Source organism: Pleurodeles waltl, chromosome 3_1 (assembly GCF_031143425.1).
Source record: "Pleurodeles waltl isolate 20211129_DDA chromosome 3_1, aPleWal1.hap1.20221129, whole genome shotgun sequence".
Taxonomy (NCBI): domain Eukaryota; kingdom Metazoa; phylum Chordata; class Amphibia; order Caudata; family Salamandridae; genus Pleurodeles; species Pleurodeles waltl.
Window position 1 is genome coordinate 402198937 of NC_090440.1, and position 72089 is coordinate 402271025.

Sequence of the window (72089 nt, forward strand, 5' to 3'; positions counted from 1 at the left end):
TCTGTTACCTTTGAGGAGACATTTGACTCTTCGATATCCCATGAAAAGGTGTGAGGCCTCATGCCCTGGGTCTCACCAATGGTGGTGGCTCACAAGCCCAAACATCTGCATATACATGAGAATGCTGAACAAGGTTATTTGGTGGGAAAGATACACCATGCTGAAAATGACTTAATTTATGATCTTGATGGTGCCCAATGATTTTCAACTATTGACCTGAATGCCGGCTACATTATTACCTACTCAGTGGCATTTGGGCCTCCGCCGATAATCTGAGAACTCTCGGATGTCATCGACATCAGAAATATTTCAGAATGCAGTGCGGCAGATAATGTCAAGCCTAGATGACATTTTAAATGTCAATGATGACATTGTGGTCCACACTTCCTCCATAGAAGAGCATTAACGGTGACTCACCATGTTACACCAGATTGTAGATATAGGTCTGACACTCAATTGAACCAAGTGTCATTTCCTGCAACAGGAAGAGAAGTTCTATGGTGACATGTTCTCAGGGGATGGTATCCATATTGCTCAGATAAAGTGATTGACATCATAGAGACAGACACCCCTTAAACACCGTCTGAAGTGAGGAGTTTACCTGGTCTTGCCACTTACTGTGGGAAATTCACCCCCAAATTGGCCAGCCTCACTGGCCCACTGAGAAAACCTACTAAGAAGTCAGCAATGTGGCATTGGGACAAGAAGTAGGAGCAGGCCTTTCACAGTATAAAGGAAGCTCTCCTGCAAGACACATCAGTGGTGTGTTTTGACTGGTTGTATGACAGAGCCACACATGGGGTGGAAACACGCATGGATTAACAACACGGTCAGAACCACGACTGCGTCTTTACCACACATGCATTTACAGCGAATTTTGTTGTAAGAGCATGCTTAGTAAAGGTATATATGGGAATGCCATGCGTGGTTGTGTGATACACCCCCCTGACCCTCTCAGCCCCGCTCTAAACCTTGAAACCTACCCTGCCCTAAAAAACTACCCCACCCTGTCCTAAAAACTACCCCACCCCACCCTAACCCCTCAAACCTACCCTGCCCTGTCCTAAAAACTACCTAACACCTTCCCCCACCCTATACCCAAAAAGCTACCCTGCCCTGTCCTAAAAACTACCTAACACCTTCCCCCACCCTATACCCAAAAAGCTACCCTGCCCTGTCCTAAAGACTACCCCGAACCCCCACCTTAAACCCTAAAACCAACCCTGTCCTAAAAACGACCACACCCTATCCTAAAAACTACCCCGGACCCAGCCCTAAACCATAAAACCTACCCTGTCCTAAAAACAACCCCACCCTGTCTTATGTATTACCCCGACCCGCACCCTAAACCCTAAAACCTACCCTGTCCTAAAAACGACCCCACCCTGTCCTAAAAGCTACCCTGACCCCCTACCACCACCCTGAACCCTAAAACCTACTCCACTCTTACCTAAAGACTACCCGACCCCGCTCTGAACCCTAAAACCTGCCCTGTCCTAAACACTACCCCTCCCTGTCCTAAAAACTACCCCAACCACCCACTCTCACCCTGAACCCTGAAACCTAACCCACCCTGTCCTAAAAACTATCCCGATCCCCCCACCCTAAACCCTAAAACCTACCCTGCCCTGTCCTAAAAATTACCCAAACCCCCTGCCTCCGCCCTAAAACCTACCCTGTCCTTAAAACTACCCCATCCTGTCCTAAAAACTACCCCAACCCCAGCTCTCCCCTAAACCCTAAAACCTACCTCACCCTGTCCTAAAAACTACCCTCTAGCCCCCCCACCCTAAACCCTAAAACCTACCCCACCCTGTCCTAAAAACGACCCGACCCCCCACCTGAACCCTAAAACCTACCCCACCTTGTCCTAAAAACTAACACTCCACCCCCCCCCCCCCAACCCTAAAACCTTCCCCACCGCGTCCTAAAAACAACCTCGGCCCCCAGCCCTGAACTCTAAAACCTACCCCCCCCGTCCTTAAAAATCCCCCACCCGCTCCACTTACCCGGCCGCTGCGTTCCTCTCCCGGCTGTTTCTGCTGTGTGCCTGAACCAGGCATATGCATGTTGCCTTAAACACCCATTTGTGTGATTCAGGCACATGCGTGGTTCAGGCAAGCATGGCAACGATTGTGTGACTACGCCATGCGTTGCTCCGACTGCATAGAAAAGGCTGTTTCCCGTTTTGACCCAGCAAAAGAACTGGAATAAGTTGTTGACACCAGCCCTATTAGGCAAGGGGCCGTGCCAGTATAACACACTGGGCAGAATGACTGGCAACCAGTAGCTTTATCCAATAGAACACCCACTAAGAGAGAAACGCCATGCTCAGATCGAAAAAGAAGCACTAGCCATCAAATGGAGATGCATCCATTTTCATCTCTATCTGTACCAATACTCCTTCAAAGTAACCACAGATCACACGCCTTTAATGTAATGCCCCTGTTTGCTGGATTGATGCCTAGTTCACCTCCCAGGATTACAAAAGTGGTTTATCCAGCTGCAGAAGTGTGAGATTACTCTTAGTTACAAGCAGGCCCAGTTCTAGAGGGTGGGCCAGGCTCACCCAAGATTGCCTCATGGCCCACCCAAGCCCCATTCACAAGGAATCAACTTCTGTTCTTTTTCTTAATAATAAAATCACACAGGCCTGCAGGCTTGCAATGAAAATGTAATTGTGCAACTTTCATATATAAAGTAAAAACATTAGGCTACTTTAAGTGCCGAGGACAAGGGTGAAAGGGTGAAATCGCGGGGGATGGCGGCTATCACTGGGCACGGATAAACAGAAGGGGAACCTGAGAAACACCCACTATATCAAGACCACAAGCTCCGGCACAAAGCAATTAAGAGATGAAAACAGTTTTATGGCGGAAACATTGTGAATGATTTTGCAATAGCAAGGGAAGTAAGTAAAAACAATCAAGACATATGTCTTAGTAGTGGTTTGGTATATTTTCTTTCTGATGTGGGGCTGTTCCTGACTTATGGTCTGGTTGGCCTGGAACCAAATGATGCTGCAGGGTCGACTAAATTATGTGGCAAATTACTCGGCGCAATTTAGCACATTTTGGGATAGTATTACTTATTTTATGTTTACATTTTCACACGTTAACGCTGTTTTCGAAAGGTTTAAACCTCGTTATTGACAATTTAATATCGAAATAAGTAATAGACAATTGAAAGTTGACCAGTGGTCCTTTCAGAACGTAGCAACACCTATTGCTTTGTTTTTCGTAACTTTGGAGCTCTTTGTGCTAGAAGCAACATTTTGTTTTGTTTAAATCTACAAATTATGCAGCAGATGTTGGAATATATGGCAAATGTGGCAAATCCATGACTGTGCAGAATATGCTGTAGCTGCAGAATTGCATAATCCCAGTGGCCCTGCCTATGGCACCGTTAAGCAAAAAAAGACACCAATAGTGACAATGTTTTGACTCTTCTTTAGTGGAAAGACTTGTCAAGATTCACTAATAACACAGATACATAATGTAAAGGAGCAGTTCATGTGTCTATTACCAAAGAAAAGCCAAGGCAACAATTCCAAGGCAGCACTTTCAATAGGTGCTGCAGATGTCCTGTCTACTTCCACTCTCCTGTGGTGCTCGCAGAAGGCAGAGCTGGCTAATATAATTAGAAGAAACTTTAAAAAGAGACACCGAACTTTAGGGCACTCATGACTGCGCATATATTCCCTCCCAACAAATTATCTCAGTTTGTCTATAAATAGATAGAAATGGATTATAGTGAGGGTCACTACAATTATAAAATTCTGTAAATGCAGCGTGTAATTTTGGATTTGTCACATTTGTCACATAATCGATCATCTGCTGTATAATTTGCAGATTTCAACAAAAAGCCATCCTAAAGGGATCAAAAGTCACAAAAAATACAGTGACATGTTGCTGCACAGTGAAAGTTCCTTGACAAAGGTTCACTGGTCAGCTTTCACTTTCTTATTGCTGTAGTTGCATTTTAAACTGGTACTAATGAGATTAAAATTTGTTCCAGACAATGTTAACACAATTAAAAAAATGACAAAATAATGAAAAAATACTACCCTCATTATGCTAAATAATTTAGTCAACTTTGTGGCGTCATTTGGTTCTCACCCTTTGCATAATTCCAGTGAAATTGATTATAGTGCAGCTGTTACTCCTCGTGTCCTAAATTGATAAGATAATATACTTGGCTAATGCACTTGCTGAGGAGATCTTCCTACAGTCTGTGGCTTCACAAGGTCAAAACTTACTACTCAGGCTTCCATATATGAAACAGAGTGATGCAGTGTAGAAAACATGACTTTTCTGCATGGTCATGCCAGCTTTTTTCTCCTTTCTCTAACAACTATTTTGCTGGCTTTTGAACTCTGTACACTTTACCCCTGCTCAGCAGGGGTAAAGTACCAGTGCCCCCTCTTTAAACATGACTAAAGTGTCTTATTCCTGATTGACACATTTACCTTGCCTATAAGTACCTACTATATGGTCTAGAAAATGCACCTAGGCTAAAGGTCACCTCCGGACTGCAGTATCTATTGTGAGATCCAAAGAGTGGGTGTGGAACACATGGTGCCAGGTCTACCTTTGCAACCTGGCTGCTGCATGCAATGCCACCTGTTTTAACCCTCCTTGACCAGCAAAGACCACCCTTTTAAATATGAAAAAGTCACTGCTCTGTAGGCTTTGTAGGCCACAAGGTAAGGTGTGTGGTATTTTGAAAGCAGGAAAAATAGAAAATTAATGTCACTATGTCCCTACAGTGACAAATCCCCAAAACCATTTTTCACTGTGGCAGGCCTGGTTGTCCTATACAGCCAGAGTACAAATTAAAATAGTAACACTGCCCACCTAGGCTTAGGATCAGCAAGGAAAATAATAAAATAATTTAACCATTATGTTTTATGTTATAAATTCAATGTAACTGTATAGTTGGAGTTTTAATAAGTATTAAGGAAAGGTAAGTTATAGAAAGCTACATTTACCCTGTCTGAAGCTTCTGGAGGCTAATCTGCATTAGCTGTCCAGCAGATGCCCAGCCAGTACTCAGCCTTTAATGAGGTGTGAAATTCCTTCAAGGAGTTGCACAGTAGATCACTTTGATAAACAGGTTGACCTGAATGAGCAGTTATGACTTCTCTGAGCTTAGCTTCACATTAAGAGTGAGGGCTACTGCTCCATATGTTGGCATGCAGTGCCAAATCCTGCGTGGAAGGCCTATCTAAGGCACATGTAAACATGTTGCACCCTTGAAAGGGATCAAACAGGATCAACTCACAATTCTTCTGCCTGGTTGCTGAAGGGCCATTCTTTTTCTTACCAGATGTCTGTCTCAATTTTTGTTGTGGGTCCAGGGTCTTCTTCAAACTGGATTTTATGTTAGATGTGGGAGGACACTAGCCATTTCCATAGCACACAGCCCCCACACACACTCAACTATCGGTGCCCAAGCTTAGTATGTCAAGACTTTGACCATTTTGGAATTGTCCTGACAAACGTTTGGGCCTGTTTGCTGTAAGGAAAACAGGAAATGGTGAAAAAATAGGCTAAGACTTAACAACTTTTACCTCACCCAGGAGTTGCCCCCACCAACTAGCTAGAACAAGTCATACATGTGGCCTCCTAAGACACATGCTAAATCAGAAAATACTAACTATTTAGTCATAACAGACCGGATAGCGGATTTCTTACACTAGGCCGAGCAACCAAACCGAATCTGCTTTAAAGAAAACGTCACCAATAATACGCCATAGACAATGTAAATTAAGCATATAATAATCAATTTAGTACGTCAATAACCACATCAGTTTATTAAGAAGTTGAAGATTTAGTTCCCTATATTAACAATGCTAGAGTCACGAATATCATTCTCAAACTCAAACGATACATGTGGAGAAACAATAATGGCTGATTTAGTCGGCTCATGAATCTAAGCTTAGTTAATGCAAATAAAGACAATATCTCACTAGTTATTACACAAAACCATAGCAATAGAATCTGAGCAAGAGAAATTTAATACATTGAAGTAACAAAGAAAATAAATCAAAGACTATTCAGGAATATGAGAGTGATACCTTCCTAAACACTAATTAGCATCATCATGTTGGACATCATGTTAAAGAATTTAGTAACATGAATTTAGAAAACATCTAGCTAAGGCGCTATCAAAATTAGCAGCAGTATTATGATATTAGCAGTTTGTATCTGAAAAAGAAAAGACAAAAACAACACGGATCTCATACATTTACCCAATCACAATGATATTCAGCAACAACGTCTACTTCATCAGGGGGACAGCAACATCAGACACCAGGATTGAAACAGGAACAAAGTGAGGGGTATGGTTCAGAATTTGGACTTTAAGATTACTAAACCATCAAAGGATTTGTTCAGTAATTAATAGACAAAGTAAACTCAGAAAATAATAAACACCAGCATGTCAGTAGACTAACTGGCAAAGTATGAAATGTCAAAGTAACAGCAGCGCTGAAACCAATATTATACTGGATCAGAATATGGTCCCTGGACACACTTAGCCCATATAGGACATGGTTGAAAGCTTTGATTACTGAGAACTACACAGGAAAAATCCCTTGGTGCAATTACGTTAGAGCTAGTCTGACCAAACTGGGGTTGGCCCACTTTTGGATGGTCCCTTATGATTTACCCAAAAATGCGGTACATATTGTAAAGGATGTATATTGGCGGTGGCTAAAATTGGGAAAACTAGCAGAGGTCACTTTAGGTAGTTTGACAGATAAGTTTACATCAGTCAAATGTCATTACAAGTTCGAATCATATATGGATCTGATCACACTCCCTTGAGCCCGCGCCCTTTACATCCGATTCAGGCTAGGCTCATTACCGCTACGTTCTTTCACCTGCACTTGGTCTAAAGATGATCCTCATGCCAATTTCTGCCCGATGGGCTGCGGCCTTCCCGAATGTAGTGCACATGTACTATTCCATTGTCCTGCTTATGATAAACGGATGCACCTCTTTGTAGAATCATGGGCTTCCAAAATTGGTTTGCTGCTCTTAGAATTTTTAGGTCTAATACCCAGGGCATGGTTGATTTTTCCTTAGCCAGCTACTTAGATGAAATTTGGCGTGCTAGAACAAAAATGTTAAAGTTATTTCATAAATAGGAGCCTATAACGGGAATGCTTTGTATTTTTATTCTATTTATTGTTTTTAGCTAGGAATACATTTGATCTATGATATTTATTATGAACATTTTTGCATTTTTGCGCGATTCTATAATATGGCACGATTTTTAAAGGGAAAATGTTTTATATTCTAGGACTTTTATACATAGTTTATTTTTGTAAAATTGTGAATTTGTGATGCGCTTTTATGGTACTTGTGTTTTATCGAAATAAAGCTAACAATGATGATGACAGATCATAAAAGTAAGATCTCTGAAAGTCAGAATACATGAACGAACATCCAAAACAAATCTGCCCCCAACTAATGGTGACTGAAAATTAAATTAAACTTGTTAAACACACTGATTGGTTTAGAATCTAGGATGAGAAAATTATGTCCAATCAGAACACTAACAAATATCAAAATTATATAAAATGTTAGCTCTAAGCATTTCTATTTGCTATTATTCCATTGACGAAACTCAAACTAATACATTTGTAACTGCTACATTCTCTTCTTCCGTTGCATCTGTGGACTCTTTGTTTAACCCCTTCACCTATGTTGCCACCAGATTACACATTATGGAAACATTCTCATCCCGCCATTTCTCTCCTCAAGGAAAAGAACATAGGTTAGAAACATAACTACAAGCAAAACAACCTAAATCTTTTAAGCCACGAAAAAAACAGCTAGGAAACAGAACACACTAGAAACATTTAATACAGATAACATTGCACAGTGACCTTGCATCTGCTTCAGCCCAGCAGAGGCCATTAAGTACACGTTTAATTCTGACATTTATTTTAGCAAAGAACACGCTCTTAAAGAGACAGAATAATGTAATCACACTTAATATTAACATTAGGAAACAAATGGAGGCCTTTTAGTTTGATGGTGGCCAATAAGTCGATCACAATTCTCGAGTTAGTATAAAATTAATACATAATGATTAATATATCGAAATTTAAGTATGATTACATATGTGGAAAAATAAAGTAGAAAATTCACACTCTTACACACCCTTTTAAAGCCGCCTGAGCCACCTGGAAAATCCTCTCAGTGCAGTTGCTGCTCATTTAGCACATAGGATCCTCACCACACCCACCAGTAACAACTTTGAGGCGCTGCAGGGTAAACAGCAGTTGCCACATAATTACAATTAGTACCAAGTGGTACTCTACAAAGTAAAAACCACTCTGGGTTACCACACTGCTCTCTAACTTACTGTATGGAGCCTATGTCAGAATAAATGCCTCCCTGATCTCAGGGACTAGGCCCAATCTCCATCAAACTAACGTTTTTGGAGAGTGTGGGGCATCCTATGATGAAGCATGACACATGGTAGGTGTATGAGGACACCTTGTCAAATGTTTTGTGTATTTTTAAGAACAGACTGGTAAAGATGAAACAATAATACGTTGTAAAAATCTAATCTCACTTGGTGGCCTTTGTGTGAAGCGTTCATATTCCCCACGTACAGGGTAACAAGCTGCAACTGTTTCCTTCTCACTGTTACCTGATACCATGTTTCTAGGAAATAATTTCAAAGGTGCTAGAGGTTATATCCTTAATGGTGAACTGCAGATATTAAGACTGAGCATCTATGCCTGGCTATTAAAGAATTGAAAATCAAAGGGTACCTGTGAGATTACCCGCGCATATGCAGTTTTGGTAGTATCAAACCAACCCTGTCTTTTTACATTTTATTTTCATATGGAAATAATTCTGTTCCAGCTAGGAACTGCTGGGTATTTCTGTAATCAATGCTTGCTGCAGTCTGCTGAGTGGTGTAGCAAGTGTGTGTCACTCACTCCCCTGGGCCTGGTCCACTGCCTCTGCTGCTCTTTTGATAGCTGTACTAAAGTCTGTTTTATGAGTTGTTGTTAACAGCTTACCTGTAACTATAGCATTAACTACTGAAGGCTGCCTAATTTTCTCAAATTATTAATATTCACTAAGTCTTGACATATTCGTTCAGAAATTTTTTGCCGAGACAATGTTCAAAGTTGAGGTTGAGTAGAGAGATCTGTTACATATCAATGCAAACTCACCAGACAGATACAATCTGACAGTAACAACAGTAGGAATGCTAATATAACACGATTTGTATGCCGGGAAAATATTTTTTATTGCATTCATAACATGTTTTGCATTTTAAAGCACACAGAGATGTAAGCACATTTCCTACCTAATTATAGTTTCTGTTAGAGAATTCTAATATCTCAGCCAATTGCAGATGGTACCTTAACAGCTTAATGGATGTTGTTGCATTATAAACTCCACCGTTTTGTGAATCAGCCTTTGTGAGAATAAATACATTTTCCTGAGTTTGTGTGGCCTGTGAAGCTAAATTTTGAAAAGCTGATCTCCAGGGCCCAATTTAGACAGTTAATAGGCCTGTGCACCAAATTAAAAGAGACCCTGTGAGAGGGATGCGTGGAAATACAGCTTTGGAGGCTTTGGTATATTTAGAATTTTGGCTGATTTATTGAATCCCACAAAAAATATCTGAGCGATTCGGGATACATTTGAGTAATCATCATTGGTAAATTGACTGGCATAGAGATGTGCTTCTTTACTTCCTTCAAGGGCCCAGAAGATGGCCTCCGGTGTCAGTAGCCTCAAAAGGAAGTCGGACAATGAGGTAAGTAAATACTTGTTTCTAAGTTTTCTATTCCATCCCCATGCACCCCGGTGTTTGTGAATTTGTAGTCTTTTTGTGTCACCCTTTTGTCAGATCCTGATATTGCTGGTCTTTGGGCGAATTCTTCAACGGGAGCTACCACCTGTGCCCAATTCCGTGATGAAAGGAAAAAAGCAAATAGATCAGCAAAACAATAGGAAAAAGGTATAAGGAACCTCTTCAGTTGCCTTCTTAGCTCGGCTGCTCCCGGCTTCTTCTCTTTCTGACTCCTCAGTTCTCCCGCACTGCCTCCCCGTCTCCTTGCTGGGGTGCACACCCCTTCCAAGGAGCACCCGGAAATTCTTGTTGTCCCAGGTAGCCAATCAGTAATCTTGTCCTCTGACGTGGTCCTCCCCCTATCCTCCTGCAAGAAGAACTCAATTTATTAATTTCAGGTGCTGGAAGCTCCCTGCCTGTTGTGATGTTAATAATGGTTTGTCCCTTTTCTCTTGCAGATACTGGGATTCCCAGCAGTCTGGAGACAGGCGGCTATCCCTGTGTTTATCAGGTAAGACGAACGGAAGATGGGAGGGAGCCCCTCACAGACCCTAATTAGGGAATCAGGTAACTAAACAAGCTGTCCACATTCTGCATTCTGAGGGAGTTTTGAACTTGTAAAGATACACTATATAGGGTTTTTTCAAGGTATGGGAGAATGCATACATTTTTGCTTCCTGCAGGCAATGTTTGTGGTAATATCAGAGAAATCATCAATAATAACTGGCACAACAAATTATAAGACAGTGCTTGCCGAGCACTGAAAGGTGAGTTCAGGTCAGAAGTTAGTCAAGTACTGTTACCCTTGGATTCCAAACAAACACCCTTGGTCTTTGCCACCTACATTATGAGAGTCTAAGCTCAATTCACAAACATATTCATTAGTAACTCCCCGTTTACCTTTTGCACCTCATGAAATATTTACAGAGAATCCCCAGAAATATATGAGGTTCTTTAATCAATGCCAATTGTATTTTTTATGCAAATCTTTAATATTTCCAATGATCAAACAGCCATAGAACCTGCCTAGACACTGACCTGTCAGACCAGCCCTCCTGTTACTCCCTGATTACTCCATTGGCTGGTCTGACCCTGCTGATCGTTGGGTTCACAAATTCCCTCTTTCCTTATCTTGAGTACATGGTGAAATATAAATCGTAAGAAAGCATGCCTGGAATATGCAATGGCGGACCTATGCACACATAACAGTCTTCACCTCCCTGAGTGTGCTCCATCTGTCTCTTATGATCTTTGCAGTACCAGTACAGGTAATGGGACACAGAACACTGGACGCAAGAAGATGAAGGCTCAAGCCTGACCAGCATATCTGTTTCTACCATGTGACTGTGACATCAGGTCGCTCACATGCTGATTTACTGATTCACTGCACAAACATAAGCTCCTGGCTGCTTGCAGCAGCATAGCTTTTTGTTTCTTTAACCATATTCTTTCCCAACTCATCACAGAATGGAGTGTGGTCAGTGAGACTTTCTGATAGCTCTCTACAGTCTGATGAGGTGGGATAGGGTAGGGTGAGGCAGGCTTTGCTAATGAATGACATTCAACCTTGCATACCACTGAGCCGAAACCAGAATCTCTCTGGATGGCTGAATTTACTCATGAGAATGCCGTGCATGAGCAAGGGAAGTGTGGGGTGTTTTAAGAAAGCAGACCAGGCTTTGAGGACTGACACAAATCTGTGTTACGGAAGTGCTAGCTTGGGAGATAATGGGCCAAGCTGATGACACACTGCCTGACCCCGCTAAGAGTGATGATGTTGCTATTGACATATTTATTTACTGTATAAGTGTAACTGTACTGACAGTGCACTTATAATAAGGAAAGACAGAAATTAGAGACGCCTATTACAGTGAGCCGCCACTGCTGACAAGGTAACAAGAAACATCTCTTCGCTCAGTTCTGAGTGAGGTTATTACAACCAGAGGCACAGGATTATCAAAACGTTTGCAAATGAAAATAAGAGCTTATACTCCTTAAATGTTATCTCTCAAACAGTACTTTAACAGTGAAAGTTTTTTTCCACAATACAAAGTAATTTCTAAGAAGACTTCAAGTAATTTAGCTTTGAGTGCAAACACTCTTCCAAAGTGTAAGCAACCCATTTCAAAAATGTTCAATTAGTTCTGATAGCAAAGTCTGGCTACAACAAAAAGTTTTCTCGATTTCCTAGCAATGACATTCTGGAAGTTATATTCAATTGCTTCAAAATGACTACTACCTTTTGAAAACCATGAAAGTTCTGTGGCCTCATGGGAAATGTAGTTTACTGGATTATACTTGAGCACCTTGCATAGTGAGTCCTTTGCAAAAGTGCAGCCTCTCTCCAAGTGGTGTCAATAGTCCTTATGCACCACCAGCCTCTGATTGACTCAAAGACAATGTAGAACTTGCTCTTTTCAGATTCTGATGTTGTAATTAATTACAGACCAGGCCCTAATAATGGTAAAGCAGATATCTTGTCTCTGCGAAATCAACCCGAAATGAGAATTGTTAGATGAATGATCCACCATTCATTTTGTCATCCAGAATGTCAAATAATCATTCCATGGCCCGAACTAACGTGCAGTCAATCGGTCTTTGACAAAAGCACATTGTAGTATGCTGGTTCGCGGCTCTCGCGAACCGGTTTGGCACGAGGCGCGTTCGGTGAGCGCTCCGTGCCGAATGTTTTTCTGTTGGAATGAAAAGGGGAGCGTTAGAAGAAGCTGGACAGAGGAACTTCTTCATTACATGTCGCTAGGGTGGTTTCTTGTGTCAATAAATCTAATTGAAATCTACCTACGTTTTTATGGCGTCTTCTCTACATTTGTGGTGACGAGGAGAAAGAAACTGTCAGGTGTTAGCCACGGCGCCTACATTGCCGATCGGGATACATAGTCCTTTTGGACTACATATCCCATGACGCCTAGAGGGGAAGAGGTCGCTTAAAAAGCAAGCACATACAGGAAGTAATGTGCGTTATTCGTTTCCTAGAAACCAGTCGGATGGACAGCGAGGGCTCTTGCTGTCGGCGTTTCCGAGGTTGAGTTGTTTGCTTAGGAGGTTTAATTCCTCCTCCGGTTTTCCGTGGAGCCGGGGACCTTCCCAATTATCAGGGGGAGTGTCGAGTTTATTTTCCCAGGGGAACCTGCCACGAAGGAGAGGTGGTAAGCGGTGAGACGATTTGGTGCCGGAATCCCTCGCCTTTCTTTTTTCAGTTCGACAAGGACACTGGTAACTTCTGAAGCACGGCGGTCTTTTGTTTGAGTTACCAATAAAGCACGATTATCCTTGGGGCCAGAGAACATTATGGGCCTGATTCTAACTTTGGAGGACGGTGTTAAACCGTCCCAAAAGTGGCGGATATACCACCTACCGTATTACGAGTCCATTATATCCTATGGAACTCGTAATACGGTAGGTGGTATATCCGCCACTTTTGGGACGGTTTAACACCGTCCTCCAAAGTTAGAATCAGGCCCTATATGTTTGGCTACGACAAGGGGTTAATGTTTATTTTTGCGGGAATTGAACTGCCGGGACGATTTTTCTTTTCAATACGTAATGAAATAACACCGGGTTATTCCTACAAATTGCGTGACTATGACATGTGGCTTAGTGGATTAACTGAGTCATAGAAAGGACTACGAGATATGTTCTTATCATCGTTAATTTTATTCCCTTTCTCTTCGTTTTTGTCTCCTCATTATTTCGTGACTATCTTGTATAAATGTGGGTGTTGAGCAACCCATTAGCGATCATCGGTATTTAATTGTTGGCTTGGGGCGTCCATCTATGATTCAGATGGAGCACAGATAGGTGTTGGACTAGTTCTGCCCTCATGAGTTAGGGGCAGGTACGGTCGTTGGTACTTTAGCGAGACATTGCGAGAGTAGACAGGCAATGTGATATTAACACTGTGTATTCCTCTCTTTACAGATATCCCGTCCCTGCTGTTCCTTCCCCTTCCTTCCCTCACCCGATTACTCCAATGCACCGTGGTTTATATAGGTGACTTGGTGGAGTCAGGAGGCGGACCCTTATTTGCATCGCGCCGAGTCTGAGGAGCATCTACAACGTGACAGAATAACGCACCCACGAATAACGCTACTCCCGCTCGGTGTGATACAAAGATGGCGTCTATGGATGATGTATTACAGGCGTTAGTAGTAGTGCAACAAGAGTTGGCTAATTCTAGGGTGGAGGCAGCAGCGTTAAAGGAAAAGGTAGAAAGGCTTACTAGGAATCCCTTCGATGCTTCCGCATCCACACCACAGGTAACCGTGAATGTCTCCCCTCCTATCCCTTTGGCCAGCCCGGAACGGTATTCAGGGGACCCCAGGAAAGTTCAGGCCTTTCTAACTCAGTTGTCTCTACAATTCTCTTGTAGACCCGCGTCTTTTCCCTCTAATCTTTCCAGGGTAATGTTCGCTATTTCTTATCTCTCGGGAGACGCAGCCAATTGGGCCGTACCATTAGTCAGGAACGATGACCCCTTGTTATCGGACTGGAATGCCTTTCGGACGGCTTTCGAGAGGGTGTTTGATCATAGAACAACCACTTTTAGTGCTGACAGGGAATTACTGGAGTTGAGACAGGGGAGGTCTGATCTGGTCTCTTATCTCACGACCTTTAATAGATTGGTGGCAGAATCAGGGTGGCCAGAGGAGAAGAGAATGTCTCTCTATTATCAAGGTTTACGAGACGACATGAAGGATATACTCGCTCAAATAGACCCGCAGCCTTCCACTTGTACAGATCTTGTGAATCTTACCCTGAGACTGAATCACAGATTAGCAGAAAGAAGGGGAGAGCGTAGAGCGGGGGATAGGCGACCAGGCATTCCAGAAAGGGAAGTGCGATCTGTTTCTACTCCCAATGATATAGGTGGGGAGCCTATGGACGTGGGAGCCGTTAGGGCACCCTTGTCGAAGTCCGAGAAGGAGAGTAGGAGGATACAGGGGTTGTGCAGGTATTGCGGCAGGAAGGGTCATTATGTAAGAGAGTGTCCCCAGAAACCACGTAAGAGATTCTCCTACTCCCCCACTCAAAAGGCAGCGGTTACGGCAGGAAAAACATCGGAGAAAGAGGAATTGCCCGTTATAGAACCCCAACCGGTGTTACGGTTAACTTCCTTAGCCCTTTTTCCACAGGAGCAAAAGGCGTCCCACCTTTTGTTAGCAGTGGAGCTGGTGTCCAAAGAACGAAAGTTTCCAGTATGGGCGATGATAGACTCCGGAGCCACGGGAAATTTCATAGATGCAGGGGTGGTTAGGAGATTGGGACTTCCTAGCATTCCGAGAAAGGACCCCGAAATAGTGTTGGCGGTTGATGGTACACCGCTGAAATCTGGGCCCCTTACAGAACATACTGAGGACGTTGGGTTGATCTTCAATGGGGTATCTCCGGAACATAAAGAAAGAATTAGACTGGATATAATAGAGGCTCCTCAGTATGAAATTATTTTAGGAATGCCCTGGTTAAGAAAACACAATCCTGTTATAGATTGGCAAACCAAGACGGTTAGTTTTCAGTCCTCGAGGTGTGAGAATAACTGCTTCTTGTATGACGAATCCCCCATGTTAGCATTGGCTCAAGGGTTACAGTTGGCCACAGTGATGGAGAAAACAGTGATATTGCCCTCTGTTTATGCCGAGTTCAAGGATGTGTTCGACGAAGGTCAGGCTGAGACATTGCCACCCCATCGTGTATATGATTGCAAGATAGATCTGATTCCTGGAGCTCTCCTTCCTTCCTGTAGGGTATATGCTCTATCAGACCCAGAAACCAAGCATTTGAGAAAATACTTGGATCACTTCCTGGAGATCGGGTTCATTAGACCATCTTGTTCTCCGGCAGCCTCTCCACTCTTTTTCATAGCTAAAGCTAATAAAGAGTTGAGAACCTGCATCGATTATCGAATGCTGAACAAGAATACAGTGAGGAATAGATACCCTCTTCCTCTCATTCCTGTGTTATTGGAACAGGTGAAAGAGGCGGTAATCTATACAAGGTTGGACCTGAAGGGAGCTTACCATCTGGTCAGAATCCGCGAAGGGGACGAGTGGAAAACGGCATTCAAAACCCGTTATGGTCTGTTTGAGTACTTGGTAATGCCGTTCGGGTTGTGTAACGCCCCGGCGGCATTCCAGTATTTTCTGAACGATGTTCTCAAGGAATACGTAGACCGTTTCGTGATCGTTTATATAGATGACATTCTGGTGTATTCCACATCCCTGGAGCGCCACTCTGACCATGTTTCCTTAGTACTCCTAGCATTGCGACAGCATAGTCTTTTTTGCAAACTGAGCAAATGCGAGTTCCATGTCCGGAAGGTTGAGTTCTTGGGGGTGGATTTAAGCCCTGAAGGGTTTTGCATGTCGACAAGAAAAATACAGGCTGTTCAGGAGTGGCCAGTACCCACTAGTGTGAGAGACGTGCAATGCTTCCTTGGGTTTTCCAATTACTATAGAAGATTCATCTTTCATTTTTCTCACATTGTGTCACCTATAACAAGGTTACTAAGAAAGGGGGTGTCTTTTGTTTGGTCAGAGGAAGCAGAGGAGGCCTTTTGCTTTTTGAAACAGGCCTTCTGCTCCGCACCTATACTTCAACATCCACAGCCGGATGCCCCTTTTATCGTCGAAGCGGATGCCTCGGATATAGCGATAGGGGCCGCGTTATCACAAAGAAACAAAACCACCGGACAGCTTCATCCTGTTGCGTTTTTATCTTGGAAACTATCGGCTGCGGAACTTAACTATACGGTGGCAGAAAAGGAATTGTTAGCCATAAAAAAGGCATTCCAGGAATGGCGACACTACCTATGGGGAGCTCAACACCCGGTCACGGTATATACTGATCACCGAAATCTGCAGTATATGAAGGAGGCAAGACAACTTACCCAGCGGCAAATGAGGTGGATGCTGTTTTTTTCAGAATACGAGTTTGTGGTGACCTTCCGTCCTGGGGTTGACAATCGCAAGGCAGATTCACTGTCTCGACAAGAGGACGTGAGAACCATCGCTTCAAGACCTGAGGAAGCAATCATCAAACCTGAAAGAGTGCTTTGTGCCCTTCATATCTCCCATTTCTTAGAAAAGGTTTCTAAGCATAAGTCTGCTGCTCAGTGGAAGAAATGGGCGGAGTTAAGTCAGGACCGTACCCTTAAGCATGGAATACCGTTGCAAGGTAATCGTTTGTATTTGCCAACACGTGAACTCCGAGTGCAAGCCTTTAATTGGTGTCATGATGCGGTAACGGCTGGTCATCCTGGTTACACCAAAACGGCGCAAATAGTTCGACGACATTTCAGGTGGGAAGGTTGGGCTAAAGACGTTGTGGCCTGGGTGGCTCGGTGTGAGATATGTGCACGGGCCAAGGGAGAAAACGCGAAGAGCCAGGGCAGACTGATACCTTTGCCCACTCCGGATAAACCATGGCAAACCATTAGCGTGGATTTTGTGGTAGGATTACCAATGGATCAGGGGTACAACGCTATCATGGTGGTAATCGATAGCCTTACCAAGATGGGTCATTTTCTTCCTTGTAGAAATCTGCCTACAGCCAGTCAAACCGCCCATCTAATTTTGTCTCAAGTGGTGCGGTTACATGGTCTACCGAGAACCATTATTTCGGACAGAGGCCCCCAGTTTGTTGCTAGGTTTTGGCGTATGTGGTGCAAGGTACTGCGCATTGAATCCGCACTGTCCACCAGTTTCCACCCACAAACCGATGGCCAGACGGAGCGCCTCAATCAAACCCTGAAAAAATATCTGAGGTGCTATGCAAAGGACGCTCACGAATCCTGGGTTTCGTTGCTATGGCTGGCAGAACTATCATACAACAATGCTTGGCATAGCTCGATACGAGAATCTCCTTTTCGTGCTAACACGGGGTTCCACGCGGAAATGTTGCCCATAAACATACCTAGGGAAGTCACGGATCAACCTACGGTTCATGCCATGATTAAGAATCTCCAATCCGTGCAAAAGAAGATACGACTCAATCTGGAGAAGGCCAAAGAACAGTATAAAAAGTGGGGTGATGAACATCGGCGTGAGGGGCCGGCATATCAGCCAGGTGATAGAGTGTGGCTTTCCACCAAGTATATACGCTTCAAGATGCGTAGCGTCTTTCATCCTCGTTACATTGGTCCCTATGAGGTGTTACGCCAGATAACCCTGTGGCTTACCGTCTCAACTTACCTGCTTCCTTAAGGATCCATCCGGTATTTCATTGCAGCCTTTTGAAACCGGCTCTTTCAGCGACCCGGCAGGCGGTGCCTCCGGTGGTCAGAGATGGGCAGCTGGAGTACGAGGTGCGCAGAGTGTTGGATTCCAAACGACGGGGGGGTAAGCTGTGGTACTTGGTTTCATGGAAGGGGTACAATGCTGAGGACGATTCATGGGAGCCGGAAAGCAATGTCCATGCCCCTAGGGCAGTACGGCTGTTTCATGCCCGTCATCCCTCTAAACCTGGTCCTAAGAGGCGCTTTGGAGGCGGGCGTACTGTCAGGTGTTAGCCACGGCGCCTACATTGCCGATCGGGATACATAGTCCTTTTGGACTACATATCCCATGACGCCTAGAGGGGAAGAGGTCGCTTAAAAAGCAAGCACATACAGGAAGTAATGTGCGTTATTCGTTTCCTAGAAACCAGTCGGATGGACAGCGAGGGCTCTTGCTGTCGGCGTTTCCGAGGTTGAGTTGTTTGCTTAGGAGGTTTAATTCCTCCTCCGGTTTTCCGTGGAGCCGGGGACCTTCCCAATTATCAGGGGGAGTGTCGAGTTTATTTTCCCAGGGGAACCTGCCACGAAGGAGAGGTGGTAAGCGGTGAGACGATTTGGTGCCGGAATCCCTCGCCTTTCTTTTTTCAGTTCGACAAGGACACTGGTAACTTCTGAAGCACGGCGGTCTTTTGTTTGAGTTACCAATAAAGCACGATTATCCTTGGGGCCAGAGAACATTATATGTTTGGCTACGACAAGGGGTTAATGTTTATTTTTGCGGGAATTGAACTGCCGGGACGATTTTTCTTTTCAATACGTAATGAAATAACACCGGGTTATTCCTACAAATTGCGTGACTATGACATGTGGCTTAGTGGATTAACTGAGTCATAGAAAGGACTACGAGATATGTTCTTATCATCGTTAATTTTATTCCCTTTCTCTTCGTTTTTGTCTCCTCATTATTTCGTGACTATCTTGTATAAATGTGGGTGTTGAGCAACCCATTAGCGATCATCGGTATTTAATTGTTGGCTTGGGGCGTCCATCTATGATTCAGATGGAGCACAGATAGGTGTTGGACTAGTTCTGCCCTCATGAGTTAGGGGCAGGTACGGTCGTTGGTACTTTAGCGAGACATTGCGAGAGTAGACAGGCAATGTGATATTAACACTGTGTATTCCTCTCTTTACAGATATCCCGTCCCTGCTGTTCCTTCCCCTTCCTTCCCTCACCCGATTACTCCAATGCACCGTGGTTTATATAGGTGACTTGGTGGAGTCAGGAGGCGGACCCTTATTTGCATCGCGCCGAGTCTGAGGAGCATCTACAACGTGACAGAAACCACCCAACGAACCCACAAGACGAGATCGGAGGAGTTTCTACACGTCGTGAGCAGCGCTGTGAGTCTAAACTCCGCCTCGACAACTAGAAAGCTGACCTTGAGACACTAAATCTGTTTCTTTGTGGCTCAGTCGAGTTGTTTTTCTGGTCTCCACTCCAGCTAAGCCTTATTTAACAACTAGAGTGCTAACCTCTTTTTGTGGATTTGTTGAGGAACAGAACCAACGCAATTTATTTTTCACTAAAGAATTCTGAACATGTTGTTTTCAAATTAGAAGACTTTTATAATATTCAATAAAATTGTTAGGTTACCTATACAACGTATTTGCTCGGGAATCAGTATGCAGGCTGTTACACCACCGCCACCTTTCCTAGAAACTCCTAGTGAACCACCTATCACATGGAAATGTTGGTTTGATGCTTTTGAGACATATTTAGGAGCGTTAGGAGCTACAAGATTTAGACCAGAAAGAAAGAAATGTCTTTTATTACACTCTCTTGGTTTTGAAGGGAGATCTACGTTTAAACATCTACCAGATATACAAATACAACAAGACGAAGAACTTGATGAATTCCAAGAAGCAGTAAATAAACTGGAATTGAGGTTCAATGAGCCACCAAGTTTAGTCGTTTTAAGACATAATCTTCAAACGTACACAGAAAATTAATGAGGACATTGATACGTACATATCAGCATTAAGATCTTTGGTAGCTGAATGTGAATTTGATAATTTTAGTGATCAGCTTATAAGAGACCAATTTATTTGCCGCTGTTTAGACAAAAATATTCAACAGAAGCTCTTGACTTTGGGGAATCCAAGCCTCAACGAATGTATCATAATTGCTAAAAGCATTGAAACTTCTGTACGATCAGTGAAGGAACTTGAAGACAAACCTCAAGATCTTGTCTGCCCTGTGTACAATAAGGAGTCTCCAGTCTTTAAAAAAAAAGGAGATTCTTTGAGAAACACCAACTCAAAAAAACAATTTTCACAGTCCAGCTTTTGTTTCAGATGTGGAAATAATTTTCACAAGAAGGGGAGTAAACCTTGTCCAGCAAAGTTTGTTACTTGCAGATTGTGCAACAAAGTGGGCCATTTTGCTAAGGTTTGTCAAAGCATCAATTGTAACAAAACCAATGTTGGAGCTATCAAAGACGAAGCTCAGGACTTTCAAGAAAGTGATCTCGTCTCTGATTTACAAGACATGGTTTTAGTTGTAAATGATGGTGTTGTCAAGTGGCGCGAACCTTCAGACTGTGTTGATCCGTATGTGGAATTGGGCGTTGGAGACAAAGTTCTTCGTCTGTTAGTGGATTCGGGAGCACGTATTACAATGATCACTAAATAACTTTTTCAAGATATATGGAATAATAGAAGTCTCCATCCTCCAGACAGATCTCCAGTGTCATATGAAGGACGGAAAATTGACTTGTTGGGATATTTTGAAGATGTTCTGAAATTCAAAGGGAGGGTTATCTATGGAAAAATTTATGTAGCTGTAAAGGGTCTTAATATTCTTGGTTGGTTTCACCAAGGATTGTTCGGTATGATACTAAGACCGGGTACACGCGAGCAAGTTCTCGCCGTGAGAGATTCAGATAAGATTTATTAAACGATTTTCCCAAAGTCTTTTCTGGAGAACTAGGGAAAATTAAAGGTTTTAAGCACAACATTAAAGTGAAAGAAGGTGCCCTGGCTATAAAACACAAGATGAGGGGAGTACCTTTTAGTGCACGGAATGATTTGGAAAAAGAGTTGATTTCCTTAACTAAGTGAGGTATTATTGAACAAATTGAATCTTCACTTTGGCTTTCTCCTTTAGTCGTTGCTAAAAAAAAAAATGGAGAGCTTAGGGTATGCATAGACTTACGTGCTCTGAACAAAGAGATTTGGATTGATTCTCATCCATTACCGAAAATTAATGATTTGTTAGCTCTTGTTGCGGGTGCTAAGTTTTTTTACTAAATTAGATTTAGCATCTGCCTACCATCAAATTGAATTGGAACCTGAATCCCGACATTTCACTGCTTTTGTTTCACCGTGGGGAACCTATCAGTATTGCAGGTTACCTTTCGGTTTAGCATCAGCTGCGTCGGTTTTCCAAAGAGTAATGGAAAGTTTACTCAAGGGTATTGATAGAGTAGCCATATTCCAAGACGATGTGTTGATTTTTGGGCCGGATCGTCAATCTCATGATGCCACACTCAGACAAGTTTTGTCTATTTTTCAACAATGTGGTGTTGTGTTAAAAAGGGAAAAGTGTGAATTCCTCAAAGAAGAGGTAGAATATCTGGGCCATGTGATTTCTAGTTCTGGTGTCAAACCAAAACCTGGTTTGGTTCAGAACATTCTCGATGCGCCTCCTCCCGCTGATAAAAGTGGTGTTAAAAGCTTTTTGGGTCTTTGTGAATTTTATTCACGGTTTATTAAGGATTTTGATTCCAGAGTCAGGCCTATATCAAACTTGCTGAAAGCCAAAGTGGATTTTAACTGGAATAGTGATTGCATCGAAGCATTTGAATGGATTAAACTTCAGCTTTCCAAATGTGTGGGACTGAAACCGTTTAATCCTGAGCTGAAGTCTGTACTCATTGTTGATGCCAGTAATGTGGGTTTAGGTGCAGTTCTTACGCAACAAACCCCTGAAGGTGAAAACACTGTGGGTTTTGCTTCCAGAGTCCTAAGAGATTCAGAATGCTTGTATTCTGTTATTGAAAAGGAGCTCTTAGCCTGCTGGTGGGCGATAGAGAAATTCCGCACTTATCTCTGGGGTACTAAGTTTTTGCTCCAGACTGATCACAAGCCTCTCATTTTTATACTAAGTGGGAGGAATGTAAAAAATTGTTCGCCCAGGATTGCAAAGTTCTCAGCTCGCCTTCTTCAATTTCAGTTCGATATTCAGCATATTTCTGGTGGGAAAAATGCGCGAGCTGATTTTCTGTCTAGGTTCCCTGCGGCTTCCCCATCTCAGGTATTAAAAGATGAATGTGACGATGAGAGTTGCATAATAGCTTCTCTTGAATTAGATGATGCTGGTCCATTTTCTGAAGCAGAATGGATTTTGGCTACAGATAGTGATCCTGTTTTGAAAACCGTTTCTAAATTTATCGGCGAGGGGTGGCCCAAGGAGAAGAGTTTGGAACCAAGTATTCAGCCTTTTTAAAAAATTAGTGAGGGATTATCATTGGAGGGTGGGTTGGTTATGAGATCGGACAAATTGATACCTCCTCATGTGTTCAAACATCAAATAATAACAAAAGCCCATGAGGGACACCTAGGTTCGACTTTCACTAAACGTAGGGTACGTTCATTTTTCTGGTGGCCCCAAATGGATACAGAGGTAGATAATGTAGTTAAGGGTTGTGTTATTTGTGCATCTAGCGATAAAGTTCTTAAAATATCTGTACCACCCTTAATGCCCACTGAACTGCCGGAGAGACCCTGGGTGAAACTAGGTGTTGATTTGATTGGTTCCTTTTACACCCTCCCGTCAAATTCTAAGTATGCATTAGTCCTGATAGACTATTACTCAAAATGGCCAGAAGTTAGATTTATTAGTGAACCAAATTCAAAAGCTGTGGTGAAATTTATTAGAGATGTGTGCATGAGGGAGGGTTTCCCCGAATTCATTGTTTCTGATAACGGAGTTCAATTTGTTTCCAATGAAGTGGAACAGTTTTTCAGGAGTAGTAGTATTAAACACCTAAAAAGTTCTTTGTTTCACCCTCAAACTAATGGCCTTGTAGAACGCTTTAATCGGGTCCTGGGTGATTGTATTAAATGGGCCTTACAGAACAAAGTTGACATACACTCTGCTACTCAATCAATGTTGTGGTTCTATAGGACTACACCCCAATCCTCCACTTTGGTTTCTCCTTTCAAACTATTACGTGGAAGGAAACCAGCCACTGAGTTCAAGCCTGCGTGGATGTTCAAGTTATTGAAACAAGAGGTGTGTGTCCAGAGTTTAGATCATTTTGTGAGAAAGAATGTAGCAAGGGCTCAAATTTCACAAAAACTCCATTTTGATGAAAGGAGGAAAGTGTCTGATTTGGAGGTGAATGCTGGAGATTTCGTGAAAATCAAATTTGGGGGGTTCATCAAGAAAGGTGACTCAAAGTTTTCGTCTCCGGTTTTAGTCAACAAAGTATGTGGAAATGCTGTCAAGGTTGAGGGTGGTCATTGGTGGAACAAGTCTATGGTGGTGAAAGTTCTATCTCCAGCCAATATGAGCCCGTTAGTTGGTGAAGCTGAGTGTCAAAAAAATTGTGATTTCCAGGATGATGGTTGCAAGGAGCGTGAGGGTGCAGGCAAGATTTGTGATGATTTCTCCATGGTACGCAGAAGTACTTGTATAAGACGTAAGCCTTACAGATTTAGATGAATAAATGTATTGTTGTTTTTTATTATCCTTTAGATCAGTGGTTCCCAAACTTTTTCGACCGGCGGCTCCCTTCACCTACATTGGCCATTGCCCGCGGCTCCCCATTATGTTACTTTTTTTTTCGGGTGGGCGATGTAAGCCCAGCCTCAGGAGTACTTCAAATTTTCTCCCTGCAAATAATTGGGATGTAGGCGATGAAGGTATTATCATATTGGTAACAAAATAAAAATACAAGTTGTTTACTTTTTTTTTATTCAGTTAAGTCAGAAACAATACAATATCAAGAGCCAAAAATGTTTCCACGAATTAGCAACCTTTTTTGAACACATGTAAGATTAACCACACAACAAAGTTCTGTAGTAAATGTTTTTTAATTAACAAGAAAAACCAGGGAGTCTGAATGTGAACAAAATAGAAAGGCCTATGTTTGGAAAATCCTAGTGAGATGGATGTGCTTGTTTTTATTTACAAAGCTCCTCAAATCTTGGTGTTATTTTTGAGATCGCAACACGCATTTCTTTTTCAAGGTGAATTTTTGCCCTATATTTTGACTTTATCACTGCAACTGCTGAGAAACCAGCTTCACAAAGGTAGGAAGTAGCAAACGGGATCAAAACACGCAGGGCAATCTTGCTAATCACTGGGTATTCATCTTGAGTTTGGCACCAAAACTCAAGCAGTGACAGAGACTGGAATTGTACTTTCAATGTTGAGTCACTTGAAATATCAATGAGCTGTTCTGCTTCCTCGTTATTGAAATGCTGGGGTATCTCAGCATTGAAGGGATCTCTCACCCATTTTATTGGCTCCACTTCATCCTCTGGGAAATATTTCTGAAGGTAAAAATGCAGTTGTGACAAATACAGAACAAAAACTGTCCTCAGTTCCTCCTTTAATGCCATCTCATTGTCTTGCAGAAACTTGTTCAATGAAGGAAAACATTTATAGTCACCTTTGCTTACACTGCCTTTCCAAAGGATGACTTTTTTTCTTAAACCCTGAAACTTTGTCTGAGAGCTGCAAGATGTTAGTATTATTACCTTGCAAGGACTTGCTCAGTGTGTTCAGTTTTTCAAAAAGATCCGAAAGAAAAGCCATTTGTATTAGAATGTCTGCATCAATAAATTTGTCAGCAAAACAATGTTCATCATCGTGTAGATATGAGTATATTTCATTCCTAAGCTCATACACCCTAAGCAGGGAGTTACCGAGAGACAGCCATCGAGAACTGCTGTAGAACAAGAGGCATGAGTGTTCGGCACCCATGTCTTCACACAGCTTAGCAAAAAATCTTGCTTTCATTGGTCTTGTTTTAATAAAATTTATCACTTTGGTGACTATTTTCAGAATATTATGCAGTTCTTCACTGAGGTTTCCTGCTGCTAGTGCTTCTGTGTGTATTATACAGTGTGTCCAAATAGCATTAGGTGCTTTAGACCGTATGCGAGCTTGAAGTCCTTGGTAGCATCCAGCCATTGAACGACCCCCGTCTGTACAAACTCCAACACATCTCTCCCAGTCAATCTGATTCTGTACCATAAAATCATCCACAACCGCAAACAAATCTTGACCGGTAGTTCCACCTTTCATTTCCTTACAGAACAACAAATCCTCAACTATTTTTTTTTCATTAACAAACCTGACATAGCAAATAAGATGGGTGTCTTTTTGGTTGTCTGTTGCCTCGTCCAGTTGGAGTGCAAAGTCTTTGCCTTTTAAGTTACAGATGAGCTGATCGTTAATATCGTCAGCCATATCGTTTATCCTCCGGCTGATAATATTATTAGAAAGAGACACTTTGAGCAGCTGTTTACCACGTCTTCGCCAAGCATGATGGTTACCATATCAACAGCAGCAGGCAAAATCAGCTCTTCTGCAATTGTGTGTGGTTTTTTAGACTGTGCAACACGATAGGCCACTTTATAAGAAGACAAGAGGGCGTTACTGTTAACTTTGGCTTGTTTTGAGAAAGTGGTCTTTTGTAACTTGGCTTCTGTTAGTTTTCTTTGGAAAAATTCCCTTGGCTTTCCAACCACATTTGGGTGAAGACTTTCAAGATGACGCTTTAGTTTACTTGGAAGCATGGATTCTAAAGCCAAAACTTTTAAACAGATTACACATTGAGGACGCTCCTCATTATTAACCTGTACACATGTGAAACCATAATCTAGATACCTGTCATCATACTTTCTGTACTTGGTTTTTCGCTTCCCATCCTCTTTTTTCTCTGAAGAACCTGAGACTTCACTTTGCTCAGACGAACTTGAACTCGGTATTAAAAATCTCTTCATTGTCAATCATAAAGATGCCAATCAGTTCACACGTAGAAGAGAAGAGAAGAAAGGGAAAGACTGAGGAAGAGAAAAACGAAATAGTGTCACAATGGTAGAAAACAGAAAGCTGCAAGAGTGAGCTGAAGGGGAAGGAAGTGGTTTTAAAATCATTGAAGAGGCCTGAGATGGATTTAGTATTACACTGCCTCAGTATTCCGTTTTCCCTCATTTAATTTCAGCAGCCCATGTTTAAGAGGAGGACCTTGGGCACTGGCACATTCTTATTTACAAATTGAGCACTGAGGTTCACACTCCCACTCTGCAGTTTCTTGAGAAAAGGGGTGGTTTCTGCAAGGTGCAATTCTTAACATCAAGATAGGACAGATCGGGGAAGGCATTAACAACTATGGTGCAAGGCAAAGTTGTTACCCCCTTAACAACAAACGCAAAAAAACACAAACAGAATACTAAAAATCACAGCATACTGCCCAATTACAAACTACAAACCATGTTTACCGCTCGAGCAGCTCCACTACTTATCCACCAACACCACCACCAGAATTAACTTAAAATGTAAGTCTTAAATGAACGGCATTTAGTATTCTAAAATACGCTGCAGAATAAAGAGTGCAGCTATTTCTTCATGAAAAAATGTACATTTTGGAGTTTCAGAAATATAGTGAGGATCGAGCTTTTCTGCCATATAGTGGATCTCTCTGGAAGCCTCTTACGGCCACTGTGCTCATACAGCACACCCACATATTGAGGTGCACTATGTATCTCAAATGCAGTCCTTATTTCAGTCAGCTATACATATTGGTATATCCTCAGCTCGGTAATAAAATAAGAGCTCTTGTTTCCTTAGCCTCCCTATAACAGAAACTATTGAAAATAATAGATATCCATTTTCATTGTGAAATGTATTATCTTCAAAGTTTCCTAGGAGCAGTCACCTTGTTAATATTCTGACCGAGGCCAGGATTAGTGCTAATATGTGGTATTTGTACAGTGCCCAAGTTTAGAGAGATGGCCGGATTCTGAGAGTAGGCGTAGAATAGATCGTGACCTTGATATAATCATTGTAATTCTTCAAATATGTGTGTCTTTAGCTGTTTCCTAATTTGAAGGAGGGTTCTAGTGCCGATACAGGAATGTTGTTCCACATTCTGTTTGCATTGGTGGAGAAAGTCTGTTTCCTTTCCTTTTTTCCTTTTTTAATGAATTCTTAACCGATTCACTCATTAATTTATTAATTTTACTGTATATTAACCTGCTTTTAATGTTAGACAGGAGTCATCAAGAAATGAAACTCAATATACATCAGCGATTCACTCATTAATTTATCAATTTTACTGTATATTAACCTGCATTTAATGTTAGACAGGAGTCATCAAGAAATGAAACTCAATATACATGAACAATAATAACACAAATTATTATATTTGTAGAAAAAAGATTGCCGGTGATAATAATTACCTAACGAGCCGAAATTCAACAAGGAACGGCAACGCTGAGGATCGCAGGGGCAATAACACCCCAGTCCCAGTGCTCTCTTCTGAATTGTCTTGCCTGTAAATGCCGAAGGTTCGAAGAACGTAATCACGCTGGGACCGGGTGAAACCATATGCAAGACGTTGGCAGGTGGGGCTCATGTAATCCCCCCCCACATGAAATGCTGCTAATCATGCTTTACTCGGCCGGACGGAAAATAATTTTTATGCGCGCGTAAGGTAACGTCCGCGCGCATAAATCTTTTTTGAAGTGCGGCTTTTAATGTTGTCCAAAATGCGCGCGGCGCCCCTGGCAACTTGTAACGGCGCACCGAGGTGCCGCGGCGCACAGTTTGGGAACCACTGCTTTAGATGATTGGTGTTATAAATTCAATTGTTCTATTCATCTCGCCGTTTTTTTTGTTTTTATATTGTTATTTGTTTTTGTCAATACTTAAATTCCATTGTAATTGTCTAAATAGAGTTGTTTAGTATAACTACTGTTTGTATTAGTGATATGTTTTGAGTGTAGTATATATATATAGTTTTCCATAGTACTGTTATATGTTTTCTATTTCATTTGTTTTTTTTTTGGAAGAGGAAAACCCATGTAGTATGCTGGTTTGCGGCATCGGCGCGCGGTATTTTCTTTTACCCGCGCGCCGCTCTCGCGAACCGGTTTGGCACGAGACGCGTTGGGTGAGTGCTCCGTGCCGAACGTTTTTCTGTTGGAATGAAAAGGGGAGCGTTAGAAGAAGCTGGACAGAGGAGCTTCTTCATTACATGTCGCTAGGGTGGTTTCTTGTGTCAATAAATCTAATTGAAATCTACCTATGTTTTTACGGCGTCTTCTCTACACACATACAGACAGTTTATACATAATATATATAAAGAAGATTAGGTTCAATAAGATGGATTTCTCTATAAATGGAAGGCCATGAGCTTTCCATCAGTTCAGCTAAGACAACAAGGTATGAGTTGGCTTTGTGGCTCTAACACTGCTAAGAATCCTGGAATTGCTAAAATGTTAATAGAAGTGAGGAGGTATTTTTGGTGACCAAGCCCATTTCCTGATGTAAAGTAATATGGTCTGGTGTGTTCCGTATGTGGAGAAATGTGGTGTTCCCGTCTTAAACCCGTGGGCCATTTTATCTCATTACTAGGATAGTCCCTTTAAGGAAGTCAGCACAAATCGTTGCACAACATATCATTTGATTACATGGTATTCCATAAGTTTTCATTACTGGCAGGGGTGTGTCAATTTACTCTAAGATTTAGCTCTGCCTTGTGTCAGAAATCAGACATGGAAGTCCATCTGATTACTAGTTATCATCACTTGAAATATGAATACTGCCATTATATTTGTCTGTTTCTACAACATTTCCTGTGCAACAAGAACATTTAACTGTGCTGGAAAACTTTCAAAAAAAGGGAAAGGAATCTTTAGCACCCAAATACACGATGTGTGAAAATATGGTTACTCACAAAAATATGCATTTAAAAAAGTCTAAGCTGCAACCACAATCTGCTCGCCCATGTCCAACTGAGCAGATTGTGAATTCAGTTGCTATACAGGTAAAATTGCAAAAAATTCAGGTGAGTGCTGAGAATGATTATGAGGTAAACACAATTCTAGATGCAAAAATTATTAGGAAACAAATTGCTATTTTCAGTAGATTGGATGGGGTTTGGCCATGAAAACTGACCACGGACCTGACATACAGTCTTCATTATCCACGTCTATTGTGTGAATTCCATGCCCAGAATATAAACCAGAACCCCACTGCTCAGACAGAAGTCTTTAGGGGAGCCATTGTCATGATGTGTTCATAGCTCATCTTTCTGCAGTTGGTGGACATAAGAGGGCAGTTTTCCAAACTCAATGATGCCAAATTCATTCTGGGAAAAGAAAGACTAGTGGTGCTCCTAAAACACCAACTTCACTTCATGTCTGTTTAGAGTACCTAAGCACTCAAATGCAAACTACTTTTTCCATGAGTCCACTTAACTCTCACAATGTTTGTAAGCTGTGGCAGCCATTTTGATATCATTCAAGTATGAGTTTCCTCATGGTTCAGAGCGTCTTAAATTAGCATTCTAGGTACTTTGGCCATATGAAATATTTGTACACTTTTTACTTTCTTTTGAAAGCATATTTTGAAATCGAGGGCGAATACCGATAAGTATTTTAGAAATTAGTTGTATCTTAGAAACAAACTTGACTTTTTAAAGCACTATTTCACAGTGTCAGATATAAACCTTGGAGCAATATAAACTATATTTTTATGGCACTTTAGTTATCAATCTATGTGAGGAATGGGAAAGAGCCTCACTACCTTAAAAGATTGTTGACATTCACTTGATATTTTGTTGGGAAAGATGTACTAATATGTAAGATGTGTTTCATGCTATTATGTGTATTATTATGTCATTTTAATTACAAAGCAAATTGTATGGATAATAAAAACGTATTCTAAATTGTGCTTTTCTTTTGTAGTACGTTGACACCATAGGGTACGTTTTACAAGACAAATACAAAAAAAGAAAATAAAGTGAAATATGTGACAGTGTAACTTTCTGCTGATAGCCTTCCACCATTATAATAATTATTTTCAAATGCTGAGGAGAATTCACTTGTAGATGCTTACATAAAGGATTTACCTGCAATGGTGAGCTTGTTAGGTGTGTGTGTTGATTAATGCTCTGAGGTGAGGGCAGCACTGTCATTATGAAAGTGTTTTGCACAAGCACTGAAAGAAAGAATAAAGGATTATAACCATCCAATTAATGTTTTATTTGTTTAGTGAAGCTAAGTGTCCTAGAAATGAATCAATCAGTGTAAATTATGTGAAACAATTCACAGTAAAAAACCTATTTTCTATAAAATATAAGCTTTTAAACCAGGGCAAGCATTCAATTTCAATAAGAAGATTTATGCATGTTTTATATATAGAAATATATATCTATATATATATATATATATATATATTCATATATACACACACACACACGCATATCTACCCATCTATTTGTCTATCAATCTTTCTATCTATTCTATTATGATATATATATATATATATATATATATATAGATGTTTATATTTATATTCATATGTTTTGTGGTTGTACACATCTCCTTAAACACAGGCAACCATACACATGATCAATAAGTTGGTTAGTGGTAGACCTAGGGAAAGGGAAAAAAGAAACAGACACTGCACTGGATAAATCATCACTTAGCTTGGCACTGACTTCTAAAGGGTCATAGAACCTATCTAAAGACAAGATTTGGGGTCTGATGTAGAGTGTAGTAGATAGATATGAGGATCTAGATGTACTACATAATAGTGCTAGGTAGCCTTATCGTGGAGTGCACTTGCAGAGACCTTTTTGGGAAAGAATAGTATTGTTTACTTGGCCTCGAGCTGAACCCTGGGTAGCTGTGGCTGTGAGCAGTAATTCTCAGTAAAGAAACTTAGTGTAGAGCATTTAACAGCACCATATGGGGAAATAGGAAAATCACACACCAATAAAAATACACAATTAATAAAAAATAAAGCATGTTTTTATGAATTTTTAGAGTCCTTGATCATCAAAATCAACCATAGGGTTCTGTAGTTGCAGATTTTAGAACGTTTAAATACTTTTAACCCTTTGGCAGCCAAGGATGTAACAGTTACGTCCTTGGCTGCGGCGCTGAGGCACCAAGGATGTAACCGTTACGTCCTTGGACCGGCTCATGGGGGAGCGCTAGCGCTCCCCCATCAGCCTCGCCTCCATGCCCCCAGGGCAGGGATGGAAGGGGAATGGCTTCCTCTTCCACCCTCACCCCTCCAAGCCCCCCAATGGCATCTGATGACATAAGCGCATGATCGTGCACTGACCTCACCAGAAGCTGCCCCCTCCGCGCTGGGAGCTTCCAGCTCAGCTCGGAGGAGAAATGCAAAAGCATTTCTCCTCCGATCACGTGGAGGGGGAGAGAAAGCCATCAAAGGAAAGGCCTTTCCTTTCCTTTGATGTCTCTCAAAGCATTTCTGCTGCCCGATCGCAAGGCGATCGGGCAGCAGTAATGCCCACTAGACACCAGGGAGGTTTTCTTTGTTGTATTTATTCATAAGGGGAGCAGCCCCTTGGGAAAGGCTGCTCCCCAGGGGGGTCAAATTATTTTTAGGCCTTTTCAGCCCCCCCAGGGGGGGGCAGATCGGCTATTCTAATTAGGCCGATCTGCCCCCCAGGGGGGGCAGAAACCTCTAGACACCAGGTATTTTGTTTTTTATTTGGTTTGTTTATTTTGTTTAGGCAAGGGTCACTCCCCTGGGGGGCAAAATGTATTTTGGCCACTTCTGGAATGGTGAGGGCTGTACTTTTAGGACTTTGGGATGCTGCCATTTAGAAAAATCTACAAGACCTAGACACATCTTAAAACTAAACATCTGGGTGAGTTCAGGGTGGTTTGCTGCACATGCACCCTGCACCATTTTCTTACCCACAATGCCCTACAAACCTCCAACTTTGCTAGAAATCACACATTTTTCCCACATTTTTGTGATGGAACCTTCCGGAATCTGCTGGAATCCACAAAATTCCTACCACCCAGCATTGTAGCATCTATTCCGATAAAAATTCTGCCACACTTGTCAGCCTAAAAATGTTTTTTTTGTTCAAACTGCCCTTTTGGACCCGCTTTGGTTCCTCCTCAATTTCAACATGTTTTGGCTCTTCCCTGTCACAGGCACTAGGCCCACCTACACAAGTGAGGTATCATTTTTACCGGGAGACTGAGGGGAATGGTGGGTGGTAGGAAATGTGTCCCGGTGCGGTGATCCCACACAGAAATGTGGGAAAAATTTAATTTTTCAGCTAAATTTGAGGTTTGCTGAGGATTCTGTGTAAAAAAACTCTGGGGGATCCACGCACGTCACACCTTCCTGGACTTCCTCAGGTGTCTAGTTTTCAGAAATGTTTGGGTTTGGTAGGTTTCCCTATATGGCTGCTGTGCCCAGGACAAAAAACGCAGGTGTCCACCCCCGCAAAAACAGGTAGTTTTTGTACTTGATCATTTTGATGTGTCCACATAGTGTTTTGGGGCAGGCACTAGGCCTACCCACACAAGTGAAGTACCATTTTTATTGGGAGACTTGGGGGAATGATGGGTGGAAGGAAATGTGAGGCTCCTCTTAGATTCCAGAACTTTCTATCACCGAAATGTGAGGAAAAAGTGTTTTTTTTGCCAAATTTTGAGATTTGCAAAGGATTCTGTGTAACAGAACCTGGTGAGAGCCCCACAAGACACCCCATCTTGGATTCCCCTACATGTCTATTCTTAAAAAATGCACAGGTTTGGTAGCTTTCCCTAGGTGCCAGCTGAGCAATAGGCACTTTGCAAAAAACTGCTCTGTTTTCTGTCGGAAAATGTGATGTGTCCACATTGTGTTTTGGGGCATTTCCTGTTGCTGGTGCTAGGTCTACCCACACAAGTGAGGTACCATTTTTATCGGGAGGCTTGGGGGAACGCTGGGCGGAAGGACATTTTTGGCTCCTCTCAGATTCCAGAACTTTCTGTCACCGAAATGTGAGGAAAAAGTGTTTTTTTGGCCACATTTTGAGGTTTGCCAAGGATTCTGGGTAACAGAACCTGGTGACAGCTCCACATGTCACCCCATCCTCGATTCCCCTAGGTGTCTATTTTTCAAAAATGCACAGGTTTGGTAGGTTTCCCTAGGTGCCGGCTGAGCTAGAGGCCAAAATCCACAGATAGGCACTTTGCAAAAAAAGCTCTGTTTTCTTTAGGAAAATGTGATGTGTCCACTTTGTAGTTTGGGGCAATTGCTGTTGCGGGAACTAGGTCTACCCACACAAGTGAGGTACCATTTTTATAGGGAGACTTGGGTGAACGCTGGGTGGAAGGACATTTTTGGCTCCTCTCAGATTCCAGAACTTTACGTCACCGAAATGTGACGAAAAAGTGTTTTGTTGGCCACATTTTGAGGTTTGCGAAGGATTCTGGGTAACAGAACCTGGTGAGAGCCCCACAAGTCACCCCATCCTGGATTCCCCTAGGTGTCTTGTTTTCAAAAAAAGACAAGTTTCGTAGGTTTCCCTAGGTGCCGGCTGGGCTAGAGGCCAAAATCCACAGCTACGCACTTTGCAAAAGACAGCTCTGTTTTCTTTTTGGGAAAATGTGATGTGTCCATGTTGTGTTTTGGGCGTTTCCTGTCGCTGGCACTAGGTCTACACACACAAGTGGGGTACCATTTTTATCTATCGGGAGACTTGTGGAAAAGCTGAGTGGAAGGAAATTTGTGGCTCCTCTCAGATTCCAGAACTTCGAAATATGAAGAAAAGTGTTTTTTTGGCCACATTTTGAAGTTTGCAAAGGATTCTCGGTAACAGAACCTGGTGAGAGCCCCACAAGTCATCCCAGCCTGGATTCCCCTAGGTGTCTAGTTGCCGAAAATGTACAGGTTTGGTAGGTTTCCCTAGGTGCCGGCTGAGCTGGAGGCCAAAATCCACAGCTAGGCACTTTGCAAAAAACAAGTGAGATTTCAATGTAAAATGTGATGTGTCCATGTTGCATTTCCTGTCGCAGGCACTAAACCTACCCACACAAGTGAGGTACCATTTTTATTGGGAGACTTGGGGGAACACAGAATAGAAGAACAAGTGTTATTGCCCCTTTTCTTTCTCTACATTTTCTCCTTCCAAATGTAAGACAGTGTGATAAAAACCTTCTATTTGAGAAATGCACTGCAATTTACATGCTAATATGGGGACCCCAGAATTCAGACATGTGCAAATAACCACTGCTTCTCAACACCTTATCTTGTGCCAATTTTGGAAATACAAAGGTTTCCTTGATATCTATTGTTCACTCTTTATATTTCAGCAAATGAATTGCTGTATACCCATTATACAATTAAAACCCATTTCAAGGTGCAGCTCATTTATTGGCTCTGGGTACCTAGGATTCTTGATGAACCTACAAGCCCTATATTTCTCGCAACTAGAAGAGTCCAGCAGGTGTAACCGTATATTACTTTTGAATATCTGACATTGCAGGAAAAAGTTACAGAATAAAACGTGGAGAAAAATGGCTGTTTTTTTCACCTCAATTTCAATATCCTTTTATTTCTGCTGGTATTGTTTGTAGCAAACCATGTAGGATGTACACAAATGACCCCTTGCTGAATTCAGAACTTTGTCTACTTTTCAGAAATGTTTAGTTGTTCAGGATCCAGCATTGGTTTCACATCCATTTCTGTCACTAACTGGAAGGAGGCTGAAAGCACAACAAATAGTAAAAATGGGGTATGTCAGAGGTAAATGCCACAATTGTGTTGAAAAATGTGGTTTTCTGAGTTAAGTCAGCCTGTTCCTGAAACCTGGGAAGATGGTGATTTTAGCACAGCAAATCCTTTGTTGATGCCATTTTCAGGGAAAAAAACACAAGCCTTCTTCTGTAGCCCTCTTTCCCCATTTTTGTGAATAAAATGAGATGTTCGCTGTATTTTGGCTAATTTCTTGGTCTCTTTCAGGGGAACCCACAAACTCTGTTTACGTCTAGAAACCTCATGATGTTGGGATAAAAGTACGCAAAGTTGGCGTGGGTACCTTATGTGGACAAACATTTATGAGGGCCTGAGCTCGAACTGCCCCAAATAGCCAAAAAAAGGCCTGGCACCTGAGGGGGAAAAGGCCTGGCAGCGAAGGGGTTAAATGCAAATGTAAACAAGCATTTGTAAACATAAAGTTAAAAAACTTTTGGAAAGTTTGAAAAAATTAGTTGGAGTATTTCGGCCCAGCTTGGGTGACCAACTGTAACAGGGACTAGGGAGCCAGAAAGTATACTTTGAACAGTTTCCCGAGCACCCGAGCAATTTTAAAGCAAGTTCCCGGCTTTACCACAAGACTGCCATAGGAAACAACAGAGTGGTCCTGATGCTGAGGGCTACAGGCAAAGGTACTCACAGGGATGCTCCGGTAGTGGTGCAGTCAACGGGGTGTCTCTGTGGTGGTTCCTCAGTCCACGGGTGATGTGGGGCAAACCTGGTCACATGCATCGACATCCCTCAAATTCCTCTTTGTTGCAGTAGTTGCACAGCTGCGTCAGTGCTACTGGCGACAGTGCACTGTGGCTGGACCAAAACCTTTGGTGTGGGCTTGTGTCCTTGAAGTCCAATGTATGAACTCCCTGGTTTGGCAGACTCAAGTGCAGAATTTGGGTATCTCGGATTCCTTTGTTGGTGCCCCTGGCGAATGGTAGCAGGGAAACTTCCATGGAGCTACCAGTCACCTAATCCTTGGAGTCACTGGAGTTGGTGAAGCTTGGAAATCAAGTTTTCCTGAGTTCAGAAGCCACTGACAGGGTCCTAGCTCACTGGCCTAAAAGTTTAACAGGTGCAGCCCTCTTGGCAGTGCAGCATCCCTTTGTGCAATCAAAAGCTAGCAGGGCAAACCTTCTTCAGTTCTCTCTTCTTCTCTAATTGTGAACTAGGGGTAAAGGGGTGCCCATTTTATTTCAGAAACAAGCCCTGAGGGGACCACGTGGTTGCTAGCCAGTGGGCTAATGGGTCCCCTCCTCTCTTGTGATGCAGTTCCTGTGATGTGTGGCACCTGGCTATCCCAGAGTGCCCAATTTTTGCTCCCTCCAAAATGGCACAACCATTTCTTGGTCATGAGGAGCAGCGTAGCCCACCCTTACGGTGTGTTTACCAGTGGGCTACATGCTTATGGGAAAACCAGTTCTAATACTTGTTTCCCTCTCTTGGCCCTGTCTCTAAGATGTCTGCAGGAGCAAAAGGCATTGTGATCAGGAGTGTTATTATCAGCGGCCCTTTGAAGGTGGCTTCACCTTTGAAGCTCACCTTTTGGGCCAACACACTTTGCAGCCTTCCTGGTGGAGGAGGCCACACCTCACTCCATGGCTAATGCTTTTGTTCCTGGGACTGGGAGTCATTCACACATCTCCCCAGTCAGAACCCCTTCTATGTGTGAATGGGCTTTGTGAGGCCACTGTTCTAGCTGGAGTGCAGAGTAGCAACTTTTTAAAAATTGCTCAAAATGAATAGTGACATTAAGGGCCTGAGTTAGAACTCAGTGGATGGGTTACTCCATCACAATAGTGACAAATAAACTGTCTGCCAAAATCTGAATATTAACATAACCTGTGGGATTTAGATTTTTCGCAGACGGAATACTCATCACTGTTGTGACGGAGTCACCTGTCCGTTGAGTTCTAAATCAGGCCCTAAATACAATCTGACCATCAGGTTTCATTTTACCATTAATTTGATACCTTACTTGACCTGGTTCTGTGGTTCCATTCAGAAGTTAGACATTTTCAAATGTAAACCATATAAACCTTGTTAGCCAACAGGGCTCCTAACCTTCCCCAGCAAAACGACAAGTAGGAAGTGATGATGGAAACATATGTCTAACTTAAGGATATATTGCTCTCTGCCATAGGACTTGGTAGGCTTGCTTTAGAGGTGTCTGACATATACACTTAAGGGAAGTTGTCCCTTTGCCATTAGGGGTAATGTTGAGTTAGCAATGTGGAAGACTGCCCTTTCAGTCTGCAGTGGCAGGCTGAGGTGTCTTTCATGTTTTGTACACGCAGGATGACACAAACAGTGCAAACAGTGCTACATACCTCTGTGGACACTCTGCCTTACATCACCTAGGTACCTGGTACCATATACTACGGACTTATAAGTAAGGCAGTGATTGCTAATTGGGGATAACCCATTAACCATACTTTTATATAGGGTTAAACACTGGCACTCGGGTCTGGTTGGCAGCACTCTCAAAGTCGAAAAAACAGTTGCATCAGTCCCAAAAAGAGGGGGTGAACATGCAAAAAGATGCATTTCTTTACAACATGGTTTTCTGTCACAAATGTGACTCTTGGTCTGCCTGCTCAAATATTAGTCAAATATTAGTCAGGCAGACCAACAGTTTTCTGATTGCAATGACCACGCTGACTCCCTCGTTTAAATACTAATTCCAGTAGCTCGACAGAGCAGGGGCCATTGGTGTAGGCGCCTGCTGTATTTAGAGCAGGAAGCCTGATTTCCTCTTCTTCTGTCTGTCACCAACTGGACATGAGGAGACAAAAAAATAAGGACCCCTCCAACAGTGTGAGTGCCATTTATTTTGTTTTTCAGACTTAAGCTCCCAATTTGGGAGGTTGTTTCTGAAAAAATAAAGGTTTGATGCAGAGCTATAGAAAAGATGGTGCCTTCAATGCAACCTTTTAGTGCCTTGACAGGAGGTGCACATCACAAAGATTTAAGGTGGGCCTGCACTGATCTCTAAGTACAGCAGAGGGAGTTTTTGATTAACAATATATTGGATGCAGAATTAAATGCATAGAAATAACACATATGCCTTAAAACGAGAAAGAATTACATTTATTTGTCTCTTCTGTGCTTTCCTACCACAAGGCAACAATATCTTTAGCCTTTAGTTGAAGAATGCACCATTAAGCACATACTTTATTTGATTGTCATTAGTGACCTAGGTTCGCAATATATTATGAATAACTTAACTTTGCTTGGAAAATTTACAATCAGCCATGTTGTAAAGTATATTCTTTTACCTTTTGCACTTTCATACGCTCATTGAATGAATAAAATGTTTAGCTTGAAATCACAAAAATCAGTTTCTTTAAGAGTAAGCTGGATAGAAAAGTGCATATAGAAAAGGCAAAGTGATGTGCAAATATGCATTACACTAATCATGAACTTTTTCTCTTCTATTCCTTAGAATTGTGTGAACCAGCTTCAAGTAGATAGTTTAGTTGCAACGTTAGAACATGATAAATAAAATGTTTCATATCTGCTTTGTTCAGATAGATTAGTCAATGAAAGCTGTCCTTGAAGACATCAAAACGCCATTGGTTGAACCAGTGACAAAGACAAAGAAAGAAGTTACAATATTGAATTATTATAAAATGTGTGTATCTAGATTAGTGTAATCAGTCACTAATCTCTCTCGCCATTCTGACACTCTCTCATTCTTTTGAGGGTTCTCACAGACACTCTGAGATATTTCTAAGGTTCACTTTCAGGTGCTTTAAATTTGACACTTTAATTCTGAGACTCTTTGCCTGAAACGTTTTTCCTTTAAAACTCTACTGAGTTTCTCAATGCTTTCACATATCTGAATGTACAAACTCTTTATGAGTTCTTCATAATAATTGATTATAATTTTCCTTTTACAAAACCATCCTTTAGATTAGACTAGAGAAATTAATTGTATGAAACTGGCTTTATGCATTGTTCTGTTTAACAGTGATTTTATTGTTCACTGATTATAAAATGTGTGTCTGTCAATAAAGATGAGAAACTAAGAAAATTGATAATAAAAATATTAAACTTTCTTCCAACTCTCACCATTGACTCCTATAAAAGTCATTGATAAACTGAGAATTGTTAATGTTTTCATTTACAGCTTCTCCCTGCTCACACACCTGCAAGATCCATTGCCCAGGGTCCACTGCTAAGCAGAGATTTTAAAAGTATTTTATTCGAGACTCTGCTCTAACAAAGTTTGTGGCAGAGGGAAGGTTAGGTAATGAGAAAAAGGAGGTGCAAAAATTATAAGTGCCCAAGGTATACAAATGCCCAATATCTCAGTTCGAAGATTGGCGGAGTAGGGTTCCTGAAGTGGCTGCCAGGAGCAGTTTCAGAGTAGTGAATTCCAGTTTTGGGTGTGAGTATCAGTAGCGCTATGTAATAGTAATAGTGATGCGCATTGCAATAGTGATGATTATTGTGATTTGTGAATTGTATATTGCTTTGAGAAATGCTTGTTCATTGATGTTTTGAATTGTATTGCTAATGCTTATGCACTTTTGTCGAAGAAAATAAAGAGGTTATCGGACTAAGAAGTAGTTCAAGATTCTGGGATAGATATAGAGATAAATGAGAGTTGATTTATGGTATTCCTGTCCACTAATGATTTGACGTGCAGGTCATGAGACGTTGTTGACTGCACAAAGAGATAGGAACAATAACAAGAACGTGTTGTGATTGTACTAATATTAATCAGTGTTGGTGAAACCTGATGTGTAGAGGTGACACTGCATTGATTAGGTGATTTCCTTCAGGTCGAGATTTCATTATTGTGGGTGTAAAACTATTGTTGATTGAAAAGTAAGAAGGTATAAAACCTTAACATTTTGGTTCTTGATTGTCCTATTGATTTTCTTTCGAAGAAGCAGACAACAATTGTCATTTTATGTTGCATAGAGCTGTAGAATTGAAGCTGTGTGTGTGTACAAAGCAATTGTAAAGAAGTGTAAACTGCTGCAAGAAGCGAGCTGGTACATCATATTGTGCCGTGCCGCCTTGGTCATTTAGTGTAGATGCTGCGCTAAGATTGGTTTAGCTGTGTAAAAAGTCATGTTATCATTGGTAGATTGGATTACAAAGCCACACTGAGATTGGAAGAAGGGCTTTTATGAATTTGGTGTATACAGAACAGAATCAAAACCTTGAATCTTAGTATTCTGCTATTTGCCATCTGTTTCATTTAATTTGAAATCATTATATTTTTCAAAGCTGTTAGAAATTTGATAAGAGGTGATGTGACTATTGCTGTGCGGGATGTTGAAGAGGCACCTCCTGAGGGTATGGCTGCATATCATAAGATTATTGAGGAAGGGTAACATGCATGTGTATGGCTTTGCCAGTGGTGCAGTCCATTTAGTTTTCCTAGGTGGGGGAAATTTAATTTGAAGATTATAGACAGAGTACAAGAAATTATTTGTGACATGAAGTCACCTCCCAGACCCACACAGCCTTTAATGCTTGTGAGAACTTGGCAAGAGATAAGAATTTAGGCAAGTACCAAAGACTAACAAAAAGAGATATTCTAAATTGTGCAGATGCTGTTTGGGACAAATATAAGCAGAAATGGAGAAAACACATAGTAGAGGAAACTAAACTATGTCCTGCCATTACAAAAGAGAAAAATGAGCAGTCAGAGAAATACGAGAAACCTAAAATGAAAAAGAATAAAGGTTATTCAGAAATAAAGGCTGAACCAAAAACAGATTCTGAAACAGATTTGGGAAGATGAAATTCTGGAGGAACTATAAGCTGGATGTACCTCATCATATGTGGGACGTGAAGCAGGTGTTGATACAACAGTAAATATTAATGTAACAGTAGCTACAGCTCCTGTTGATCCAAACGTATATATCATATTACTGGATAATTGCAAGCAGTACAGACTGTTGGTCCACAAACGACACTACCGCAGCCTATCATAACTCATTGGATTGTAGCACAGCTTGTAATGACATAGCCTTTAGTTCAGCAAGTAATTCCAGATGTTACAGCTCAAGTAAGGAGTGCTGAAGTAGTGATGCCTACAGGTGCTACTTATCCCATAGTGACTATACCAGCACCTGTTACTAAGGTGACAGCAACCAAGCCCAATGAGACGTGTAGAAAACGCAACAGAATCCCAGACAAATTGTCCATCAAATATAGTAACTCCAGGAGCTGCTGTGGGTACATCAGTGACAGGATTTCCGACTTCAGTTCTCATATTTTTGTGTGGACACCACCCCAAAGGATGCAAGCACCAGGACAGGGAAATCAATTTTGTTTCACAACACAAACTGCACGTGGAGAGATGAACCTGTTTGGGATTCTTCCCTCATGGGTTGAAGAAGCTGATAGAAAAGGTATGAGGACAGAGGACACAGAGAGACCAAGCACTATTTCAGGTATAGAGACTGAAAGATCACTGAATGTGTCAAGATTAAAAATAGAATTATTATAGGAAATAATAGACTATGTAAATCATTATCAGGAAAAATAATTGATTAATTTGTTCAAAGAGATTACAAGAAGAGCTGCAGCTATGCATGATTAACTGATATAGCAAATAAATATGGAGACAATCTTTCTGAATGCATCCCACTGCAGAAAAGTTTCAGAGTACAGCTGGATGATGAATCAAGTGAGATCACACATTCTTCAGGAATGCAATTGCACATTACTTAGTTGTATTCGTAGATGGAGTGAATTTCATAAATTAGAGGACAAATGGGAAACAAAACAAGAGAAGAAAAATAAACCAATAGAAATGACTGAAATAAAAAGAAAGCTGCATTTAGACTCTCCAGATGATAAACAAACTTGAGCTTATCTCTGAGGAGAAATTCCAAGTGGAGGGTATGTGCATGTTCCTTCGAGTAGGGGAGACCTTGAGTCATTTACAAACAATTTTAAAAAATTGAGAGAGACTCCTATGCAGTGGTACACACAAGTTGAAATGTTTGTTAAGATGTCGGTGGCCAGACGCGGATCCAGCAAAAGATCCTGTAACTAATGCACCTTTACCTCTTGTGATGACTAAATACAATGAGGTGATTACCTTTCTGAATGCTAGAGTTCCCGCAAAGGATTTGAATTATGTGAGGTTAAATCGAATACAGCAGGAAGTAAAGGAATCAGTGCGAGAGTACTATGAGAGATTATTGAAAGCATTTCAGCAGCGGGTCAAACGCATCTTGAACCAACAGTTATAGGATTCTTTATCTGACAATTCATGCTTGGTTTGAGACTTGAGATTAGTTAGCACATACAACAAAATGTGATTTTTTGGTAAACCAGTGCCCTCATTACGAGTTTGGCAGTCACCGGATCGCAACGCCAGCTGTTGCAACGCCGCCTGGCCAGCGGTACAGACTGCCATATTACGACCACGGTGGTGATCCAACCACAACACAGCCAAGACACTGCCAGTACCGCCAGTGCGGCTGGACCACAGACAACGGTATTAGCCATCTCCAGGCCATCGGGGACCAATTATCCGCCCACCATATTATGAGTCAGAAGACCACCAGGATTACCGGGGCAGTGCCACCACCACGAAAAGTCTGGTGGAAATCAGTAGTAGAAAAAGAGACACTCACCTCCAGGTACACAGATGTGGCCGCCATGGCACACAAACTGCAAGTCTTCCCAGCGTTGTATCTTGCCATACACCTTCAGGACCAGCAGCGACAACGAAGATGACAACTGTAAGTACCCCGCCTAGCACACACTGGAGGGAAAGGCAGCATTACACACAACACACTCCCCAGGCACGGACAGCAAAGGCCACACACACACGCAAACAAACGTATCGTATTAGCACACACATCTACACACACGGACACACAAAATACACAAACGCAAATGTAAAATAGACACACACCATGCCAAACAGACACGAGCCATACACACAACACAACACATACGTACACCACCAACACAGTCAAACACATCCATACACAACACCCCAAAATCAAACAATGACAACAACATCACAAACGCAGTCATACACAGGCACGTCAAGAAACACAAGACAACCCAAACGCTGTATGTAGCAAGGGCACACAATCAATATCACGGAACAGGCATCCAAACAATGACACAGGTGAGTCGCCATGTACAACCAACATACAAAGGAATCCAAAGATGCAGCACCATACACACGGACTCACACACCACTACCATACAATGCCACAAGCCACCATACAAACACATCACAATATGCACATGGCGTAAGTCATCTACCCAGCATATGCAACAACACAGACACAACCCATACACAAGCAACACACACCATAGCACACAGATATCACACCACTATGTAGAAGGAAACCAGTACAAGTACTTCACCTTGACATCCACATTTCTGTGGGCAGATGTAGTCAAATTTACTAACAAAAAAAAACTATTTACAAAATGGGCCTACTGGCCAGTTCATTGTCCAAATGTGCCCAAGGCACATAGGGCAAATTCCATAGGCCCAACTTGACTCTTGACCACAAATAGGCTTCCTCTTGAAAGGGGCATTAATTTGGCAGGCAGGCACCTCAGGGGTTGGGGTGTGAGGGCAGTGTGGGGGGGCTTGGGTTTGGAAGGGGGGTCCTTGGGTTTGGGAGGGGGTGCACTAACAGTCTGCACTTACCCCCTTGTGGCTGCTGTGCTGCCCTCAACTGCCTATCCAACTCAGGGTAGGCAACTGCCAGTATGCGGAACATTAGGGGGGGGTCAGGGTCCGACTGGCACCCCTTCCTCTTTGGGAGGCCATCCCCAACAGGGCCTCTGTGGTCTTCCAGGCCCAGCGTCTCAAGTCCTCCCACCGCTTCTTGCAGTTGGTGCTCCACCAGCTATGGCCCCCCAGGATCCGTACTTGTTTGGCGATGGTTGTCCATAACCCTTTCTTCTGATGGGCACTGACCTGCGTGGGAGACATAGAATAAAGGAGAACATCATGTAGATGATACAATACATCATCAGCATTTTCCCGACATACAGCATTCACAGCACATGCACATACCGAGTACAATGTACACCACATACATGATTAGCATACTATTCCACCTTTCAGACATCCCATTCAATGTGCACACTCTTTCGCCGTCAAACACCACTCGAGATGTAAGTAATCAAACATTGTACTGACCTGTTTATCTGGAGCCTTATACAAATGTCCATACAGGCGTAGGACCCCTTTCACCAGTTTTTCCAGTTCTTCTGGAGTGAAGGCTGGGGCCCTATCCCCTGCAGTACGTGCCATTGTGGCTCCCAGATACAGAACACAGCAGCTCAAGCAGTGGAGGTCCTGCTTGATTGAGTGTCAGGAGTCAAGTGAGCTGGGCTATATAAAATGGCGGTCACAGCCACCACGGTCATGACCGTCACCGCCGGTGGTGATCAACATAGACCTCAGTTTCCCATAGACATCAATGTTAACCAATGAGGAGTTGCACAGTGGTTCCGACCGCCTTCCGCCATGACGACTCCTGCAGGCAGAATGAGGTCACTTCCATCTGTTCTCTGCATGCAGGACAGGCGGCTGCCATTTCACATTTTTAAATGTATTTTATGTGAACCCACTGTGCCATTACTTGAATATTTACACAATATGCTTGATGTAAGGTGTCAACTCATTGACACTCACATATGAAGTGGGTGTCAGCTGGCAATACTTCAGGTGTATGTTTACATCCATGTAAGGACATTCCGTACTGTGTAACATATGGTAAGTTATTGTTTGTTCATGAATTCATTTCCTCTACACGTCCTTCTGTCACAAGTATGGCAATATGAGGCATACCATAATGTCTGGGTGAGAATGGCGTGTGGATAAATGTTTCCATCTGCAACATGCCTGACAACTTACTGGACCAATCCTTCCAGATTGTCCTATGATATTCATCAGTCACGACACTGTAAGAAATGTACTGAGTACTGTTTGTCCCCCTGCCTAGGTTCCGCTAAATCGGAGTGATGAGGAATGCACCAGTCTCACGGGCTTTAGTAGACCTGGAAACCATGGAAGAGAGTCACATTATGATGACCTATCGACTGAGCCATCTGACCATCAGGGTACTGGTTGCCCAGTTGCAACCAGACCTCTTGCCAGCCTTAAGGAATCCCCATGCCATCCCTCCAACAGCACAGGCGTTGTCTGCCCTGCATTTTTTGGCTAATGGCTCATTTCAGGTGACTGTGGGACTGGCTGCAGGGATGTCACAGCTGATGTTCAGTGTAGTGTTACAGGATGTGCGGGATGCCCTACTTAATGATATGGACAGGTAACTAAGGTTCCCACAATGTCCAGAATTGAACACTGTTAAGGCTGACTTTTACAACATTGCTCGTGTGCCACATGTAATAGGGGCCACTTTTGGTAGGCACATCGCCTTGGTACCACCGAGGGCCAAGGAACAGGTGTACAGACACCGGAAGAGCACTTATTCACTTAATGTTCAAATGGTGTGTCTTGCAGACCAGTACCTGTCACATGTGACTACAAAATTCCCAGTCTTGGTATATGATTCCTACTTTCTGAGGAACAGCAGTGTCCCTGCATTGATGTTACATCTACGGCGAGAAAGGGTGTGGCTCATTGGTAAGTGTACTGCTGTCCATGTCAGCTGTTTGTACTACCTCTCTACACACTCAGCTCTATGCCTAACACAGTTCTCTAATGTACTGTTCCCATGTCTACACAGGTGACTCTGGATACCCCAAATCTTCCCTGGCTCCTGACTCCAGTTAGATATCCAACTACAGATGGGGAGGACAGGCACAATGAGGCACACGGCTGGACAAAGCATGTGATAGAGAGGCCTTTCGGCCTACTGAAAGCAAGATTTTGTTGCCTCCATGTGTCCGGTGGTGCCCTACAGTACCGACCAGGGAAAGTCTGCAAGATTATTGTTGCATGATGCATGCTACATAATCTGCACCTCAGAAGGCACATCCCACTGTTTGAGCAGGGGGACATTGATGCAAGAGCTGTAGCTGAGGCTGGTGACCCTAATACTGATGAGGAGGCAGACGAGGAGGAGGCAGCTGATAACAGGACTAACGTAATATGCCAATACTTTCAATGATTCTCGGGTATGTGTGGTCTGAGGTTTAATGAAAAGTTGAACCCTGTAAGGGAGATGTGATTTTGGGCCTGATTACAACTTTGGAGGAGGTGTTAATTCGTCCCAAAAGTGACGGTAAACTGACGGATATACCACCAGCCGTATTACGAGTCCACTATATCCTATGGAACTCGTAATACGGCTGGTGGTATATCCGTCACATTTGGGACAGATTAACACCTCTTCCAAAGTTGTAATCAGGCCCTTTGTCCTTCAATGTTGTATACATCAAGGTGTATGAGGTAACTACTGCCTTCCATCTTGGTTTACAGCTCTGAAGGGATGCATGAGGGAAAGTGTAAATGCAATGCTGCTAATTAGATTTGATGAATACTGGTGCCATTACATCTCATCCTTACAGATGTACTCAAGTTGTATGGTCCTAAGTCTGAATTGATGAGACAATGGAATGTACACACCTTTGAATTGTCCTGTTCAGCAGACCTATCATTTTGTACTTTGAGCTGCTGTCTGGCATCTACCTGTTATTGACAATGTAAGGTGGTGTTCTGTTGGGGATGTCACCTATATGGAATGATGCTATTACTTTGCATGTGTGTGACTGACAGTCCTAGCCTGTAGATATGTGGTGTCCTACCCACTAAAGCATGTATCCTGTGTATGTGAAATACTGCTGTATGTGTATTGTAATGGCCTACATGAGTTACGTAATTTAACCTTTTCCTTATTTTGGTTCCTAATCAGGTCACGTGTGTTTACACTCTGCTTCCTGACATGACTGTTTAAACCCTTGCGATTGGATGTTACTACCATCTGAATGTACTTACATACCTGTTGGAAATTCATGCTACATCTATCACTCTGACAAACTTGTTGTACAGAAATGTGTATTTCATTACTGTTTATTACTAAAGATGTCACTTTAAACAATGAAGACACATACGCCATTTCTTGTGCTCATTAGTGTTTATTTTGTGTTTCACATCACAGTTCTGAGTAGTGGGGTCATGGTTTCTGAAATCATCAGAGTGGGTGGTCCAACTGTTGGTTCCACAGGTCCTGTATTCATAAGCCTGGGGATATTGGGGGTTGGCATTGGACAGTCAACAGGGTGTATCAGTGGCACACAAGGGAGAATGTTCAGGAGAGGGAGCACTTCCTGGCTGTGTGTTTGGTCTTGGCCCCCCCGCAGGATGTCTGCAGGGGGCGTTCCTCAACTGCAGAGGTGCTAGTGACCTGTAGGTCCTCTTGCTTCCAGTAGCTGGGGCAGATATTGAGGGCACAGGTGTTGTGGGGCCTGCTGTTGGGTGGAGGGCGCACACTGGATTCATGTGAGTTCAGTGAGCACCTCTACAATGGAGACCATGGTGGCATTGTGTGCCTGCCACTGCTGCATGGCCTCCTGATGGTATTCCCTCTGCAGCCTCTGGTTTTCCTGCAAGGTGGTGAGTATCTGGCCCATTGTGTCCTGGGATTGCTGGTAGGCTCCCCGGACTCTGAAGAGGGCCTCCTGGCCAGTCGTATGGTGTTGCTGCCTCATCCCTTGGCCCACAGTTACCCACCCACTGACCCTTTCACCCTGGGCCTGGGGCCCTGGCACAGTTCGCCCACTCCCACTGACACCAGGACCTTCATTGTCTTGGATGTGGGGTGTTGACTCTGGCCCCTGTACTGTGGGGCACACTGATCAATGATCTGTCCTTGGGACACAGGTTTGGAAAGGTGGACTCAGCTGTGCTGTAGGTGCCACAAGGGAGGGGGTGTCAGTTGTGGGCAGGGTGAGGCTGGTGGTGGACTGACCAGTCATGCCTGATGGGCCAGGTAAGCCGTCCCTTTCCAGACATCCAGGATATTGTTCTTCTATTGGACCTACTTCCAGGGGCTGGTTTTCAGTCTCTGGCATCCTCTGCTGTGTGGCAGTACTAGGGATACGTGTGGAGTGAGAGGAAGTGTACACATGGTTGTTTGCTATCATTACCTGCAAGTGCTGACCAGTAATGGCATTGACAGTTTCTTGACAACTGCTAGATTTTTGGGTCTGTTGGAAGTTGTTATTGTAATTTTATGCTTTGTAGTTGATGGTGGTCTTGACTGCTGTCATTGTACTGAGGTGCATTCAAAAAATGTTCACGGTGAAGGGGTGACATGGTTATAAGTGCAGGTGTCCAAATGTGGAGTGGAATTGGCAGTTCTACAATGGTTGGGAGTGTTGCATTGTAGTTGTTGTAGCACTTGCTGCAGTGTGAGAAATCCATGCACTGGATGGGCCTGTGTGGGAATGATGTTAGTGGGGAGGTATGGCATACAAGGGTGGGTATTGGGTTCAGGGTGGATTTGTGCAGGTAGGGATGGTGCTAAGGGGGCGGCAGGGTGGGGGGTACATGCTGTGCAGAAGTACATAGTGCCCGGGGAGTGTTGTTGATTTACCAGAGTCCACTCCTCCTGCTATTTCCGTCAGGCCCTCTGGGTGTAGGATGGCCAAGACCTTCTCCCCTCACGATGTGAACTGAGGGGGTGGAGGCCCACCACTAGCCTTAATTATGGCGATTTGTTGTCTTGATGCTGTGGACCGTACCTTCCACTGTAGGTTGTTCCACCTCTTCCTGATGATGTCCCTTGTGCGTGGATGGTTTCCCAGTGCGTTCACCCTGTCTTCGACCCTCTGCCATAACTCCGTTTTCTGGGCTATGGATGTCTGCAGGACCTGTGCTCCACACATTTGTAGCTCCACTTTGATGATTTCGTCAACCATGACCCTCAGCTCCTCATCTGTGAATTGTGGGTGTCTTTGTGGTGTCATGGTGGTTGTGTTGTGGGTGGTGGGGTGTGTGATCTGCAGGTGTGGTAGGTATGCTGTTTGTTGGGGTGTGGTTGAGTGCTAGCGTGTGTGTGGTTTGTGGTGTTTGTGTGCAAAGGTGATTTGTGTGCTGTGTTGCTGATGCTGTTGTGTGTTGTGTGATGCGTGATCAGTGTGATGGTGCCTATGATATCCAGGTGCAGTATCTTCTGTTAGTGTGGTCTTCCCTCTCTCTGTCTGAATTTGTGGGTGCAAAGGATACTGGGGGTGTGTATAGGGTGTGTTATATAGTGCTTTGATCAGTCAGGTGTGTGTAATGTGTGTATGTGTATCAGGTGTGTGGTATTCATATTGTCCAATGTGGTGTGTACTGGTGGATGTGCATTTTTGACTGCAGTGGTTCGGACCCCCAATGGATTACCGCCGTGCAAAGACTGCAGTGCTGATTTGTGAGTCGTAATTTGGAGGGCGGGATGATGTCAGAGTGGCGGTGTGGTGGTGCTGGCAGTGGAACCGCATCTCTCCCGCTGTCTATCAGATTGGTGATATTGGATTTTTGGCTGCTTTTAGGCGGTGTTCTGTTGGTGACTCGTAATACGGAGGTCTTCAGACCGCCATCACTGGCGGTCTTTCGGCGCCTGCTTAGACGGCAGTCTTCGAGTATTACTCCAAAGTCATAATGAGCACCCAAGTCTTTAGACAAAGTTCTGAATTATGCTAAGTAATAGAGTGATGAGCAGGACATGAAACAGCTGAATTTTAAAGAGAAATTCATGTTAGCCCAGACAAACGTGCCACAGAGAGGTTCTCAGAATCAGTCGTTCCTAGGAAATAGCACAGTGGTACAAGGTGTTGGTGTTTAAGGTGGTGTGCAAGGTTTGAATTTCAAGCAGGAATAAAAGGCGTTCAAGGGGATATGTCTGTTTCACAGGGCAGATGTTGAGGAGCTCAGATTAATCCACATACAGGTGTTGATGTGGCAACGCTAAAGAAAATAAATCCATGTCTTTTTTTGTAACAGGGTGAGCCATTGGCGGCATGAATGTAGGTTTAATCCAGATAGAATAAACCATAATCAAATACAGGGAGGAAATCAAATGAAAATTCAAAATCTACCTGCACAGTTAGTGCAAATGCCAATACAAAACCAAGTTTTAAAAATTCCAGTCCCACAAGCCCCTGTGGTTCAAAAGAATGTGGGTAACATAAGACTTAAGCAAAATCAATTGACCTGAGTAAATCAAAATGCAATGCAAATGCAAAATCAAAATATGATTCATCAGTTTCCTATGTTTGATGATGAGAGCTTGGATTCAGGCATGTTACATTGACTGTGCCTTAGAGGGGAGGCAGGTTGCATACTTGGTGCAGTCTTAGAGGTAGACCAGAGTGAACCATTTGTAGGAGGTGAGGTTAATGGCCACCAAGTGTCCTTTCTTACTGACACCGGAGCTACCAGTTCAACTGTGAGAACAGCAAAGTCCAGACCTACCCCTCTTGGGTAAGATGATCCAAGTTGTAGCCGTTACAAACAGACAAATTTCAAAACCACTCTCCAAAGAAGTTCCTGTAAAAAATAGGCTAATTTGAACAAATTCATAAGTTGGCAATTCGTGTCCTGCATATCTGTTGATTAGGGACAGGGAGCTACTGTGTAAACTAAATTGTACATTTTATTGTACGCCAAATAGGGCTGAGTTTCAGACCCATGATGATGAGGTTGAGCTTAGTTTGACTCGACAAGAAACAAGAGGGCTTTACCCAATGCTGACTGTAGAGGATTTTCCCACCAGATTTAAAAGAGATGGTGAATCCAGAAGTATGGGGCCTATCGAGAATGAAATGTGGAGTGAGTTTAGCCCCTTTATTCGAACATTATAAAGTTGTTTGTAGCACAAAGGAATGAGAGAGGCTGGAAGTACTCTTAAACAGAACAGAAGGCAAATTGATCGAAAGTTTGGTATGGAGGATTAAATTATGTTGAGGTTTGGTCCCTTATTTAAGGCAGCTCAAGAGTATGCCAACAAGACAGTTTGAGGAGGAACTAAACATTTATGAAAACATTTTACCTGCAGATACACTGAATTTGGGATATGTTGCACTGTATGAGTTCACACTGAAATAACGTTTACCTTTTGATCGAGTTTTTGCCTACATAATGTAGACACCTTTATGTAATTTAAAGAAACATGACGAGTCTTACTCCACTTATAACCGGGGCAGCCGCTCCACGAGAGCAGAGGAGTGTCACCCTGCTAAAAAAATGCCACCCAGAACAGAAAAATAAAATGATAATAAACTTTCTTTATTACGACTTTATTTTTCAGCATTCCGTCCTGAACCGAGTGTTAGGACGTGGCGAGGCAATTCTTGCCAAGTGGCAGTGACCTGTGCACTTGTTTAAAGTACGCATGTCCCTTTGGTGGGCTGTCTTGCGATGGCCAGCCTAACATGGGTACTTTAAACTTCTCTAACCCAGCTGTTTTAAGACAGCTGGGTTACAAAAAGGACAGGCCTCCAGCACTCCTGTGAGCACTGAGAAAGTCCGCTCTCAGCAATCCTGATGCCTTTTTTTTTCTATTTACCATCATGAAAACAGTGTAGGGATTGGCTAGTGCAGTTTCCTGGGTCCTATCGCACGTTGGAGCCAGGAGAGATGGCGAGAGGAGAGAAGATCGTCCTTAGGTAATTTCTTTTTAAAAATAAAAAAAAATTATTCAACCCCTCTGCCCCACCCCCCATTGTGAATATGAGACAACCGCCACTGGTTATAACCCATATAAATTGCTGCCAGTAATTATAGAGTTACTGTCTCAACATCGTAAAAGAGCTCTCCAACCCCAACGCCAACGCCAATGCCATCACACCCTCACAAGACCTTTGCAACTCCCTCGCCACCTTCTTCCATCGTAAGATCACCTACCTACATGACAGCTTCGGACACCAGACCCAGCCGACCACCACAGAACCCACAACCCCAGCCATCACCCTCAACGCCTGGACCCACATCAACACAGAAGAGACCAAAGCCACCATGAACTCCATCCACTCCGGTGCCCCCTCGGAACCCCTGCCCACACTTTATCTTCAACAAAGCCGACGACATCATCTCCCCGCACCTCCAGACCATCATCAACAGCTCCTTTTCACCTGCTACCTTCCCTGAGAGCTGGAAACACGCTGAAGTCAACGCCCTACTAAAGAAACCTACAGCTGACCCAAGTGACCTGAAGAACTTCCGCCCCATCTCGCTCCTCCCATTCCCTGCCAAAGTCATAGAGAAGACCGTCAACAAGCAGCTTACCAACTTCCTTGAACACAACAACCTTCTCGACCCCTCTCAGTCCGGATTCCGAGCCAACCACAGCACAGAAACCGCCCTCATCTCAGTCACAGATGACATCAGAACCCTGATGGACAACGGAGAAACAGTCGCCCTCATCCTCCTCGACCTCTCGGCTGCCTTCGACACTGTCTGCCACCGCACCCTAATAACCCGCCTCCGCTCCACCGGGATCCAAGGACAGGCCCTAGACTGGATCACCTCCTTCCTTTCCAACCGCTCCCAAAGAGTCTACCTCCCACCTTTCCGCTCAAACCCCACCGAGATCATCTGCGACGTCCCACAAGGCTCCTCGCTCAGCCCGACTCTCTTCAATGTCTACATGAGCCCCCTCGCCGACATCGTACGCAAACACAGCATCATCATCACCTCCTACGCCGACGGCACCCAGCTGATACTTTCCCTCACCAAGGACCCCACCAGCGCCAAGACCAACCTGCAAGACGGAATGAAAGACGTCGCAGACTGGATGAAACTAAGCCGTCTGAAACTGAACTCAGACAAAACGGAAGTCCTCATCCTCGGAAACACCCCGACCTCCTGGGACGACTCCTGGTGGCCCACCGCCCTTGGCACCGCACCGACCCCCTCAGACCACGCACGCAACCTCGGTTTCATCTTGGACCCACTTCTCACCATGACCAAACAAGTCAACGCCGTATCATCCTCCTGCTTCCTCACCCTCCGCATGCTCCGGAAGATCTTCTGTTGGATCCCCACCGACACCAGAAAGACCGTGACCCACGCCCTCGTCACGAGCCGCCTGGACTACGGCAACACCCTATACGCAGGAACCACAGCTAAACTCCAGAAACGTCTGCAACAAATTCAAAACGCCTCCGCCCGCCTCATCCTCAACATACCCCGCAACAGCCACATCTCTGCACACCTGAGACACCTGCACTGGCTTCCCGTCAGCAAAAGGATCACCTTCCGACTCCTCACCCACGCACACAAAGCCCTCCACAACAAGGGACCAGAATACCTCAACCGCCGCCTCAGCTTCTACGCTCCCACCCGTCTTCTCCGCTCCACCAGCCTCGCTCTCGCCGCCGTCCCTCGAATCCGCCGCTCCACGGTGGTGGGAGGTCCTTCTCCTACCTGGCGGCCAAGACTTGGAACACCCTCCCCACCATTCTCAGGACCACCCAGGACTACTCCGCATTCCGGAGACTACTCAAGACCGGGCTTTTCGAGCAGCAGTAACCCCTTCCCCCTAGCGCCTTGAGACCCGCACGGGTGAGTAGCGCGCTTTATAAATGCTTATGATTTGATTTGATTTGAGATATAATGCTGCTGGATTATGGTGTACTCTGCTAAAGGTTTGATCGCTACTCCGAATAGCTTAGTATTATAACACAATTTCAGAATGATGTTATATTCGTGTTTACGTATCAGTGCAATCATTTGTGTATATTCTGTGTTTGGAAGGAGGTTCACAACCTATGATAAGATGATATATAAACAATGGAGTATAATGTTGAAAGCATTGAAAATTACACCAGGATGTAGAATTATGGACTACATAGTCACAGAGGCTTATAGATAGAATACTTTGCTCTGACAGGCCCTTGTATGTAGTTTGCAATGGTTTCATTACTTTGAAAGGTTCATGACACCCCGGCAGAGCACATTTATTTAGGTATAGTTTGATCCAGAGTTTGGGCAACTCTGTAGGTGAGCATGCAGTGTTGTGATGGTCATAATATACAATTAAATTCAATTTTCCTTAGCCCTGAGACAACTTTTGTGGCTGTCGAAACATGTAAAGACATCTGAGGTTTTCTTAAGCTCACACTTGAGAAATAGTTGTTCGTTGTCAAATATAGCTTATTTTAATTTGTCCAAACTGGAGCATGCAGCTCTCACGCAACCTTTGGGAAGACACAAGGTCTCTTTTTGTTTTTATCGATTTCATTATTTGAGCACTTTTATTTTTCCCAAAATTGAGAAATATCCATTGCTTAAAAAAAACAAATTCTTCAGCTTTTAAATAGTAGCTTGTGTGGACTAGTTTATTTTCTTTATAATCCCCTATGGTTTCCTCTACTCCAACATGGCCGACCAGGAACATGGTGCTCTTCTGCGACCATGTAAATGCAAGGTCTCCCTGGAGTTTTTCTTGCCTCCACAGTGTTCTAGGTGCCTTTGCCATCTGTAATAATGGATCAAAGAGAACAAAAACTGGTTCCCTCTTTAGAGACTATGCCGAGACTTCTAAAAACACGAGTGAGTGAGTGCTGTCTCTCTCCACCACTTTTTTAGGACACTAAGTGGGAGTTTCTATAGTTCTTGATGTAACAACAAGCTATATATGTTTTAGATGGACAGCCAAGTGGAAGCATTTCCTGTAGAGTTGTGCTAATATGTCGATTTAAGAAGGTGTCCAGATGTCAAATGTGTTTTTCATTGACTGATGTTTTTGAGACAATGATTGACCAGTAATGATATTTTTTAAATCTAGATGGTGCAGACAGCATGATTTGCACCGTAATTTGTTTCTTGATGAATAACCAAGTCCAGTATTTTCTGCACGGCAGGACAGGGAGTTCTAAGGTTGCTTTCGGCTGTGCACTAAGAATAATGGCATCACTTGGGTGACATCTTTAAAGTGGTCAGAAGACATTAATTGGACCTATGTGGTATCTAATTATTAGGTTATCTCGCATTTCCTTGATTCCTGAGGAGCCAAGGGGAGCTAGGGGCTGAAACGCGTCGACATCCATGTTGTGGAGGAGTCAGACTATTTTAAGCATCAAGATTCTTCTGAAGGATCTATTCAACGATAACTAGAGGCATAGTACCTCTTTTTACTTTACCACTTTATGACTACCTCCAAAATGGACTGTCATATAAATTAGTAGTACAGCCATGGATGATTGAAACAAGGAAAAGGGATATGTTTCAAGTTTTTCTGTGTTATAATTTTTATGTACATATTATGTTGTCCTGTGTATCTTGTCAAATGTGTGATGTTTTTGTTTTGTAAGTGCGTACACGCTAAATGAACCCAGGGACGTGAGCAAACAAAGATCACTTCCCATTTCACAACTCCAAAAAATAATACTTTTGGTTTTTTTTTTTAACATACATTGGTTCATCCAGTGATTAATTCATGTTTTCTCTGTGACGTATTATAACACAAGATTCTTCCACAATATGTCCTTTCATTTTTCTGCTGCATTTATTTACGCCCAGTTGTATTAGGGTAATTTGGGCATAGATGATTATATATAGATAGAAGATTTACCCCCAGATTTAAAAGACAGCGAAACCAGAACTATGGGACTTCACAGGGAAAGATATTGGACTAATAAAAGGTGTAGAACGAGTCAGAATAAATGTTAAACTGAACGCTATTTTTCCAAGAACATCACCTTATCAAATTACTCCAGAAATAATAGCCGGAATAACACCAATAATTAAGGACATGATACAGAAGGCATTTTAAAAGAGATAGTCAGGAGTACATGCAACTCACTGATTATGGGGTTACAAAAGCCAAATGGCAAGTTTGGGATTGTACAAGACTTGAGAAAGGTTAATGATATTGTAGTCCCATGTTGTCCTGCAGTAAGGAATCCAGTCACCAGACTTTACCAGATTGCATGTACAGCAGAATGGTTCACACCTGTAGAACTTTGCCAAGCTTGCTCCACAATTTTGTTACATGAGGATAGTCAATACCTATTCTCCGTGTGTTTCGAGAGAAAGTATTAGCATGGTGTTTAGTCCATAAGGATATACTAAAAGGTCCTTTATTTTTAACCATATTTTAAAGAAAAACTTGGAAACATTGATCATGCCCTGTACCTCAGTTCTTGTCCAATACATTGATGATCTACTCATGTTATCACCAGCAAGAGACTCTTGTTATTGCATTACTGAATCATTTGGCCGAGAATGGACATAAAGGGGGTGATTCTAACTTCGGCGGGCGGCGGAGGCCGCCCGCCAAAGTTCCCCCACCAAAATACCGCTCCGCGGTCGAAAGACCGCTGAGGGTATTTTAGGATTTGCCCTGGGCTGGCGGGCGGCCGCCAAAAGGCCGCCCGCCAGCCCAGGGCAAATCAACCTTCCCACGAGGACGCCGGCTCAGAATTGAGCCGGCGTAGTGGGAAGGTGCGACGGGTGCAGTGGCACCCGTCGCGTATTTCAGTGTCTGCATAGCAGACACTGAAATACTTTGTGGGGCCCTCTTACGGGGGCCCCTGCAGTGCCCATGCCATGGGCGTGGGCACTGCAGGGGCCCCCAGGGGCCCCGCGGCACCCCCTACCGCCATCCTGTTCCTGGCGGGAGACCCGCCAGGAACAGGATGGCGGTAGGGGGTGTCAGAATCCCCATGGCGGCGGAGTGCGCTCCGCCGCCATGGAGGATTCTGCAGGGCAGCGGGAAACCGGCGGGAGACCGCCGGTTTCCCGCATCTGACCGCGGCCGAACCGCCGCGGTCAGAATGCCCTGCGGGGCACCGCCGGTCTGTCGGCGGTGCTCCCGCCGACCCTGGCCCCGGCGGTCAGATGACCCCCAAAGTGTCCCCAAACAAGTTACAATACTTTGAAAAAGAAGTCCAATATTTGGGCCATGTTATTGAGAAAGGATCAAGGGAAGTGTCAAGAGAGAGAGAGTGGAAGTCGTTTTGCAAATGGGTCCCCCAAAGACGTAAAGAGAAGTCAAAATTTTGGGAATGGGTGACTACTGTAAACAGGGGATACCCAACCTTTCCTTGGTTGCATAGGCTTTACTGAGGCTGACGCACTGAGATATGCCTGATCTGATTCCATGGGACAACGAATGCGGAAAAGTTTTCCTACAGCTGAGAAAATCTGTGTTGCGCCCCGGCACTGGAAATGACTGATTATTAAAAGAATATTACATTATTTTGCAGTCCGACTGAGAGCTGCACTTTATCAGTGCTTACACAGATGCATCGTGATGCTAATTAGCCAGTGGCCTATTTCTTGGTCACACTTAACGCTTTAGCTGCCGCATTGCCTGGATGCCTTAAAGCAGTAGCAGCAGTTAAGTGCTAATCTCAAAAGATGTGGAAGCATAGTGATGGGGCATACTTTAATTATTATATTCCCTCACTCGGTTGAGGTTTTGCTTACCATAACCAAAACCCAGTACATGACCAATTCTAGACTGACAAAACACAAGTATGAGATTCTTGCTTCCAATAATATAACTTTGAAGCGCTGTCAAGTTTTGAATCCTAGTACACTGCTCCTACTGCCTGAAAGTGATGTATCTTTTGAGTCTGAACATGACTGTCTTCATGTCACTGATTTATACACCAAGCCAGCTTACGGTGTCTGCACAATACAAGAAATAATAGAAGCTTCATGTCTTAATAAGTTTCGTCAGCACAAGTTGTAGAATTGATTGCTCTTACCAGAGCTTGCAGCTTGACGGCCCCAATGAAACTGTATTGTAGTATTTATAGGGCGCGTTCCGGCCATAGCATCGAAGCACTAGGGAGGAAAAGACTGTAAATCAGGGGGAACCAGATTGAGGCAGAGAATCACAGCGAGCAAACGGGGAGACCTGCTGCCTAACGCGAAAACAACAAGGTTTTAAGTTGTTTCCTAAAGCGGAGATAAGTCTCCTCCAGCCTAATATGGGATGGAAGAGTATTCCATAGTTTTGCAGCCACTACGGAAAAGGCTTTGTCCCCCCATTGAGCCCGGTGGCAGCGGGGTACAGTGATCAGCTGCAAATCTGCCGATCTAAGCTGACGGCAGATAGGGCTGTAAAACTGAGCTCAAGTGAGAGCAACCCTCATGGTGATAGGCTTTATATGTAAGGCACAATGTTTTAAATTTGATCCGTTTTTCGACAGTAAGCCAGTGGAGCCATATAAGGCTCCCACTGGCAGAAGCAACTTCAGCTCATTCAGAACGCGGCGGCTTGCCTGGTATTGGACATACCAGGCGAGCTGCTGCATTCTGAATGAGCTGAAGTCTACTGTATAAAGGGCAGCCTTGCTAATGTTCAGCATGAGAGCGTTGCAATAATCCAATTTAGAAATGACCAGGACTAAAATAACAGTTGGTTTATGTTCCTCCTGACTAAGAGGAAATATTTTCTTTAGCATTTTCATAGACCAATAACATGATCTAACCGTGGCTATATTTACGGATAGTCAGTATGTCTTTGGTGTGGTTTGTGACTTCTTCAGTTATGGTCACAAAGAGGATTTACAACTTCATCTGGTTCACCCATAAGAAATGGTGAACGATGACCACTGTAAACTATACAACTTCCAGAAGCACACAGTAACGACAATGCTTATGTGACTATCGGCAATAGATATGCAGATGAAGGGGAACGCTATTGTGCCATTAATTGTGGCCTATACATTTAATGGGACATTCACAGTTTGATCTCAAGAGGACACTGTCTATTCGATGCTGATGACAATAGCTGGCACTTGGGAGGGTTTAAAATCCATACAGGAAAATGCATCTGAAGCAGAACAACAGAGCTGGATCAGGGCAGGATGTGGAAAGGATGAAAATTACTTTTGGGTTTCAGTAGATGGAAGACCAATGTAACCAGACAGTCTGTTGTCTCCAACAACACTACGTTTCCATGGACCTAGACATCTAGGTAGAGATGCTATGGTTAGTTCATTCAAACAGAACTGGTTTAATCCCAGATTTAAAGCCCATGCAGAAGATTAGGTCACAGATGTATGACATGTCAATAAACGAATGTTGGGAAATGACCATCAGTTATAATGAGCCATGTAGAAAGGTCAGGAGGTCCTTTCAATAGAATTCAGATAGACTTTATTGAGATGGCTCTTTGCCATAGGCTGAGATATGTCCTGGTTATAGTGTGCATTTTCTATAGATGGGTGGAAGCCTACCCAACAAAGAGAAATGACAGTTTCACTGTAGCCAAACTGCTATTGATGGAATTAATCTCAAGGTACGGTACAGCTGTTTCTTTGGAGTCAGATCGAAGAACTCACTTTAATAGTAGGATCCTTAAGATGTTGTGTGCAGCACTGCAAATTGAACTGAAGTTATTGACCTGAAGCATGTGGAATTTTTGAGCAGATCAACGAAACCATTAAATCCAGATTGGCAAACGTTTGTGCTACTTCACTGAAATGGCCTGATGCATTACCACTAGTATTGATGAGTATGCGAAGTACACCTGATAGAAAGACTGGTATATACCTACATGAAATGCTTATGGGAGAGCAATGAGATTACCTGCTAGAACTGCAAATGCACTTGTGAACATAACAGATGACATGGTACTCGATTATTGCAAAGGACTAGCTGATGTGGTGCATTCTGTCTCTTAACAGGTTGTAGCTCTCACTATAAGTCCACATCAAGAGCAGTGCCATGGCCTTAGTCCAAGAGTCTGAGGCCCTCATTACAACCCTGGCGGTTGGTGTAGAAGTGGCGGTAATATCGCCAACTGGCTGGCTGTAATTACCGCCAAATAATGACCATGGCGGATTGATCTTCGATAGACAGCCACTTTACCACACCAACCGCCAGGGCGGAACAACAGGCACCACGGCGGTAGCTGCCTACAGCTAGACGGAAGTCAATGTTCTGCCCACCATATTATGACATGCCAAACCACTACCTTTTCCGGGGCGGTACCAACGACATCAAAAGCCTGGACGAAACACTGCACAGCAGTGAAAGGACTCACCACTGGAGATACAGGGAAGAACCACGCCACCATGGAGTCCAAGCTACATGTCTTCCCCATGGTCTTTACGTGCTGCTCCACCGTGAACAATGGCGAAGACAATGACGGTGAGTACAGCTGCCTAGTACACAAGGGAGGGGAGGAAACAACAGTGACACACACACGCACAACACACACACACACACCATACACTCAACCAGATGCACAAGAAAACAAGTTATTCCCCCTAAATCGGCTGAATAATGCAAGGACAAAACTAATTTACTAAAGTGAGTGTAATAAGATCAACACAGTATATATAAAAATTTAGCCAGTGTAACAGATATTTACAGTTGTACAGTTCAAGGGACACTGCCCAGTCCTCAGTTTGCTTGGGCCAAATGGCCACAGGCCAAAGTCCAAGGCCCCACTTGTCACCTGCATTAACATGGAGAGAACACTGCAGGGGCATCAGTTAGCAAATAGGCAGGCACCTCAGGAGGACAGGGGATGGGGGACACCTCAGCTGGTAGATGAAACAAGACCACTGGTTCTTGAGGGGGCAACATGCCTTGTGCATGGTCCTTTGAAGTGCAAGGCCACAGTCTCTCGAGTGGGTGACTTGCCCACATGCTCTGGAGGGGGCAACATGCCCTGTGGTTGGTCCTGGGGAGTGCAAGACCACAGTTTCTCAAGTGGGTGACTTGCTCACATGCTCTGGAGGAGTCAGCATGCCCTGTGCTTGGTTCTGGGGAGTGCAAGGCCACAGTCTCTCAAGTGGGTGACTTACCCACTTGCTCTGGAGGGAGCAACATGCCCTGTGCTTGGTCCTGGGGAGTGCAAGACCACAGTCTCTCAAGTGGGTGACTTGCCCACATGCTCTGGAGGGGGCAACATGCCCTGTGCTTGGTCCTGGAGAGTTCAAGAAAACAGTCTCTCAAGTGGGTGACTTGCCCACATGCTCTGGAGGGGGCAACATGCCCTCTGCTTGGTCGTGGGGAGTGCAAGGCCACAGTCTCTCAAGAGGGTGTCTTACCCACCGGTTCTGAAGAGGACATTGTGCCCTGTGCTCTTGATCCTAGGAGGCTGGGGTTGGTGGGTGTCTTACCCACTGGTTCCGGAAGGGGCATCGTGCCCTGTGCTCTTGATCCTGGGGAGTGTTGGGCATGTGGGTGTCTTACCCACTGGTTCTGGAGGGGGCATCGTGCCCAGTGCTCTTGATCCTGGGGAGGCTGGGGTTAGGTTGAAGCTCCTGCCCATCCCCCGCAGCCTCAGATGGCTACTCCATGGTGGTTGGTGGTGGGGGCTCCATCACAGTTCCAGCTCCAGGCCCCTTGCTCTTCCTGCCTGCTGGTGCAGGGTCCTTGCTCTTCCTGGCAGCAGCTGGGACAGGCTCCTTAATCTTCCTGGCAGTAGCTGGGGCAGACTCCTTGCTTTTCCTGGCAGCAGCTGGGGCAGGATCCTTTCCCTTGAGGCTGCCTGGTGCAGGCTCCTTCAGCCTCAGGACATGTGCCCTGGCTCCTTTCCCACCATGAGTGGGGATGGTGACGACTGGGCCCGTGGACTGGGTGGCTGAGGTGCTTGGGTGGGTTCTTCTCACCCTGGCCATATGTGCAGGATGGGGGAGTGGGGTAGGGAAGAGTCAATGGTAGATAGGAAAAGTTCTTTAGGGATACCGGGGTGGGAAGAGGGAGAAGGTTTGGGAGTGGAGGAAGAGGGAGTGGTTGTAGGAGGTGTCTGTCTGCTGATTTTGGATGCAGGTGCATGGGCTGGATGCTGTTGTGAGGTGGATGGCTGTTGGGTGTCTGAGTGCTTGCGTTTTGTGTACCTGGGGGGGGCACAGACACAGTGGGAGAGGACACAGGGGACATGTGCATGGCTGTTGTGGAGGTGTCTGCCAGTGAGGTGTGTGTTCTGCTAGGTGTGGTGGTGATGCTGTTAGTGGATGGTAGTGTAGTGCATGCAGGTGTGAGTGTAGACAGAACTAGGAGGGAGGTGGAGGAGGAGGAGGAGGGGGACACAGTGGAAATTGTAGATGTTGGTATGTCTGCATCTGGATGGTGTTTGTGTGAGTGCCTGTGGGATGAAGTGTGGTGCTTGTGTTTGCCTGAACCACTCTTGTGTGTTGTCTTGTGTGCATGCTCGTCTGCTTGTGTGCTTGGGCTGAGGTGCCTGGAGCGAAGGAGATACCCACCCTCCTGGGTGAGCTGGCACGGGCAACTCAATGAGGGGCTGCTGGGAGGGCGGTGCTGGTACGGGGGTGGCGGCTGTACCTGTAGCTGGGTTGGTCACAGAGGTGTCCACCACCACCAGGGAGCTTCCATCGGAGGAGGTATCTGTGTCAGAACTGTCCCCTCCAGTCTCCGCCGTGGTGCTCCCCTCGCCCTCCGTCCCACTGGTGCCCTCAGCATCAGTGGACTCTGCTTCCTGGGTCCTGTGGGATGCAGCTCCCTCCGTCGCCGGTGTCTCTGCTCCTCTGCCAGATGATGCTAATGCACATAAGAACAGGGTGACAAAACAAAAAGGGGGGGGGAAGAGACAAATGATACACTTGGTCAATGGCTGTACCAACACCACCATTGGTGTAAACAGCACCCTCACACACAGGGAACAGGCCTCCGCACTATGCATTTGCACTACCATTGATAATGCTAGCCACCAAGGCATGGGGAGGGGCACACACTGCCAAATCCAGCACATCTGGGACCCACGCAGCCCTGACCAGTAGTGGATGGCTAAGAGCTAGGTAGCAGGACTATCCTTTCAAAACCCTAGCCACCAGGGGACCTAAGCTACAATGTCAGTCCTGGCCTAGGGGCTCCCACTGATACACATCCCCCACCCAGATTCCATCCCACGAGGCGTTAGTAGTAATGATGGGCACTGTACTCACCCACTTGTGGCTGCTGTGATGCCCTCAAGCACACAACCAATACGCCGCCCAGAGGACATCCACCCACCCCCTTACATGAGGCCTTCACACACACCACTCCATACATTCATGTTCATGCATCATGCTCACAGTGTACTCACCTGTTGGTCTGGAGGCCCATACAGCAGTCCAAACTGGGGTAGAACCCCATCCACCAGTCTCTCCAACTCCGCCAAAGTGAAGGCAGGGGACCTTTCCCCAGTCACACGGGCCATGCTAGGTTCCAGACACAGGTCACAGCAGCACATGCAGTGTAGGTCCTCTCCTGTTGAAGATCAGGTAGGAAGTGAGGAATCTGATATAAAATTGCGGTCACGTCCATGGCGGTGCATACCGTCACCGCCGGCGTAGATCACCATTGGCCACTGTAACCCATAGGGCCAATGTTATCCAATGAGGAGTTGCACGGCGGTTCCCGACCGCCTCCCGCACGGCGCACAACATCAGCGGAATTACCTCACTTACACCTGTCCCTCCACACAGGACAGGCGGATGCCATTTCAGGGTTGGGGGGCAAACCCTGTACAATTGGTGCGTCACTGTTTAAATTTGAATATACTGGACAAATCACACTGACCCATTACAAATTAACAGCATGCAATGTTCTGTTGTAGCCCGATTGTTCAGTTTGTGACCGGCTCCTCACTCTTTTGCCCCATAGATTGCTACTGCTGCAGATGAACAGGAGATGGAGACATACCCCTGTGTACAGACCCCTGGTGGACTTGGCAACACTGGAGGACAGGCACATTATCCTCACCTATAAACTGGACAGGGCCACAATCACAGAGCTGTGTGCCCAATTGGAGCCTTACTTGATATCTGCTATCCGTCACCCCACTGGTATCCCCCCTCTTGTGCAAGTTCTATCAATGCTCCATTTCCTGGCACCTGGTTCTTTCCAAGTGACAGTGGGCTTGGCAGCAGGAATGTCACAGCCAATGTTCTCAATAGTGCTGACAAGAGTGTTGTCTGCCCCGACTTAACACATGTGCAGCTACATTGTTTTCCCCAAGGTTGAAGATTTGGCCACAGTGAAGGCCGAGTTCTATGCAATGGGACATATCCCCAACATAATAGGGGTGATTGATGGAACACACATTGCATTAGTGCCCCCCCATCAGAATGAACAGGTGTACAGAAATCATAGCTCTATGAATGTACAGATGGTGTGCTTGGCGGACCAGTACACCTCCCACGTCAATGCTAACTATCCTGGGTCGGTGCGTGATGACTTTGTCCTGAGGAATAGCAGCATTCCAAATGTGATGGACCAACTACAGAGGCACAGGGTGTGGCTAATAGGTGAGCCCTGGTCCCCACCCAGTATACGTTGGTGTATGGGTATGGTGTGGGCCACATAGGATAGTGTGTGGCTAAATGTTGTCCCTCAATATTTGCAGGTGACTCTGGTTATCCCAACCTATCTTGGCTGCTGACCCCTGAGAGGAATGCCAGGACAAGGGCAGAAGAACGTTACAATGAGGCACATGGGCGAACCAGAAGGATTATAGACCGGACCTTTAGCCTCCTGAAGGCCAGGTTCAGTTGTCTGCATCTGACAGGTGGATCCCTGGGCTACTCACCCACGAAGGTGTGCCAGATAATAGTAGCATGCTGCATGTTGCACAACCTTGCCCTGAGACGTCATATGCCTTTTCTGCAGGAGGAGGAGGCTGGAGATGCCCGTGTGGCAGCAGTGGACCGTGTGGACAGTGAGGATGAGGACAACAAAACAGCAGTCATTAGACAGTACTTCGAATGACACACAGGTAAGACAGTGTTACTTCACATTTCATTATAATTATATTTAATCTCTATGCCACTGGCATGCTGTTGTTTCCTACATCTGTTTCCTACATCTATGCCCACTTACTGTACCCTTTGGCAATTCATTTAACAGATATTGGTGCCTCACAATAGTTCCGGGTGTGATCACTGCAGCCAGCATACAGGTCATTAACATATGCTCATTTACTGTACATTTGAATTGCAGTGTTTGAACCTGTTTAAATGAATACACATTTGAAAAATATGACATACTCCATACATCTATTTTTTCCAAGGGTGTTTATTGAAGTGCTAGGTAAAAGAGGGGCAAGTACTATGGGATGGGGTGATGATGGAGGAAAGTCCAGGGTATTGTTCCAGTCTATCTGTAGCACCGATGCATTGTGCAAGGAGACATAGGAAGGGGACCAATGGCAGTTCAAGGTGGAAAGGGTGACTGTGTGGGACACAAGGGTGACAATCAGGAGAGTCTTATTTCCTGGCAGGGGTATTGGCAAGTGTCTCTGGCTTCAGTCTGGATTGCAGGGAATGTTTGCGGAGTGGTTCTCCTTCTGCAGGGGGAGGGGTGCTAGTGGCCTGTTGGTCCTGTGACGGGGCCTCCTGTCCACTAGCGGCAGCGGAGGTGGAAGGCAGTTCAGATGTCTGGCTAGTTGCAGGGGCCCGCTGTTGTGAGACTGCCTCCCTCATAATATTGGGCATGTCTGCCAACACCCCTGCCATGGAGACCAGGGTAATGTTGACGGCCTGCAAGTCCTCCCTGATCCCCTGGTACAGTACCTCCTGCACCCGCCTGTTCTAGATCTGGCCCATCGTGTCCTGGGAATGTTGGTATGCTCCCAGGAACTCTGCAAGTGCGTCTTGGAGAGTCGGTTCCCTGGGCCTGTCCTCCCCCTGGCGCACAGCACTCCTCCCAGTTTCCCTGTTGTCCTGTGCCTCCGTCCCCTGAACCGTGAGCCCACTGACCCCAGGTCCCTGATTGTCTTGGGTATGAGGTGTGCCCTGGGGTCCCTGTAGAGGTAGACACACTGCTGATTGACGTGTCCTGGGGACAGAGGTATGGGTACGCTGGGTGGGTGCTGTGGTGGTGTTTCTTGATGGGGGAGGCCCTGTGGTGGTGTGTGACTGGACCTGGGTATCCGGCTGTCCATAGGTCCCTGATGGGCCAGGTTGATTATCCAGATAATGAAGTACAGAGTTGCTGTCATCACTGTGGGCCTCTTCTGTGGGGGGACTGGATATTGCTGGCACCTCCTCTCCGCTGACATTGGCTGGGGGCACCTGTGGGGATGTAAATGCTGTGTTATTATTTCTGTGTCTGACATATTGTGCATCCATGGCTTGCCCTCTTTGGTTGTATTTGCCCTAGCAGTTTTCACTTGTGTACATTGGTATGTGGTGGGATAGCTGATTCTCTCTGGTGTGCATGCTTTAGTGATAGGTGACAGGTCTGTGAGTGGTGCCCATGCATTGGTATGGTATGCAGGGCTTGGTATTAGGATGAGTGAGATGTGATGGTGGGGTGTGTAGGAAGTGGTGGAGTGATGGGAGTGAGGGTGAGGGTGGGGGTATGTGATAGCATGCAGGTAGGGGTGATAGTAGTACAGAGTTGACTTACCAGAGTCCAGTCCTCCTTCTACTCTGGCCAGGCCCTCAGGATGCATGATTGCCAAGACTTGCTCCTCCCATGTTGTTAGTTGTGGGAGAGGAGGCGGGGTCCACCGCCAGTCCTCTGTACAGCGAGTTGGTGTCTTGCTGCAATGGAACGTACCTTCCCCCATAGGTCGTTCCACCTCTTCCTGATGTCATCCCTAGTTCTTGGGTGCTGTCCCACGGCATTGACCATGTCCACGGTTCTCCGCCATACTCCATCTTCCTAGCTATTGATATCTGCTGCACCTGTGCTCCAAATAGCTGTGGCTCTACCCTGATGATTTCCTCCACCATGACCGTTAGCTCTTCCTCTGAGAATCTGGGGTGTTTTTGTGGTGCCATGGGTGTTGTATGAGTTGTGTAGGTGAGGTTGTGTAGGGTGATGTGTTGGGGTGCGTGATGTGGGGTGCGTGGGTGGTGTATAGGTGTAGGTAGTGTGTGGCTCTGGTTTTGTCTGTGGTTGTGGTGTCAGTCTTGTGCCAATGCTTTGTAGTCGTAAAGGGTTGTGGGTGTTGTGGTGTGTGGGTGTGGTGTGTGTATGGGTGTCAGGTGTGTGTTCTTTGAATTGTCCAATGTGGTGTTTTTTTATTTGAGTGTGTTTATTTTGAGCGCAGTGGTATGTACCGCCAATGGTTTGGTTTACCGCTGTTGAATGTCCGCCGTGGTGATTTGTGGGTCATAATGTGATGGGCGTAGTTCTGTTGGCGTAATGGTGTGGGTTTTGATACCGCCAGTTTAGCACTGACCTTTGGTGTGGCAGATTTGTGTCTGTGGCTGAATAGTGACAGATTGGTGTATGTGTGTCATGATATGGTGAACGGACATCCGCGGCGGCGGAGGTATGTTGGCAGTAGTCAGCGTGGCAGAAAGTGGGATTTACTACCATTGTCATAATGACCCCCAGAGTCCTTATCAAGCAGCACATGAGAAAGTGCTGTCTGCAGCCAAGGTGGAAAGGCCCCATCAAGTCATTCTAATCAGGAATACATCTGTCAAGTACGCTGGAGTACAAAAATGGGTACATGCCTCTCATACCTAGAGAACAAGACATCCTTACGAAGAAATTGTGTTCCATGAACCAGAACCGAGAACACTGGTGAATGTACCACCGCAAGTTGTACAAAGTCAAGTAGAGAAAAGAAGAGTTTGTGATCATAGCCAGCAAGAAGAAAAAGGTGAAGATCTGCAGACAAGTGAAGAAATCCAATTGATGGATATATCACATAGTGGCATTGGAAATTTGGACATAGAAAGTGGAGAAACAGACACTCAAGCTGAAGGTACAGTTGAAAAAACATGAAGAAGAACAAGAATATCCAGACAAAGGAACACATTCTGGGTCAAGATCAGCCAAAGACACCCACAATGCTGAATGCCCAAAGACTTACAGTTGAATTAACCTGAAATCAAGTGAGCCAAATTGGATCCATATCACTGACAATTGATGAAGAAACAGAATCAAATGGTATAAGTGACACAGGAGGAGATTAACAAATACACAGGAGGAGATCCAGAAGAGCTAGAGTACCCTAATGAAGATATTTAGCACTTGAATGGACATATTTTGTGAGCCAAGTTCTAAACATCCCAATCTCAGACTTGCTTGACTGGAAAAAAGTGTTGCCTGAACCTCCTTGAAATCACTAAAGAGGAATTCAGTTGTGAACAAATGCATTGAATGAACTGTTGAATTTGAGACTTTAGTAAAGTTACTAAAACAAGATAAGAAGAGTACCTAGACCTAAGGTAACAGAAGAAGAGGAGTAGGGATAAAATTTTAGAAGAACACGGTGTAGGTTAAAGGAAGACTATACAAAGTCTTTCGTAAATAAAGCTGCAAGAAACTAACAAAGAGAAGATAATCAGGAAATCTGCATATGGTGAGAAACACATTAACTTTGCTGTTACACACATATTGCTTTATAAGATCTGACTTTATATAAACATGTGTACCGTAACCAGAAATAGGTGTGATATAATTGTAGTTTTTTTATTTACATGACTAGTTTTACTGGCAATTGCTATATTATTATTAATTCATTGTACACCAGAAACAGAGAAATCTGTAGATACATTCACTAACACAACATCTAGTCCAGAGATTAATGAGGATGAGTTGAAGGCCACTTTTGTAGACTCCATGAAGGAAGATTACTCAACAAATGTTTATTTTAGATTAGTGCAAGAATATACGAAAGCCACTGATGCAAAGGACTGCTGTGTATGCACATACATACCTTTGTCAGCTGATCAACATATCATCATAATACCCTTTCCTCTGCTATATCATGCAATATATTGCTTGGTTTATTTTATAGGCAGAGACATTTTGAATACTACTTCTCTAACTTTGACATGGTTCTTTCAAACGTTCCTCTAATGAAGAGCATGAATCTACATCCACAAGACAAGGAAATAGAGACAGCTTGGTATTACTTTAGACCTTTTCACCCTGTAAACACATTTAAAGCCCATGAAAACTTGCTTAATGAACCCATTAGAATTTTTTTTTTTTTTTAATGTTAGCAGAGAGAAATGTAGTTTGTTCGAAATGTATATAAACAGAAAGATGTCTTATAAAATGTGTGGAAAAGAGAAGAAGATGCGTTTAGAAAGCAAATGCCTTTTATAAAATTAAAAATCAGATAAGAGACACAAAGGGATATTATGTATGTTTGAAAGAAGAATTAATGGGGAAGAGACACCAGTACGGAAAAGTAATTGTGAACATGTTGTTGAGTTTTTAGGAGGGACATGACACATTTTGCAGGAAGATGATCCAACTATAGCTGGAATATTTTTTATTTGAGGAGAGAATGTGTATTTTCGATAGCCAGCTGATTGGTAAGGAACTTGCTTCTTAGGTTTGCTCTTTCCAAAGATGTATCCTGTACAGAGTTTAAATGCACTAACAATGACACCCACACATAGGTATTCACACAATGTGAATGAGGGGGCACAATTAGTGGGAAGCATATTTGGAACTAATATACCAGCAGTATGAGTAGTATTAAATGATGAAAAGATTAGAAAGCTTTCAACAGTAGTGGACAAACTGGCAACTAGTACATCAGGAGCCTTCTTATTTGAAAACACATGATTAGTAACAATTAGATAAATGATATTTCACAACCACTATGTTGTAGGCATTTTACTTGCATAAAAAGGCACAGCTTGTAAGATGCTAAAGGTTGAAATTGTTGCACCAACATCACAGACAGGAATAAGAAGATTATAGACTATGCAAAGGATATTTCTAATTTAAAGCTTGATTTAGAACATTTAGAAACCACAAGCATAGTACAAAGCTTTACTAAATGAATTTCTTCAATAGGCAACTGGATAAAAGCAGCAGGAGAAGGAATCCTCAGGGCTATCTGAGTTCCTGTACTAATAGTAGTTGTTTGTTTTCTATCTACCCAAGCAATTTACAAGAAAATAAAAATGTTATTAATAAAGAAGAAAAGCAGAGAAATTAATAGAAGAATGAAGGAAGATTTAGCATTGAGTGAGTGTATTAATGAAGAATATAACAGACTAAAAGAAAGAGAATATCTGAAAAGGGAAAGGAGAGAATGTGATTTTGACACTTTGATTCATTCTGAGACTCTTTGCCTGAAACGTATTTGCTTTAAAACTCTACTGAGTTTCTCAATGCTTTTCACATCTCTGAAATTACAAACTCTTCATGGGTTCTTCCTTTTACAAAAACATCCTTAGATTACACTAGCGAAATTAATTGTATGGAACTCAGTAAATGCATTGTTCTGTTTATCATTGATTGTATTGGTCATTGATAATAAAGTGTACTTCCGTCAATAAAGATGAGAAACTAAGAAACTTGATAATGGCAATATTAAACTTTCTTCTAACTCTCTTTATTGACACCTATAAAAATGTAATTAATAAATTGACAATTGTTAATGCTTTGATTTTCAGCTTACTGCTTACACACCTCTAAGATCTATTGCCCAGTGTTAAATAGTAAGGTGAGATTTTAAAATTATTTAATCCGAGACTCCGCTTTAACATCTCTAAGTATAGTGGTTCTCAATCTGTCAAAGTGCCGGGCGTAATTTCCTCCTCCACCTGACAGACAGAGATACAATTAACATAATCTAAATGAGGTACTAAGATCTTTACCATTTTATCAAGGTATTATAACAGCTAATTCTTTCTATTACAAATGATAACTCTTCAGACTATCGCTGTGTTTCCAAAGGTTTGATGGAATTGTGAATCTCCTGAGAACTGAAACACAAATATGATCTATGATATTAAGGTCATAAATATTTGAAATTATGTTACTTATTTTACTAATAAGTGTATTCTAACAAAACTTTCTGTTTTGTGAGAGATTTTCTGAAACTGTAATATAAAAAACATTTATCAAAATCATAAAGTTTACATACATACCAAATAAGCTTTTCCCTAACCTATATACAGTATGTGCATTATGAGAAAAATATAAATTTCTTAGAAAGTTAAGAGGATCCTTCCCTTCCCGGATGTTGCTAACCAAGTTATGTAAATTAAATGCACATTTCCTACTCCTTTAAAGTTAGCTCTGAAACAAATTTTTTACAATAGAGTTTGTCTTCTCTTTATTCATTTCAGACTTCCTTAAATCCCAAAAGACGTTCACAAATAAGCTTCAAGATTTTCCATGAATTCTACCAACAAGGTCCTGACTGTAGCAACAATGTATCTCAGTTGCCTAGCAACAACACTCTAGACCATGAGGAACTTATACTCACTAAATTCAAAATGGTTGCTGCCATTGCCAACTCTTGTGAGAATTCTATGGCTTCATTGTAAAATGCAGTTTCTTTGATTGTAATCAGGTGTCTCAGTTTGTGTGCACTTTAAAGGTGCAATGCCTCTCCCCATGCAGCACCAACACTCCACAAACACTGCTAGCATTTCCTTCTTCTGAATACACATGCTGCTTGGCAGTATGGAGTGCTGCACTCAAGTCTGCTGAGCAAAAAGAGGAGAGTGAAGGTTACAGATCATGGCAGTGTTATACGATAATGGGAAGAGGAGTGTTCATTCATTTGTTAGAGTGGAAAATGCTGGTATGAAATAATTTAACGTTTTTCCACTTTACTACTGGACACCATGAAATGAACACTGGAGGTGTAGTATGAGATAGGGAGAAGTTGCAGTCAAAATATTTAACAATTTTCAGCATATCAATGATATTTCTTTAAGAGTTAATGATGAGAGTTTAACGAGTTTATCATCTTTATTGACCGAATCTTAGAAATCATATATCAAAGGATAATAAATCAAGCCAAGTGTCTCATTAATTGCAAATGGAAGTCCCCTAGTCCTCCTCTGCTCACTGCTTGGGAGCACTGCATGATTGCCTGGGCTCAGGTGGAAAGAGTCACCCTTCACAAACAAGGCACATTGGGGCTATGCAAATACCCACTGCTACCTGTTGTAATACCATCTTAGTGGACTTCCAAACTGCTGCTCAACTTCCCGAACAGCCCCATACTTCATACCCAGTCCCTGTTGCAGTTACTGGTTTTTGCCCTACCTACCCGTGTTGAGCCTCCCTCTGGAGGATACCCATACTTGATACCCAGTCTCTGTTGTAGTTGCTGTTTTTTTGTACTACCCACCCGTGGCAAGTCTCCCCGCCTGCCCCACACCACCCATTTACCCATTCACTTTGGTTCATACATCACATGCTGGATCTACAATAAGTCGTTTGTGTATTTTTGTCTGGGTGCGGATCTGTTCATGGTTTGTTATGATTGAAAAATTGTATATCTGTTATGATTCTACTTTGTCTTACTCACGATTTAGCTGAATGAGACATGCTTTGCAACTACTTGTCAGCTCTGTATAACGTCTTTATCTTGTCCACATGCTTTCTGCTCCTCAGATGTCATTTTTTCCTGCTTTTCTAGCACATACATCGACTATATTT